General features: G+C 44.9%; 2 protein-coding genes and 1 non-coding gene across 4 annotated transcripts; 2 read left to right on the plus strand and 1 right to left on the minus strand.

Moving 5' to 3' along the window:
* The first annotated feature begins 20,345 nt into the window (after positions 1–20,345).
* TRNAG-UCC lies at positions 20,346–20,417 on the plus strand. Its single transcript has one exon. It is a non-coding gene; the product is annotated as a tRNA-Gly (tRNA).
* A 4,477-nt stretch (positions 20,418–24,894) lies between these two features.
* NIFK (nucleolar protein interacting with the FHA domain of MKI67) lies at positions 24,895–36,169 on the minus strand. Its single transcript, XM_029226143.1, has 7 exons — positions 36,041–36,169; positions 34,947–35,084; positions 31,306–31,414; positions 29,046–29,257; positions 26,018–26,080; positions 25,824–25,895; positions 24,895–25,442 (listed from the first exon to the last, which is right to left on the minus strand). The coding sequence occupies exons 1-7, from the start codon at positions 36,143–36,145 to the stop codon at positions 25,254–25,256; spliced, it is 888 nt and encodes a 295-aa protein (XP_029081976.1). The 5' UTR covers positions 36,146–36,169; the 3' UTR covers positions 24,895–25,253.
* A 7,047-nt stretch (positions 36,170–43,216) lies between these two features.
* On the plus strand, positions 43,217–51,163 carry TSN (translin). 2 transcript variants are annotated; one of them, XM_029226070.1, is made up of 6 exons: positions 43,217–43,444; positions 44,620–44,713; positions 45,666–45,762; positions 47,404–47,519; positions 48,473–48,552; positions 49,188–51,163. In XM_029226070.1, exons 1-6 carry the CDS (start codon positions 43,379–43,381, stop codon positions 49,419–49,421), a joined length of 687 nt encoding a protein of 228 aa, XP_029081903.1. In that variant the 5' UTR covers positions 43,217–43,378; the 3' UTR covers positions 49,422–51,163. The 2 variants fall into 2 exon arrangements, with proteins under 2 accessions (XP_029081903.1, XP_029081904.1); XM_029226071.1 differs by lacking the exon at positions 48,473–48,552 and having other exon boundaries at positions 43,252–43,444.
* The last annotated feature ends 20,019 nt before the right edge of the window (positions 51,164–71,182 follow it).

Here is a 71,182-nt window from a genome sequence, read left to right on the forward strand (position 1 = left end):
CCAAAGATGGGCACATTTTGCGAGGTGGATCATCACGTACACACACACATGCACACTTCACAGCCAAACAGCAAAGTGAGAAAAGAATACATTAGCTTGATCAGAATGTATAAATGTAAGTGCCCTACTATGTCTGCTTTAGTAAAAATAACAGACCCCATCTTACTTGTTCACTTATAATAAGGATAAAATAATTCCAACTATCTATTGTACGTTTCAGGTTGGCATTCATGGGAAACTTTGATTTGAATGACACGATTGTGTTCCTTCTACTTTTGTTTTTACCACGTTGATTATACCATGTAGTACTTGAAAGAGAGGCGGAGTCTGTCAGTCTGCCAGCTTGCAGTTTAAAAAGTTAAACGATGCCTTAAGAAATCAGCAAATTTTTAGGGAATTCCCTGGCAGTCCAGTGGTTATGACTCTGCACTTCCACTGCAGGGGGCCCGGGTTCGATCCCTGGTCAGGGAACTATGATCCCACAAGCCACGAGGCATGACCAAAAAAAAAAAATCAGCAAATTTTTAAATTATTTGGAAGGTTTGTACTGGTATTTCCTACCTAGTCTTATTTATTTAGAGCTTCCCATTCCTGGATGAAATTCTCTTGCTTTCAGTGGCCTGCAGTAATTCAGGTCCCTTCTCTTCTTTTCAGACAATTACTCATATTCAGGCCATGTTTTCTAGTTTTCCTTATTGCTTCATCTAATTTTTAAGTAAATGATAGCATACACAATATTAGTCTGTTCACTGTCACTAAACTAATATCGTCAAATGTATTTTGATTTTACGATTTCCCCAAATTTGCCTTTGCTCATGCATGATTTAGCTACCTACCTTCCCTAGCACCATCTTCTCTCATGAACTTGGCTGCACTGCCTTTCCCTACATCACTTACCACACTGCACTGTCATTTTGAGTCAGCCGGGATTAGGCATCCTCCCTGCTTTTCACTGTGTGATAGGTCAACGCCACCTGCCCATCTCCTTTCTTCTGAATTCAAACACCACGTGAATTCAACTGACCTTAGTTGCTTTCAACCTGGAATTCCTGACAGCAGCAGTTCGTGGCCAACTCTTGAAACTAACAGGTCTGACTAGAAGCTGACAGTCCTTACGCCCCATGAACTTAATATTTTACGTTTATAAAAAGTCAAAGGATGGGACTACCTTGGTGGCCCAGTGGTTAAGTCTCTGTGCTTCCAATGCAAGGAACGCAGGTTCAGTCCCTGGTCAAGGAACTAAGATCCCACATGCCGTGCATCGCAGCCAACTTAAACAAAAAGTATGTGTACCATGCCTCAGAAAATAAATTAGATTCCTCTTAGTGCCAAGCAGGGGGAAAGTAGGAAATGTCTACTGCAAAGAGACTACCAACCACTTCAGGGGATTTACCAGACAACTGCTGGTATAAGTTACAAAGACAATGCTAGTCCATACCTAGGTGAGCAGTCAAGACATTTGCACCATGGCAGGTGGGGTAACTTTTTGCCTCTTTGCACTTTCAACTTGGACATATGAAAAATATAGCATCCCTGAAAGTTGTCCAGAGATTTGAGAGCACCAGTATTTATCCAACCAGCTTGATGGAAATGACAGAAGAGAGAAATTTCAGAGCCAAGGAATTGTTTGAAAGCACTTCAGATTCTGTCTTAGACTCATGGAATGTTAGATCAAGAAGGTACCTTAGGGATCATTTAATCTACCACCCATATTTGACCACGAGAAAACAGAAGCCAAAGCAGTGAAGAGATCACCTTAGGTCTTGCACTGCTAGTTAAGGCAGAGACTCAAAACTGGGACTGAAGGATCCTGACTCCGTTTCAGTCACGGTAAAGCTGGCTGATGAGCGCATTTGACAACCCACACTTTGAACCCGCGTTCCAAAAGCTATCCTATACCCAGCTCATGAATGCCTGTTTCTCTGAGAATTAAGCAAACAGGTTGGAATATTTTGGAAGGAAAACACTGGCTGTAGAGTGGGGAGAAATTCCTGTATAGACTTGCTCACTGGAAGCGAGTCCTTGGCTTCCCCAAGTCAACGAACAGTCTTAGTCATGAGGTTAAAGTTAAAAACTGATTGTGTCACCTGACTGAGGGCAGACAACCTTTCTGGGAAGGAGTGGGCTGAAATGAGAACTGAATAAAGGAGTTGATGGAAAATTGAACTGGAGCTCTCTCACAACACTGGGAGTTACTATGTTTCGGTTTACTTGCTTTGAATGAAGTATTTCAGGCAAACAAAAGGAATAGAAACTATGATGAACTCTTTGTAGAGCCCCACCTGATCCCATTTCCTTCTACTGAATTGTTGCTTGTATTTCCATACCCATTCTTGTGTTTTTCCTATTTATAAAGTGTCCATAAGTGATAGTATTTTTTAATTTGTTCATATTTTAGGTTATATATGAATGCTATCATACTGTATATATCTTTCTGCAACTTGTTTTTTCTCTCAGTACTACGGTTTCGAGATTGTTTTCTACAGATAAAGAGGATAGGTCCAGGTCATTTATTTTAACTACTCTGTGGTATTCCATTGTATGAATGTTTTCGCATGTATCTAATGTCCCATTAAATAGACATCTAGTGAGGTTTTTTGGGTTTGTTTTTGTTTTGTTTGTTTGTTGGCCTCGACTTGTGGGATCTTAGCTCCCCGAACAGGGCTCGAACCCAGGACCCCAGCAGTGGAAGTGAGGGGTCCTAAGCACTGGACCACTGGGGAATTCCCATCTAGTGAGTTTTGAGGGGTTTGGTTTCTTTTGTTGTTTAACCTTGCTACTATAAACATTTTTATAAAACTCTCTTCTGATGCTTGAATGCAAGTTTCCTAGTGATGTTTATGAAGCCTTAGTGTAGGCACATCCTCAACTCGACAAAAAGATCTCAAAAATAACCAGTAGAGGACTTCCCCGGCAGTCCAGTGGCTGGTACTCCATGCTGCTTCCAATGCAGGGGGCATGGACTAATCCCCCATGCTGCTTGGAGGGGCAAAAATAAATAAATAAAATTAAATGAAGAAAAAAATGCTTAAAAAAATGACCAGCAGACTATGAGCGCGTTCAACACTAGCACTGTATATTTTCACTAATTGCTAATTTTTCACTAATTTTTTAAAAGATTTTCCTTTTTAAAAATAAACCTGTAGACTACAGTTTTGTTTTTAATTTTATTTATTTATTTTTGGCTGTGTTGGGTCTTCATTGCAGTGGCTTCTCTTGTTGCGGAGCTCGGGCTCTAGGCACGCGAACTTCAGTGGTTGTGGCACGAAGGCTCAGTAGTTGTGGCTCGCAGGCTCTAGAGCGCAGGCTCAGTAGTTGTGGCGCACGGGCTTAGTTGCCCCGCGGCATGTGGGATATTCCCAGACCAGGGCTCAAACCCGTGTCCCCTGCATTGGCAGGTGGATTCTTAACCCCTGTGCCACCAGGGAAGTCCCACTAATATTTTTTTACTAATGTGAAGAATGTAAAATGGCATTTCTTCGTGGTGTTAATTTGCATTTCCCTGGTTCCTCATGGGGCTGAGTGTCTTTCCATGTGTTCACTGGCGATCTGGATCTCCTTCTCTGCCTGGGCTACTTTTTCAGATGGGCTGCTTGTCTGTTTATTATTGATTTTTAGAAAATGTTCTATAGTCAGGATATCAGTCCTTCATTAGTTGTATACAGCCAATACCTTCTCCTAGTCTGGATCTTGATTTTCCACTTTTATATAAAGCGGTGTGTTTTCCTGATCAGATTAATCAGTCTTTTCTTTTTTGATTTATGCTTCTGGTTTCTTCTTTAAAGAAAAAAAAAAGTCCTTTCCCCACTTCAAGATCATAAAGATATTCTCCTATATTTCCCTCTAGCTTTTTAAGGTTTTGTTTTTTTTTACAAACTCTGTGCCTTTTATACACCTAGAATTTACTTTTGTGCATGGTGTGAGGTAGGAAACTAATTTTATTTTTTCCAAATCGACAATCAGTTGTTCTGAAACCTTTTCTTGAAAATGCCATCCTTTTCCCAAAGGGGGTAATGCCACTTTTGACATATATTCTAAATTCTCTACTGATTCTATCAGGTTATTCTTCCTTTCCTGTGCCTTAGTGCACGATCTTAATTATTATATCTTTACAGTAAGTTGTAAGAGCTGGAAAGTCAGCCTCTACCTGTCAGGTGAACAGAGTGGGAGCTACTGCATTTGAGCTATTGCTCTTGAACTCTACCCAAGAGGATACACACTGCAGGGAGGAAAACCCAGAAAGTGGCTATGGGGGATGCCGTCAGGGCCGGAGCTGAGTGGTGAGGTTGGAATCCTGAAACTGGAGATCAGTATCACGCAGCAGGGAAGTGTGCTCTGTGGAGACCTGCAGCTTCTTCAGAGAGCTCACACATGTGTCCCACGAGACATCCAGGCCTTGGACGCCTGCCTACACAAGGCCTCTGTCATCACTCAGCAACCCGGAGAGGATTCCAACGGATCCCAGTGAAGCAAAAAGACATTTGCTCTGAAAAGGAAGAAAAGGAAGAAAACAATTCCACTTCTAATAGCATCAAGAAGAATAAAATACTTAGGAATAGATCTAACAAAAGAAGTAGAAAATTTGTACAATGAACGTTGTTGAAAGAAATTAAGAAAGACCTAAATAAATGGAAGGACATCACGTGTTCACGGACCAAAATACTTTTAAGAGACTTTCCGATTTGATCCACAGATTTAATGCCTTGTGGGTGAGGGCCAAGGCCAGGGCTCGCCTGAAGAATGCCCCCCTGGCAGCCCGGCAGGACAGCTCCCAGAAGGCAGAGTCTGGGTTGGAGAAACCAGTGAGAACTGGAAAATATCGGGCAGCAACCAGGGACGGGCAGTGGGACGGTCACTGCTGGGGGAGGGTCAGAGGGCTGGTGCTGAGGGGATGGCCCTGCCCTCGAGCTGGGAGGAGACATGCTCTCACTGCACAGTCCTCTGTATTGTGTGGGTTCTAAAACTCTGTGCGTTGGGGACTTCCCTCGGGGTCCAGTGGTTAAGATTCCACGCTCCCAATGCAGGGGGCCCAGGTTCGATCCCTTGTTGGGGAATTAAGGTTCTGCATGCCGAGGGGTGTGGCCAATAAATAAATATTTCCAAAAACCCTTTAAAAAAACAGACCAAGGAAGGAATTCCCTGGCAGTCCAGTGGTTAGGACTTGGCACTCTCACTGCAGGGGACCGGGTTCAGTCCCTGGTCAGGGAACTAAGACTCCACAAGCCGTGCTATGTGGCCAAAAGAGAAAAAAAAAATAGACCAATGATTGGATTTTTTTCAATGTGGTATATCCATACTATGAAATATTATTCAGCCTTAAAATGGGAGGGAAACCCTGACACAGGCTACAACCTGGATGAACTTTGAGGACATTATGCTCAGTGGAATAAACCAGTCACAAAATGGCAAATACTGTGTGATTCCACCTGTATGAGGCACCTAGAATAGTCACATTCATAGAGACAGAAAGTATAAGGGTGGGTGCTGTGGCTGGTGGAGGGGTACAGGGAGTTAGTGTTTAATGGGGACAGAGTTTCAGCTAGAGAAGTCAGGAAGTTCTGGAGACGGACCATCACAGCACCACAGTGTGAACATACTCAATGCCACTGTACTGTACATTCAACAGTGGTTAAAACGGGGCTTCCCTAGTGGTGCAGTGGTTGAGAGTCCGCCTGCCGATGCAGGGGACGCGGGTTCGCGCCCCGGTCCGGGAAGATCCCACATGCCGCGGAGTGGCTGGTCCCATGAGTCATGGTCGCTGAGCCTGTGTGTCCGGAGCCTGTGCTCCGCAGTGGGAGAGGCCACAGCGGTGAGAGGCCCTAGTACCGCCAAAAAAAAAAAAAAAAAAATAGTGGTTAAAATGGTAAATTTCATGTTATGTATATTTCGCCACAAAAGGAAAACATGGGCTAATGAAAGCTGGACAAGACAATTGTTTTGTCATTCAGTCTGAGTGACTAAGAGAGCAGTGATGCTGTTGACTGAGACAGGAAGTTGGGGGGGCAGCCGTTTTGTGGGGAAGATGCGGTCAGCTCTGAGCGTCCCTTAGGATGTGCCCGCTGTGTGCGCGTGTGGGCAGGGCTTTGCGGCCGCTGTCACCCACCCTCACAAGGCGGGTGTTCGTGTTAGTTTCTTCACAGGGAGCTAACAGGCCTGGGGCCAGGAGGTGACCTCAGGCCCGCCCCTCCCCCGTGCTGTGCTGGGGCTAGGGTACCAGCCAGCCACCTCTGGGGAGGTGGCAGACAGACAGGGGAGTGGTGTGGAGCTTGGAGGATGCAAGTCGGAGGGTCCAAATTTCCTGAGCTGAGAGCCTGGGAAGGCCACGGGCATGGCTGGGCCCCCAGGAGGGGTGGGAAGAGGAGGAGAAGGACAGAGGCAGCTCTGGAGGAAGACCTGTGTTACAACACTCCCCCTGCATGGGAGCTACCGGCATGCCTTCCCCCATGTCCCCAGGTTGAGATCTGGGCCTTACTTAGCACCTACCCAAGCTGCCTCAGGGCCTCCACCAGCTGCAGGAGAGGAGCCGGCTCAAAGTGACCTTATTCTAAATCAGGCCGGCTCCACTGCTGGCAGTTGGATCCCTGTCAACACTCGGGCCTGCACTTGGCCGTGAAGAGCCAGCCTGGAGGAGAGGTACAGGCTGCACCGCTCTGCAGAGAGCTGGCCATCTCAGCAGAAGCAAAGACCCCAGCAGGCTGAGCCAGCTCGGGAAGACGGACTAGAGGGTGAGGCCTCCTGGTGGACTGGGTTTGTTGGGCTGGGGGCTGGGAGGGCGCTATGCAATTCCCAAGTCACGTAAAAAACTATATGCGTTTCAAGGAGGAGGCCACTTCCCAGCTCTAAATAATAGAAGCATCCAGAAGGGAGGAATCAGAGGCTTCTGCCAATTGATCTGGAGGCTGGGAAAAGGTCCCACAGTTATTAATAACCCCTGTGTTCTGGGAACTGATTTCATGCACCAGACAAAGGGATTAAAAAATTGCTCTTGAAGGCAAAGTGGTTTCAGCCAAAGCTCCACTTTCTGTTCTCCCAAGAAATGAGCATTTTTCTCCCCAGGAATGCTGAGAGCTGAGTGACCTCTTGATAAATCTGGTGAGCCGTGAGCTGTGCCATTCATTGGCATTGGTATACATCTATAACCTCTGTCTTCCTAGTGTCTCTCTGGGGGTGACCCCCATCTCAGCCTGCTCAGGGTGGGATTGGGGCGAAACAGGTGCTTGGGTGGCTTCTGGGAACCAGAGCTGAGCGTGTACCCACTCAGGGCTGGAACCCTAGAAGATAGAAACTATGTTAATTCATCCTTGCAGAGTTAGTGCCGTGAACTTCACCTTGTTCGACAGGGATGGTGCAGGGATGTTCACTCCAGGGCTGTCCTTGGGCATGTCTGGGCCCACTCAGCAAGGGGTTACAAACGAATAGATGAGAGACCTGAGGAAACACTGTTAGAAGTGATGGTCAGCTCCCTTCACTCACTCACTAACCTGTGAGCAACTTTTTTTTTTTTTTTGGCCACACCACACAGCTTGTGGGATCTTAGCTCCCCAACCAGGGGCCCCAGCAGTGGACCGCCAGGGAATTCCCCAAACCGTGAGGGAGGTCTGTGCTCCCAGACAAGACACAGTGCCCGTCAAGTTCAGCCACTTTGAGAGTGAATATTGAATGAATCGAGTGCTGTTGGAATGATTTCTAAAGACAGCTAAGCACTACTTATAACTCCCTTCCTGTGAGGATTTACTTCATCATCTCAGCCAAGGACAGAAGAACTACGCCTTTACCTTGCCCCTGCCCTTCTACCGCTGGGGTCCCCAGCCTCCAAAGCAGGGTCAGGAGCAGGTATCCGCAGGAGAGTCACTTCCTTCTGGCCCTGCCACTCCCCGTTCAACGCTGGTCAGGTCCATGTTTCCTCTGTGAAATCAGTGTGCCCCGTACATTCAAAGGTAAATTCTTCTTCTTTACGATTCCTTTCCCGCAGCCCCTCTGTCTGCTGATGAGAAAGTAGACAGTAGGTTTTCTAATTCTCTCAGAGCCTCCCACCTAGGCTCCTGCAAAAGCTACCCAGTGGGTCTTTTGTCCCTTCCAACTCATTTTCCTTCCTGCAGGAAGAGCGATTTTATTAAAACACAATCTGAAACGGGTAAAATTAAAAAGACTGATGTCAGAGAAAGACAAATATCATATGATATCACTTATATGTGGAATCTAAAATATGATACAAACGAACTTATCCACAAAACAGAAACAGACTCACAGACATAGAGAACAAACTTACGGTTACCCAAGGGGATAGCGAGGGTGGGGGAGATAAATTAGGAGTCTGGGATTAACATACACACACGACTATATATAAAGTAGATATCCAACAAGGACCTACTGTAGAGCACAGGGAACTATATTCAACATCTTGTAATAACTTATAATGGAAAAGAACCTGAAGAAGAATATACATTCAGTATAACTGAATCACTTTTCTGTGCACTTGAAACTAACAAAACATTATAAATCAACTCTACTCCAATAAAAATTTTTAAAAAATTTCATAACAGACCAAGAGTTGACCTGGACCTGGAAGAACTGGAATGCTCACACATTTTAGGTGGGACACAAAATGACCACTTTGGAAAGCAGTTGGGCCGTTTCTTACAAAGTTAAACATACACTTACCGTGTGACCTGGCGATCCCTCTCCTGGGTATTTACTGGAGACAAATGAAAACACATTCATACAAAAACCCACATTATTTGTTTTAATAGACTATTTATCCATAATAGGCAAACACTGGAAACAACCCACACGTCCATCCACTGGTGAACAACCGTGGTCATCCACACAATGGAATACGAAATAGCAACTAAAAGGAATGAACTACTGATCTGTACATCAAAATGGTGAATCTCAAAAGTATTATACAAATGAAAGAACTTAGATATGGAACACCACATACTGTATGATTTCATTTATATGAAATTGTAGAAAAGGCAAAACTGTTCTTTCAGAAAACTGATTCGTGGTTGCCCAGGGTTGGGAATGGGGAAGGGGATTGACTGCAAAGGGCACAAAATAACTTTTTCGGGTGATGGTGGTTTTACAACTGTATATATTTGTCAAAATTCATTGAATTTCTTACTTAAAATTGGTAAAATTTGTTGTCTATAAATTGTACCTGAACAAAGCTGATTTTTAAAATAAAGGCATAAAACTACTGTATATAAAACAGATAACAAGGTCCTACTGAATAGCATGGGGAACTATATTCAATATCCTGTGATAAATCATAATGGAAAAGAACATATACAAAAAGAATATATACATATATATATACATATATATATATGTATAACTGAATCACTTTGCTGTACACCTGAAACTAACACAACATTGTAAGTCAACTATACATCAATTTAAAAAATAATAATAAAAAATGAAGGCATATAATAATGAAAAACAAAAACCCCATAGTCTGCAAAACAATTGAAGAAGTGATAGAGGATTGCACAATGTGGAGACTTGACACAAGGTCTGTTAGGAGGCAAGCAAGTTCCATCCAGTGAAGGGTGGTGTTTGGCCTGGTGTGGGAAACGGAGCCTCGTGTAGTACTCTTCTAAGGCCGTGGTTCTCAGGGCGTCAGGATAGCTTGGAGAACTTGGCAAAAACACAAAGTCCCAGGCCCTCCCCTACTGTAATGAGCTTGGGCCCCTGTGCTGCTTATGAGGCTCTAGCCTTATCGGACTTCACTTGTTTCATCAAGGTCACCCTGCTTGCCCCCTCAGAGCTTGGGTCACGTTCTTTCCTGGAATGCTTGAGCAACTTTCTGATTCCCGAGATTGGGTTAAGTCCACCTGCTATGCCCATGGCTTACTGTACTTGCCTTTCATCAGATATACCACTTATTAAAAAATTTATTTTATTGAGGTATAGTTGATTTACAATGTTGTGTTAGTTTCTGCTGTACAGAAGTCATTTGGTTATACGTAAATATACATTATTTTTCATTATATTTTCATCCTGTTTATCACAGGATATATATATATTTTTTATAGTAATCTTTTATTTATTTATTTTTATATTTATTTTTGGCTGTGTTGGGTCTTCGTTGCGGCGAGCGGGGGCCACTCTTCGTTGAGGTGCGCAGGCTTCTCATTGCGGTGGCTTCTCTTTTGTGGAGCACGGGCTGTAGGTGCGTGGGCTTCAGTAGTTGTGGCACGTGGGCTCAGTAATTGTGGCTCACGGGCTCTAGAGCGCAGGCTCAGTAGTTGTGGTGCATGGGCTTAGTTGCTCCGCGGCATGTGAGATCTTCCCGGACCAGGGCTCGAACCCGTGTCCAATGCATTGGCAAGTGGATTCTTAACCACTGCGCCACCAAGGAAGTCCTATCACAGGATATTGAATATAGTTCCTTGTGCTCTACAGTAGGACCTTGTTGTTTACCCATTCTATATAATAGTTTGCATCTGCTAATCCCAAACTCCCAATCAAACCGTCCCCCGCCCCCCTCCCCCTTGGCAACCACAAGTCTACATATACCATTTTTATAATTGCCTGTTTGGTATCTGTCTTCTCCACTGGACTGTAAGCTCTGTGACGGCTGGAACCAGGTCACCGATGCCGGGAACCATGCCTGACACACTGGAAATACATCTGCTCTCTGATCAGGGTCCTGAAGGGATGTCCAGGGGGCCCAGTAGGTGGAGCTGAGTCAGCCCTCTCCTTTCAAAACCACATATAGACTAGTCCTCTCAGCAACAACACAGGTGGATAATGGGTTTTCCTAGTAAACTAAGTTTTGAAACAAATCCAGGTGTGGGGCTTGTCCTCCAAAGCATAGGCTTCTCTCCGTGTGTGTGTGTGTGTTTTTTAATTATAGTTGATTTACAATGTTGCGTTAATTAGAACAATGTTGTGCTAATCCCAAACTCCCATGTACGCTTAAAATTTTTTTAATAAAATTTTATTTTATGTAAATTGTATCTCAATAGAGCTGAGTTTTGAAAATGATGGAAAGACAGGAAGTGCTTTTTTTTAAAAAAAAAATTATTTATTTAGGCTGTGCCAGGTCTTAGTTGCAGCACATGGGATCTTCCTTGCGGCATGCGGACTTCTTAGTTGCGGTGTGCCTGCGGGATCTAGTTCCCTGACCAGGGATCGAACCCGGGCCCCCTGCATTGGGAGCGCAGAGTCTTATCCACTGGACCACCAGAGAAGTCCCAGGAAGTGCTTTTGGAATACCAAGAAAGGGAAAATCAATTTACAGTTTTGATCCCTACTTAAATTTTTTTAAAAAATTTTATTTATTTACTTATCTTTGGCTGTGTTGGGTCTTCATTTCTGTGCGTGGGCTTTCTCTAGCTGTGGCGAGCGGGGGCCACTCTTCACTGAGGTGCGCGGGCCTCTCACTGTCGCGGCCTCTCTTGTTGCGGAGCACAAGCTCCAGACGTGCAGGCTCAGTAGTTGTGGCTCAGGGGCCTAGTTGCTCCGCGGCATGTGGGATCTTCCCAGACCGGGGCTCGAACCCGTGTCCGCTGTATTGGCAGGCAGATTCTCAACCACTGCGCCACCAGGGAAGCCCTAAATTTAAAATTTTGCCATTCTTTCATTTATAGATCGGAGGTGGCAAAAAGTGCACCGAATGTAGGATTTCGGGTCCAACAGACTCGGGGAATGTGCTCCCACCTGCAAAAAAGCTCTGTGGCCTGAGCCATTTGCTTAGTCTGTCTGGGTCTGAGTTAGCTTGCCTGTGTGATTTTGTTTTTCTTTTTAGCCTTTTTTTTCCTTTTCTTTTTTTCCTGTGTGATATTTTTGCATCAAAAAAAAAAATTAAAAAAATAAATGAAACTCATATGCACGTGTATATGCTTTATGGATCCTACATGAGTATGTTCAAAGCTTCTCCCAGGACATGGTATGTATTCTAAGTAACATCAACCTCCCCAGCAATAAGTGCCATAAATAAAGTGACATGAAAGTCTGTTGTTTATTTATTTATTTATTTATTTATATTAATTGTTATTGGAGTAGAGTTGATTTACAATGTGGTGTTAGTTTCAGGTATGCAGCAAAGTGAATCAGGTATACATATACATGTGTCCACTCTTGTTTAGATTCTTTCCCCATGTAGGCCATTACAGAGTCCTGAGCGGAGTCCCCTGTGCTGTACAGCAGATCCTTATTAGTTGTCTATTTATAGCGGTGTGTATGTGTCCGTCCCCGTCTGCCCGTTTGTCCCCCAACCCCTTCAGTAACCACAGGTTTCTCTCTTGTTTCTGAGGAACATGCGGGAAGCTACACAATGTACTGAAAAGCAGAACGTATTTTCAATTTTTTCTGAACACACAGCTTTTGGAAGGAAAAACAAAGACCTTAGCCCCAGGCCCGCGTTGCGCTGAATGCGTGCGAGGTCCTTACAGCGGCAGAGAAAAAAGCTCCGGCTCCTTGACCCCCAGATCTCCTGGAGGGACAATGAACCGTCCCCCCGCCCTCTGCACAGGTGACCTTTACAGCCTCCACAAAAGGTCAGTGTCCCTGCTGGTTAGCGCGCAGGAAAGTCTTCACTGACACATACCTGCTCGGTGATTTGTTGGCCATTTTTTCCATGCAGCAGGCAGCTGTGGGTAATGTTTAACCAGAAAAAGAGGGGCGAAATTATTCAAGACATGTTTACAATGCAAACGGGGGGCGGGGGAGACTCCCCCATTGGCCACACTGGGGGGTGGCAAGAGTCTGTGTGGGCTTGCTCGCATTTTCCTAGCAAAAGCAGGTGTCAGGCACACCCCCCCGCCCCCCTGCAGGCTTCCTAGAGCTGTTGCCCTCAGTTTGCTGAGACTTTTGGAAGCCCCGTTTAAAGGCAGCAACACCTGCTCACAGGAGGACCGCAGGAGCAGCAGAGGGAGGTTTCTATCTCCCGAGCTCCCTGGGGTGGGAGGGATGTTCTGCAGCTCCTGCGCCCGGCCACGTCAGCCCAGCAGGACCAGGTGGCTCCGGAAACCCGCTTCTTTCCCAGGCTCCTCTCTGACAGCATAATTTCCAATGCTCTTTGTTCTGATAAGACTTGACTCTTAAGCCTGTAGTCTCAAATCTGCCAGTTTTTAAAACTCTGTCACCTGTATCTGTCAGCCCATCTTTGGTTATCTGTCACAGAAGCTTAATTCAAACTGGTTTAAGAGGGGGAGAAAAGGAGATAATGGCACAACTTACGGAAGAGTTCAGGGGGCCAAGCACAGATCAAGGATGCATGGTTAAGAGCAGGCCAAGGACTCACATGGGAGGAATTTATGTTACACAAGTTTGGATGCTACGAATCACAGGAGAAGTTTGACCAAGGCTCCCTAATCATCAACAACAATATTATGGTCTTCTCAAATTCATAATAATAGTTAGAGGCTTCCCTGGTGGCTCAGTGGTTAAGAATCCACCTGCCAATGCAGGGGACACGGGTTCAAGCCCTGGTCTGGGAAGATCCCACATGCCACGGAGCAACTAAGCCCGTGTGCCACAACTACTGAGCCTCCGTTCTAGAGACCGTGAGCCACAACTACTGAGCCCACGCACCACGACTACCGAAGCCTGTGCGCCTAGAGCCCGTGCTCTGCAACAAGAGAAGCCACTGCAATGAGAAGCCCGCGCGCCACAACGAAGAGTAGCCCCCGCTCACTGCAACTAGAGAAAGCCTGTGCGCAGCAATGAAGACGCAACGCAGTCAAAATTAAAAAAAAACAAAAAACAAAAAACGGAGATTCAACACTCTTCTTTTGATAGTTGATAGAACAACTGGACAAAATTAGTAACACTATCAACTAACTCGACCTGGTTGGCACTTAGGGAACAGTTCTCTTAACAACAGCAGAATGCGTATTTTTGTCAAATGTACGTGGACTATTTACCCATATAAATCATATTATGAGCCATGAAACGGGTCTAAATAAATTTAGACAGGATTCAAATCAAAGTATGTTATCTTTATACAATGAAATTAATTAACAAAAATCAATAATGAAAAAAATCTGGAAAATTCTCAAATATTTGGAAACTTAATAACATACTTCTAAATAATCCAGGTCAAAGAATAAGGCGGAGGGAAATTAGAAAATCTTTTGAACTGAATGAAAATGAAAAAACAACATATAAAATCCTACAATGCTATTAAAGCACTGCTTATATGAAAAAAAGAATTATGGTCTTCTATGAACCTGGGTCTTGTTGCCTCGTACCCTCTAGTGGGGTCCTCTGTCTTAACCTTGTACCTGAATGTCTCAAATATATAATTCTTTTTTTAAAATTAATTAATTAATTTAATTTTGGCTGCGTTGGGTCTTCGTTGCTGCACTTGGGCTTTCTCTAGTTGCGGCGAGCGGGGGCTACTCTTCATTGTGGCGCACGGGCTTCTCATTGCGGTGGCTTCTCTTGCTGCAGAGCACGGGCTGTAGGTGCGCGGGTTTCAGTAGTGGTGGCTCGCTGGCTCTAGAGCGCAGGCTCAGTAGTTGTGGTGCGTGGGCTTAGTTGCTCCGCAGCATGTGGGATCTTCCTGGACCAGGGCTCGAACCCATGTCCCCTGCACTGGCAGGCGGATTCTTAACCACTGCGCCACCAGGGAAGTCCCCGGCGTTCTGATTAAAGGCAACTTTCCTTCCTACCAACATTTATCTCTCTCTAGAGCATTGATTTTGAGCGGCGAGTAGCCGGACCTGAGTTCAGGGACATCTCCAGGCCGATGTCTGATAGGCATCTCTGACTTCTGCCTGACATGTAGCTCCTGGTCTAGCCCTTCCTTGAAGCATCTTCCTCCCACAGGCTTCCTCATCTCTGTGCAGCTCTGTTCTTCCAGATGCTCTGCTCAAAATCCTTGGTGTCGTACTTGACCCCTCCTTCTCACTCTCACACCTGTGTCATCAGTAAATCTCACTGCCACCTTCACAACATCTTCGAAAGGTAAGCGCTCCTTGCCTCCTCCGTTGTATCACCCTGGTCCAGCCCACTATGGACGCCCACCGGACGATGGCTAGGGTGTCAGCTTCCTCCTTGGTGGCTTTTCAGTCTATTCTCAGTATAGCAGGGATCCTTTAAAAATGTAAACCCACCGGGAATTCCCTGGCAGTGCAGGGGTTAGGACTTGGTGCTTTCACAGCCTAGGCCAGGGTTCAATCCCTGGTTGGGGAACTTAAGATCCTGCAAGCCGCGAGGTGCAGCCAAAAAAAAAAAAAAGGGAATCCACCAATGCTCATCATGTCACGCAGGGTCAAGGCCAAGAATTAACAATGTCCTCCAAGGACCGGCCCCGTCTGGCATCTCTCTCCTCTCCCTCTTCACTGAAGACCTCATCTCACACCACCCTCCTTGCCAACTCTGCTCCAGCTGCATTGGTCTCCTTGCTGTTGCTGGACTAGCCAGGGCTGCTCCCACCTCTGGGCCTTTGCACTTACGGTTCCCTCCACCTGGAAAGCTTTTTGGGCAAGATCTCTGCATGGCTCGCTCCCTTCCCACGTTAAGGGGTCTCTGCTCAAATGTCAACTTCAAAGTGAGGCCTTCCTGACCACCCCCTTAAAGGGCAGCCCCACTTCCACCCCTAGAAGTCCCTGTACCCTTGTCTTATTTTTCTCCACAGCAGTGACCACTTTCTGCACAGTATATATTTCTCTTACTTCTTTGATAATTGCTCGTCTCACAGTACTAGAATGTAAGCTGCACGAGGACAGGAGTTTTTGCTGTTTGTTTTTTTTTAATAGTAGCTGCTTTACAATGTTGTGTTAGTTTCTACTGTACAGCAAAGTGAATCAGCTATACGTATACATATATCCCCTCTTTTTTTGGATTTCCTTCCCATTTAGGTCACCACAGACCACTGAGTAGAGTTCCCTGTGCTATACGGTAGGTTCTCATTAGTTGTCTATTTTATACATAGCATCAATAGTGTATATATGTCAATCCCCATCTCCCAAGTCATCCCACCCCACTCCTTCCCCCTTGGTATCCATACGTTTTTTTCTCTACGTCTGTGTCTCTATTTCTGCTTTGAAAATAAGATCATCTATTAGATTCCACATATACGCATTAGTATCCAATATTTGTTCTTCTCTTTCTGGCTTACTTCACTCTGTATGACAGTCTTTGAGGTCCATCCATGTCTCTACAAATGACCCAATTTCATTCCTTTTAACGGCTGAGTAATATTCCACCGAATATATGTATCACATCTTCCTTATCCATTCCTCTGTCGATGGGCATTTAGGTTGTTTCCATGTCCTGGCTACTGTAAACAGTTTTTGCTGGTTTTTGTTCACTTTGAATCCCTAGTGCCTGACACATGGCCGGGACTCAGATATGTTTTGAGTGGGTCAGTTCATGTACCAGCATTGTCTCAATCACTGGGAATGCAACCAGAGTAAGACAGAGCTCCCACCCTTAGTAATGCGGGTACCTGGGGTGGGCTGGGGAGATAGACAATTAGAATAACAGTAAACAGACGATGAAGGGGAAGGAAACAGGGCCTCTTTCTTCAAGGGACTGGGGAGCTTCCTGGGGAGGCTGGTGGGCTGGAGCACAGTGAGCAGATTAACAGCACGGGACAGGCTGGCTTTTCCCTCGGTACCTTTTGCATGTATTAACTACACAGGCAATGACTTAAATTGAAAAAAAAGGGAAAAAGTCACCAGGAAATCATAAACAGTGAGCTGTCTGACTAACCTATGCCTTTATACGACTGGTTCTACTTTAACATCAGTCAGGTAACGGGCTACGTTACATATTTGCAAGGTAGGAAACACTTATTCAATTTGCATTTACTAAACGACTTGTTTGCATTTTTAATTTAATTAATTAATTTATTTTTGGCCACACTGCGTGGCATGTGGGATCTTAGTTCCCAGACCAGGGATCGCATCTGTACCCCCCTGAAGTGGAAGTAGGCAGTCTTAACCACTGGACCATCAGGTAAGTCCCTGCAATTTTTATTATACCGGGCAAATGCATCGGCAGTGATTTTTTTAAAAGCCAATTAGAAGAAAGCCACAATATTTATCATCTAGCTAAGTGTTAAAGCAGAAATAGAAGAAAAACATGACACTACCTTCCTTCAGAAGAAAAAAAAATCATCAATGACGATCCTGTATCCCTGCCAAAAACCATCTGAATAGTTTCTCTCTTGGATGGGTAATTAGGATTGTTTCCTTAGTTCCTCTTGCAAAAGTTGTGCTCCTCCCCCCATGCCAAGGCTACAGTTCTTCCTTTTGGAGCTCAAATCACAGGAGGACCTGTGAATGGAGCTGCCAGAGACCAGCAGCATCGCTCAGGGCACATTTGCTACGGAAACTATGTTTGGAAAGTATCAAATGTCTGAGCTTCTTTTCCTGGGCACCGTAGGGTTGACAGCACTTATTTATAATGGGAGATTCTAAACTTGGCCACTTATCAGCACAGAAATGTAACTTCCATATCATGGCTACAGATTCATCTCCTTCTTTCTGTTAGCACACAGAAGCAGAGCAGGCCGCCCAGTTACTTGATGAGCAATTTAATTCTAAACAGATTGGTTCCTGGGACAGGAGAAATTTGTAGGTAAGCATGTGAAATATTCCCTAATTGGATCAATGGGACAGTAGCTCTCCACCCAAGTGAAAACCTAACTTCCCAAACAACTATGTTTTGTTTGTTTTTGTTCCGAGAGCAAAATGGCCAGAAATATAACACCCAGCTATAACTTGAAAATAATTCCAAATGTTGAGATTTACTAATTGAAATAGAAAAATGCACCAAATCTTAAGTCCAGTGTTTACTTCGTGCTTATAATTCAGGCCTCAGGAATAAAAAAATAAAACTAAATGAGCACAGAGAGTGCAGGATAGGAGATACTCTGAACACCATGGGCTAAAGATGTTTACAGTGATGATGACAGTAAAGCCAAGTTCTTGTACGAAATCTTCTTTAAAATACAGCCACCAGGGCTTCCCTGGTGGCCCAGTGGTTGGGAATTCGCCTGCCAATGCAGAGGACACAGGTTAGAGTCCTGGTTCGGGAGGATCCCACATGTCGTGGAGTAGCTGGGCCCGTGCGCCACAACTACTGAGCCTGCGCTCTAGAGCCCGCGAGCCACAACTACTGAGCCGCGAGCCACAACTACTGAAGCCCATGCGCCTAGAGCCCACGTTCTGCAATAAGAGAAACCGCCGCAATGAGAAGCCCGCGCGCCACAACAAAGAGTAGCCCCCGCTCACCACAACTACAGACAGCCCGCGCACAGCAACGAAGACCCAACGCAGCCAAAAATAAATAAATTAAATAAATAAATTTTAAAAATCCTTAAAAAAAATACAGCCACAAATTCTAATACACACTGGGGAACACCAAATTATAAAACCATTTACCTATAATTATTGCCCAATGACCCTAAGCTGTGCTTGTTCATAACTACATGCAAATTTATAAGCTAAAAACTTTCATGGTTCATGTCATCAGTATGTTGTATTACTGGTGATCTGAAATCCTTTGGCAAATTCATTTTTAACAATAACCAATTACCCAAAGGATGTTATTAAGCATCCAGTTGCTTAAGAGGCATTTCATAGTGGCAGTTTCTGTCTCTAGTTGTCTAGAAATTAGTGCTGTGTGTGTGTGTGTGTGTGTGTGTGTGTAAAATGATGCTTCCCAGGGAGGGTTTTTTCTTTTAATATTTATTTTAGTTATTTGGTTGTGCCGCCTCCTTAGTTGTGGCATGCGGACTCTTAGTCGCGGCATGCACGTGGCATCTAGTTCCCGGACCAGGGATGGAACCCGGGTCCCCTGCATTGGGAGTATGGAGTTTTAACCACTGCGCCACCAGGGAAGTCCTGAGATTTTTTTTTTTAATTGAAGTATAGTTGATTTACAACGTTGTGTTAATTTCTGCTGTACAGCAAAGTCAGTTATACATATATTCTTTTTTTAATATTCTTTCCCATTATGTTTTATTACAGGATATTGGATATAGTTCCCTGTGCTATACAGTAGGACCTTGTTGTTTTTTTTTTAAATTTTTATTGGAGTATTGTTGATATAAATGTTGTGTTAGTTTCTGCTGTACAGCAAAGTGAATCAGTTATACGTATACGTATATCCTCTCTTTTTTAGATTCTTTCCCCATATAGGCCATTACAGAGTATTGTGTAGAGTTCCCTGTGCTATTCAGTAGGTCCGGGCCTTCTTGTTAACCCATTCTGTATATAACAGTTTGCACAGGGAGGTCTTTTTTTTTTTTTTAAAGTTACCATTAGGGTTAATCCCTTTAATAATTTTGCATTTTGCCAGGCTCCTTTTTTAAAAAAATTAATTTATTTTTGGCTGCATTGGGTCTTCGTTGCCGCGTGTGGGCTTTCTCTAGTTGCGGCGAGCGGGGGCTACTCTTGGTTGCTGCACGCGGGCTTCTCATTGTGGTGGCTTCTCTTGTTGCGGAGCACGGGCTCTAGGCGCGTGGGCTTCAGTAGCTGTGGCGCTCAGGCTCAGTAGTTGTGGCTCGTGGGCTGTAGAGCGCAGGTTCAGTGGCTGTGGCACACGGGCTTAGTTGCTCCGCGGCATGTGGGATCTTCCCGGACCAGGGCTCGAACCCGTGTCCCCTGAATTGGCAGGCGGATTCTTGTCTTAACCGCTGCGCGACCCGGGAAGCCCCCAGGCTCCTCAAGTGAATGGCATAGATTGTGGATTTGAAGTGCCTGGGATCTACTGCCACCTAGCGTTCTGTTGCTGTCAGTTATTTCGAAGCCAAGCTCCTAAGAATGCATGCATCTCATTGGCCTCCTCCTCCCCAGCCTGCCCCAGTGCCCCATTTCTGCCTCCACTTCAATAAGTCACCAGGTCTTGTCAGCGCAAGGCTTTTGCGTCTCCTCTTTTTCCGAATGTCACTAACAATCTAGCTTGCATGCCCGTCCTTTTGGAGGGCATGAGTAATGGCTTGAGTAAGCTGAACTGGCTCACCATCTTTAAGTTCTCTGGGCTTCAGTCTCCTCAGGATTCAGATGTATCTATTTCACAGGTTGTCCTGATTAAATTAGCTAATATGCTGAAAATGCTTACAGCAGTATTTGACACATGCGAGTATTTAATAAATGTTCCTTATTATCTCATATATCATGCCTGAGTCCTTAATGAGAATACAAGTATTGAAAATAGTCTGGGGGGGGCCTGGTGGTCCAATGGGTATGACTCCGTGCTCCCAATGCAGGGGGCGCAGGTTAGATCCCTGGTTGGGGAAATAGATCCTGCCTGCCGCAACTGAGAAGTCCACATGCCGCAAGGAAGATCCCGTGTGCCGAAACTAAGACCCAGCACAGCCAAAATAAATAATAAAATTTTTTTAAGTATTAAAAGAAAAAGAAAATAGTCTGGGGAATTCCCTTGTGGTCCAGTGGTTAGGACTCCACTCTTCCACTGCAGTGGCCCAGGTTCGATTCCTGGTGGGGGAACTAAGATCCTGAAAGCCGCATGGTAAGGCAAAAAAAAGAAAACAGTCTGTATTACTTTCCATTTTATGGTCAGAAGGCAGAAATTGGGTTCCATAAGACAATTTGGGCTGCTTGTTTTGTTTCCATTCTGGAAAAAAGTCCTTCGCAGATATTTTCACCCAGCCATAGCTTATCTGTTTTTTAAATTGGAGTATAGCTGTTTTACAATATTTTGTTAGTTTCAGGTGTACAGCAAAGTGATTCAGTTTTTTAGTTTATGTTTTACACTTAGGTCTTTGATACATTAAAAAAAATTATTAAAATCCCGCGGGCTTTTCATTGCAGTGGCTTCTCTTGTTGCAGAGCATGAGCTCTAGGCACGCGGGCTCAGTAGCTGTGGTGCACGGGCTTAGCTGCTCCGTGGCATGTGGGATCTTCCCGGACCAGGGTTCGAACCCACGTCCCCTACATTGGCAGGCGGATTCTTAACCGCTGCACCACCAGGGAAGTCCTTTGATACATTTTGAATTAGTTTTCACAGAAGGTGTCAAGTTACTGTTTCCTATGATCAAAGTCATCTGCAAATGTTCGTCTTTTAATGTTGATCTGTAATCATATTTCATGTATTTCATCTTCTGAAATGATTTTTCACACCGATAGGTACTGTCAAGTACTGAGATCAATCCCCAAACATTTGATTTTGAGTATATTCCTCACTTTGAAGACATTTGTACAATTCTCTCCGCTTCGTGTTGACATGCGCCCTTTAGCACGTCATTCATTACATTGCAGGTAGTCACCTTCAGCTGAAAGATAGCTGCAGGCCATCCATCCCACAGAATTTAATCCAGTTAGGATTTTGGAATAGATTTCCTTTGCACTTGTACTGAGGTCTGAAAAACACTGCTGGAACTGTAATTTGAGGTTGGAAACTATATCTGCTGCAAATTTGTGTGGGTATGGAGATCTCACTTCATTTTAACTTTTCACAGCACAGCAAGTATATAAAGCAGCAGGACATTTCTTGTGTTTAAGTGTTAGTTGTGATCAAAGTGACTTTAGCACCAATAAGTTTTGAATATACATGGTGCTTTGACTTTTAATTATTAGTTGAACTCACTGACTTAAATTCATTAAGAAACATCAAGTCTCCAGCAAAAGTTAATTTCCAAAGCCATTCAGCGTTCCATGACGGTACAGATTGGTTCTTTTCATTCTGGAATTTGCAATCTTGGTGGTGAAGTCAGAGAGTCTCAGTAAAACTTTACCACAGCTAAGCCATCGAACTGCTGTGTGTGAGGTCAAGTCAGGACTTTAGCCTCTATTTCTATCAAAAAACTCACGGAACCGAGTGATGATGGCTAAGGCCATAACAAATGAAGTACACCAGTGACACTATTGGTTCAGCAACAGGATAGGCTCACATATTTTTCTTTAATTTTAGAAATTTATATAGTTTTAAAAATTAACGTACAGTAAAATTAGCATCTTACGTTCACATACATATTTTCTAAGTACTTGCTGGTGAATAACACAATAATACAACAGGCTTTAAACACTTTGCTTTCACAAACTGTTTGTCTAACTAAGCCTTTTTCTGTTTCCCACATATTTTTATACCACCATTGGTTGTGGCACATGGTGGGAGATTCCACTCCAGGTTGTACTGATTTTTTTCTCAACTGTGAAAATATTTTTGCTTATAGTTGTTCCACACAGACTACCCAGAGAGGCTAATGCTTCCGTCATTTCTAGAGTGGTAAACTCTCCATGTGAGCCCTGGACTGAGGGGGTTCCCACAACGTGGGACGTCCAGGGTTACACCCAGAAAGGTTCTGGGCAAACCAGGCTGAGTTGGTCACGCTTGCCCGTCAAACTTGGCGAGGACTTTTTGAATAATATTCAGTTGAGCAGTATTGGGAACATCTTTTAACTCATCAAGAGCCAAGGAGAAACATTTGAAATCATTTGCCTTGTTTTTAAACGGACTCATGTTGCTTCCTCTATTCAAGAAACTGTTCTTGCTAAAAGGCCGAGTCTTTAAACGTTTATTTTATCTGGACCCATTTCTTCAGCTGCTGCAATCTGACACAATTACCTTGTCATTGGTAAAAGGCTTTCCTTGCTTGCCTATCAAATAAGCCACTAGGAAACTTTAATTACAGTCTCATTCTCATTTTTGGGGGGAATCGAGAAATCGTGTGCTGAGATACTCCATTTAAAAAATTCTATTTCTTCTAGCTGTTGCTTTCCTGAGTTGGGAATACTGTGATGGGTACTTGGCTGGGTAGTGTCAACATATACTGTATTTTTTAAGCACAGCTGGAGGGTCACTGCAAAACAGACACGATGCTTTGCCAATCTAATTTAATAAAACAACCCACACTCCACCGCAAGCTTAAGTATGATACTCGAAGTCCACCTTCTCGTTTTGACATGATGGGTATGCAATGGTTAAAAATACACAAAATTCATGGTACCACGATACATGTGGCAAAGTGTGTCACGCTAAAACCACGGCACTGCAATTTGTAATGCAGCCAGCAGGAGTACTAAGCACTGAGGGACCACTCACGGCCTCTATCACAACGAAACTCTTCTAGTACAAACGCAGCCATACACAGGCAGTAGGTCCATAAACGTGGCTGTGACCCAATAAATCTTGATCCATGAACACTGAAATTCACATTTCATAGAATTCCCACATGCTATGAAATTTACTTTTTTTTTTTTTGGCTGGGGTCTTGTGGGATCTCAGTTCTCCGACAAAGGATTGAACCTGGGGTCACAGCAGTGAAAGCCCGGAATCCTAACCACTAGGCCTCCAGGGAACTCCGTAACATTTACTTCTAGATTTTTTTCCACCATTTAAAAATGTAAAACTCTGCAGAAGGTTGGGCTTCGACCCAGTATAGTCAATCGCCTTGTGGTCCACAGGATGACCTACGACAGTTAGGTTTAAGCCACATGATTATTTCCACCTACAGAAAGTGCAAAATTATGTATATACATGTATCACACTTGTGGGCTAAGGAGATGCAGCCATCGGCTTCACAGCCACTGCATGGGGACAACTGTCCTATCTTGTCTACCTTGTATCAGTCTTTGAGCCACAGCCTTTGTTGTATCACACCGAGACTGGGGTTCATATTAGCATATGGTCAGCCAGGGTGACAATTTCCAGTCATAGCAATCAGTTGCCTTGGATATGGCCACAATGTATTCCAAATAATGCTAGCAAAAGGAGAAAACCTCTTTTCACACCATGTCAAGCATTTATTCACTTGCTGCCCCGTCTCAGGGCAAATATGACACAGCATGTGAAATGTCTGGCTACAACTGAATCTTGTCTCTGGAATAATGCCTTTTTCCTCTAGTTTTTTTGTAATGATTATATATAAAAGCAACAGATGCTTGTTTTCAAATTAGAATTTTGATGTTTAACTTCCTATTTAAAGAAGAATACCATTTTACATACTTGTGGTCATTCTGAATGTAGTTTTGAATTGTATCCTCTTCACCTTATTTACCCCACATACTGCAAAGTTTCATATTTTATTGGCCCATGGGGTTTCCGCTTGACTCATGATTTTCTCCCCACAAAACTTGAAAATCAAACCCATGCTACTTCTTCTGAAGATCCTAACCTAGTCCCCAGGAAAACATTCTTTAACTTCAACTCTGTTTCTTGTAGGAAATATCCATTGCCGCGATATCTGCTCAAGATGAAATCACTGTCTCCCAGCTCCAGGGCACAGCACGCGTCAAGTGATGATAGGTGGTACCATGCCGCACTGGGGTGGCCGCGTTGTAGGTCGGGAACCGGGAACTATTCAAAACCTGACAGGCTGCACTGATGAGCTTACCTGCTGCTTTCCCAGAAGGGGACACCAGATGGACTTCCAGATCGACAAGTTCAGACACTGTTCAAAGAGGGAGGCAGTTCTGATACGCAGCTCAGTGAACACAGGGCGAGCATACTCTTTGCGTCGGGGACTATCCCAGAGGTAGAACATGCCCTTTGTATATACTTAAACCCAACTCACCCAGCCCAGTATCTTATAAGAGTAAGTATTTAACAAGTATTAGATGAAAAAAATGTTTGGTGGCAATGAATGTTTTTAATGAACCTGAATTAGCTGATACAAAAGCATATTTCAAGAGCATCAGAAACTTAAAGATAGTTGAAAAGGTGAAAACCAACAATTTTACTTCAAGACAGCCAAGTCCCCCTTGCATACAAAAAAAATATAGAAAAAGTTTACCTGGCGGTCACTGCTTGAATCCTGAAGTCTAATTCCAGATTGATGATACTGACACAGGATGTAGTTATTAATTAATCCATGCTAGCCCACCCCAAACTAACTTAACATTGGTAAAAATGATCACATATACATAAATGAAACCTTATTAATAGTGACGCTGCCTTCTCACCCTTCATACAATTTAACGTCCAGTTTCAGCCACCTGATGGGTCAAGCAGAGAACCACTTACACGGTCACTTAGTAAAGATTTTATTTTCTTTATTTGATGGTAACGACAAAGGCTACAGCCTAGTACTTAAGCTACCCAGGCAGAGCAACTAAAGGCAGCTATGCAAGCTGAAGAGAGCCGTAGAGACAGGGCACAGGCAGCGTGAGCCGGGCTGCTGTGAGCTGGTGCTCACCCCTGCATTTCTGCGAGGGCGGGGAAGCCAATATCACTGACTGCTCTCCCTGTTGACTTGAATTGACAGTTTTTTCTCCAACCATCTTGTTACTGATTGCATTCCACCTTATCTAGTTAAATACAAAGAATCAGCCTCCATAATAAAATCACCTTTTTCAGAACAACAACCATACACAATACATTCAGAATTACTGGGTGCTTTTTTTTCGTCTTTTTTTCCTTGAACTTGTAGGCATCTGAGTGTCTTTTGTTTCTTCTTTTACACCAGGTATGGGCTGTTTGAAAACTATCTCATTATCTTTATCATCGTCATTCATTTTAGCCACTTCAGATTTTCGTTTCTCCAAAAATGTTGGTGTACAAACTGGCGTGGGGCCCTGGGTTCAACAAGTTAAAGATTATAATACATGAATGTGGGAAGATGCTAGGAATGACCCCCCCATCACCTCCCCTCTCTTATTAAAAGTTACGCGTATTATTTTAGGCCTGTTTGCATCTTTTGGTGATACAGCTGCACATAATCAAGAGCTTAGGTGCTTATCACACTTACTATGAAAATTCACAATTAATGGATATATGATATGTTCCATGACAGAGTATTAGATGGAAGACTCTACTATGCCTGCTAAATCATCAGTAAGGATTTACCAAAAAGTCCCAAGATTAAATGAAATTTTAGCAAAGTGACAGTAGCAGCAACTGCTTTTCCTCTTTTAAATTGTAGTTTCTGATTCCCAAAATTCTGAAGACCATCGTACCTGGCTATCCACAGTCTTCTCAGGAGTGTTAGGAGTGACCAAAGACGCTTTTTTCTTCTTCTTACGTAAAGCCTTAAATAAATTTAAGAGACTTCATCAATCTGCATATTTATCAGCTATAGTAGTCTTGAATGTATTTCCCCATTTATCTTTCTCTAATATCTGGTAGTTAATATGATAAATTAAAGTTTTACCTGGTGCTTTCTGGAATTTCGAGGACCAGTGTTTGAAGCATTTTCCTCATTTTTATGTAAGACCTTAACATAAGTAAACATAAAGAAGTTGTAAACTAGCAGTGTCACGTATGTACATTTTAAAACTTACCACTAGATCCTTATACATATTACGAATAAATTCTATATGACAGAGCATTTCAATTTATTTATTTGTTTGTTTGTTTATATGGGGGTACCAATTTACATGCCGATCAGGGCAGACTTTATTTTATTTTAAAAAATATTTTATTTATTTATTTATTTATTTATGGTTGCATTGGGTCTTAGCTGCGGCATGCAGGATCTTCATCGCGGCATGCGGGATCTTTCACTGAGGCGTGCAGGCTTCTCTCTAGTCGTGGTGTGCAGGTTCTCTCTCTCTAGTTGTGGCATGCCGGCTCCAGAGCGCGTGGGCTCTGTAGCTTGCGGAACACGGGCTCTCTAATTGAGGCGTGCAGGATTAGTTGCCCCGCGGCAACTAATCTTAGTTCCTCGACCAGGGATCAAACCGGAGTTCTCTGCGTTGAAAGCAGATTCTTTACCACTGGACCATCATGGAAGTCCCCGGAGCATTTCAATTTAAAAAGCAAAATCCACAAATACAGTGAATGATCTTAAGTAAAGGGCAAAACTATAGAAGGGGCCTAACTGAGGAGCAGGCAGAAGTTGCAGAGGCTGAAGTGAAGGCCTAGAACCTGGAGCTGGCCAGAGAGTCCTGCGTCAGGAAGTGGGGAGCCAGGATGAACGTGAAAAGGCAGGCCCTAGAGGAGGTCTGTCCTGCTTAAGTTCAGGACAGTGAACGCAGCAGCCTGCTTCCTACAAGGTAACATACGGGGCACAGGAAAAGCAGTTCTCCAGCTCCTGAATGGATCACAAGAGTACCAAGGCCCAAACTGTGACATAGTGTTGTTTTAACATGTATCAATACAGGCTGTGTTTGGGATTTGGGGAAAGAATTAACCACCAGGCACAGTGAGGTATCACCTCACACCGGTCAGAATGGCCATCATAAAAAAGACCACAAACAGGGACTTCCCTGGATGTCCAGTGGTTAAGAATCTGCACTCCCAATGCAGGGGTCATGGGTTCAATCCCTGGTCGGGGAACTCAGATCCCATATGCCGCACAGCATGAACAGAAAAAAAAAAAAGAAGACCACAAATAACAAATGCTGGAGAGGATGTGGAGAAAGGGGAATCCTTGTACACTGTCGGTGCGAATGTAAATTGGTGCAGCCACTATGGAGAACAGTATGGAGGTTCCTTAAAAAACTAAAAATAGAATTACTGTATGATCCAAAAACCCTACTCATGTGCATACAAAGAAAATGAAAACACTAATTCGAAAAGATACATGCACCCCAATGTTCACTGCAGCACTATTTATTACAGCCAAAATATGGAAGCAACTTAAGTGTCCATCGACAGATGAATGGATAAAGATGATGTGGTACATATATACAATGGAATATTACTCAGCCATAAAAAAGAACGAAAATTTGCCATTTGATGGAAAGGAGGGCACTGTGCTAAGTGAAACAAGACAGAGAAAGACAAATACTGTATGTTTTCACTTATATGTGGAATCTAAAAAATAAAACAAATAAACAGATATAACAAAACAGAAACAGACAGATATAGAGAACAAACTAGTGGTTACCGGTGGGGAGAGAGAAGGTGGGGGGGGCAAGATAGGGGTAGGGGATTAAGAGATACAAACTACTATGTATAAAATGGGACTTCCCTGGTGGCACAGTGGTTAAGAATCCACCAGCCAATGCAGGGGAAACAGATTTGAGCCCTGGTCCCGGAAGATCCCACATGCCGCGGAGCAACTGAGCCCATGAGCCACAACTACTGAGACCGTGAGCCACAACTATTGAAGCCTGCACGCCTGGAGCCCGTGCTCCGCAACAAGAGAAGCCACCGCAATGAGAAGCCCACTCACCGCAACTAGACAAAGCCTGCGTGCAGCCACAAAGACCCAACGCAGCCAAAAATAAAAACAAATACATAAATTAATAAAATTAAAAAGCCACAAGGATATATTACAACACAGGAAAATACAGCCAATGTTTTATACTTAAAATGGAGTATAATCGATAAAAATATTAAATCGCTGTTTTACACCTGAAACTAATATAATATTGTAAATCAACTATACTTCAATGAGAAAGAAAAGAAAAAAAGGAAAAAAAAAGCAACAACAATAGAAAGGAAAAAAAAACAGCCAGGAACTGGGCCCAAGGATAGCAACTTGGTCTTCCAGTTTCTGGATAAGGTTAAAAGACCTAATAAACTTGGTAACAGATACCATCTCTTACCAACTAATTAACTTTTTGGAAATAAGCCGACAGGGTCTATGGAAGAGCCAAAACAATCTCAAGATATAGTCAAGAAAAAAAATAAGATCTTTACCTATGCTATCCATACCCTAATGACCTGCATTCTTGTTTTTTAATTATAGATGTAGAACTCTCTTTACTATGAAAGAGGGAGGAGAGATTCAGCAAGGTCTCCTTGTTCAGCAAGCAATGAAGAACTGGATGAAAATCTGTTAACCCATGCATGTAAGGAGCCTTCCTGTATTTCAACTCCCACTCATTTAATCCACAGAATTCATGCTGACTGGTTAATTCTGACATACACTTTGGGAGTATTTCCAACTTAGAAGACCATGAAACAAAATTTTAACTAGAATGGCATAAAAAGGATGGTCAATTTACAGTCTTGATAGTTACTGATAACATATAATAAACCAAACATTTAATTCTGGCAATGACACCTTTACTAGTAATCTACAAGCGTTATGGTGTTGGGTCAAATAGGGTTTAACTTCAATAATCTAAAATTACTAAATCAGGTAAATGTTGCAAATCAGCTAATCCCTTTCAGGAGTTTCCTTTTCTGTATAATGGAGATAATACGATTGCTATGACAAAATTTAGTCAAAACCTAGCATGGGATCAAAGTACTGGGTTAGATACTTTATACAAAGCAATACCTACCAGTGAAGGGAAGTCATAATCAATTCCCTTCTTAGCCAATCTCTTCCTGAGTGATTTTTCCTTCTTTTTAAATCGCTCTTCCATCCGTAGCTTTTGAAGAAGTGTCCGATTCTGATTATACCGTTTCACTGCTGGATATGATGGCCTTTTAAATGGCATATGCCACTCCCTAAAAAGTTTTTCATGTACTTTTTCAGGTGGTATAAAATGACCTATAATAATAATAAAAAAGGTTTTCAACCACGTGGGAGGGAAAGGATTTTCACATTAACTGTAGAATTTCCCGTGTCATTCCTCACTGCACAATCAAAATGACACGTCCCCCATTTAGTGGAGAAGCCTGAAAGATAAAGCAGGTGCCCAAGGGAAAGTCATACAGCCCACAACTATTTATCAAACACTCACTGTGTATGTGCCAAGAGCAATTCCAGGACTAGAGGTTCGTGAGTGAACAAAGACAAGTAGCACAGAGGAGAGCGTGGATGGTATCAAGTCTCAGGGCTCCTGAAGCTAAAAGGATCCCTACTTTTAGACTGTGTGACCCACGGTAGCAGAAGCGCTGATCCTCTGGGCACCCGCCCAGGACTAAGGCAGCTCACTGCTTATCTGCATCTCTCTGCTCACGGACACACACTGGGCCCACATGCAAGGCAAGCCAAAGCCCCTGGAATCCACCCTCCACCAGTGATGAATGGGGAGTTGGTACACAAACATCCCAGTTCCCTTTCTTGTCAGGTGGGATAATTCTGTCTCCCAGTGTTACCAGCAGGACGGAGCCCAGCTGCCTAAGTGGTAACCTGCTTGCTAACATACCCTTTTCACTAACTTATTATCGACTTCCTCCCCCTGCCCCATGTCGCCACTCCTTAACAGGTATTTTCCTGGGATCACCTCCAAGATAAACTGCTTCCATTAAAAGAAAAAAAGGGGGGGTGGTTTGGTAATTCCCTGGCAGTCCAGCGGTTAAGACTCCACGCTTCCACTGCACGGGGCACAGGTTCGATCCCTGGTCAGGGAACCAAGATCCACATGCTGAGCAGTGCAGCCAAAAAATTAAAAAAGAAACAAACAACTGGTGATGACGTGGCTAATCTCACTCGTATCCGAGTTCAGAGCCCTTTGTGCCATCTTTCAAAAGTCAGATACAGCACAGCACTGATCTGATACACGTGGTTACCCACTCAGCCCATTTCGTCCCAGCAAGAGCCACGTTTTTGTTTTTTTGTGGTATGCGGGCCTCTCACTGTTGTGGCCTCTCCCGTTGCGGAGCACAGGCTCTGGACGCATAGGCTCAGCGGCCATGGCTCACGGGCCCAGCCGCTCCGCAGCATGTGGGATCTTCCCGGACCAGGGCATGAACCCGTGTCCCCTGCATCAGCAGGTGGACTCTCAACCACTGCGCCACCAGGGAAGCCCAAGAGCCGCGTTTTTAATGTGTGAACGAACGCAGGACCTCAGGAGTTACTGGGACTCTCTTAGCAACAGGAGCCGAAGTAGAGGGGTGCTACTTGGACACTGGGATGGGCGCCCTCCAGCCCGAGCACAGGGCGGCCGGAAGCTCAGCCCCGCCTCCGGAGGGCGCTGCTCTGGGAGGCTAGTCGCTGGCGGCCCTACACCTGCAGGGTGAACTTCTAATCAGCGGCCATCCTGCCACTCCCGATGGCTTCTCTCATGGAGGTGCTGCAGCCACTGCCATGCGGGCCGACTGAAACGTGACTCCTCACGCTAAAGGTCGTCCGGTCTAGAACCCATCAGTGGGTCCTGCTGTCCTCGGGGTACACTCTGGTCTCCCGCTTTACAAGGCCTCCAGTAACCTGACCTCCCTTCCTCTCATTCTCCTCCTGCACCTCTTGTGATTCTCCTTGCAGGTGAATATGGTCAGTCAGTTTGGCTCTGCAGCTGCTGTCCCCTCAGCAAATCCCCACTCCCACCCCTTCACCTGGCTCACTGTTTCGTAGTTCTCAGGTTTCAACTTCAGTGACTCCTTCTCAGGGAGCCCTTCCACATCCCACTAGGAAGCTCTTCCTATTTACTCAAGGAACCTAACCAACCCCATCTCAGCCTAAAGCAGCTCTCACTCTGGAAGATTTAGAAGTTCCCATTAGGCCCTGTCTGGAAAATGCACTTAAACCCTTGCACCACTGCTTAAGAGAATCACCCCAGGGGTGGGGTGGGGGGATCCAAGCAGCTAAGCAACCCGTCCTTCCCTCCTGTCAGCGGGAGGCGTCCCCGCAGCCCCACAGGTAAGACGGGTACTCACACTTCAAGAGTCTTTCGCCAAAAAGGTAGTTGTTCATCGTTTCAGCAGCTATTTTGGCAACATCTTCAGATTCAAACTCCACAAAGCCATAGCCTTTGCTATTTCCAGTCTGCAATGGAAAACCCACCACAGAAAGCAGAACAATTAAATTCTGATGTGCCATCAAACTCCTAAAATGTCATTAGTTTAAATAATGTACATTAGCCCCCTCACTGAATAACATTAAGACACCTTTAATTCCAACTTCAAATCACATAGTCCGGGGACTGTTATGGGGAAAGAAAAGTTCAGAACAGTCTGAACTTGCCACTGATTTTGAAGCATTCCTGGGACTTTGATTACGTATGATGAATACATTACTGTAGTTGGAATTCATCCAATAGCAACAGCCCACCATAAAGGAAATGTGGGAGGCCCCCCAGCCCTTTACTTGTTATTGATCTCATGGGTGGTGGTCACGTCATCCATGTATTTATTAATACTACCCAGGAGATGGTATAATACTTCACAAAGAATGCATGTGATATAATTCCCATTTTATATGGAAAAACTGAAAAGAAATGAACTCCTCAGTGTCTCTAAAGTTAATCAATAAAATACTGATTCACTGTCATGTTTACTAGTGACTGGGCTTCTCCATGGCTGGGGGCAAAGGACATCCTCTGACGTGGACATCCGGAGTTCTTGGCCTCCGCACTGTAACATACAGTGGATTTTTCTCACTGAGCTCGGTAACAAGAGTTCTAGAGTCCGAATGCCCAGGTTTGGACCCTGGCTCTGACACTTAATCGGGTAAGGAATGTTCAAGCCTCAGTTTTTCCTTCTATAACCACTCTCACAGGGTTGCTAGGAAAATATGAAATAATCCGTAAGCGCTCCACAAGATGTCTGTCAAGTACTCAAAACATGTTACTGCAGGGTGGCAGGGTATGCCTGCCCAACATCCGCTCCTTTGGCATAGGATTATTTTGAGATGAAGGAATTGAGAAAGAGATACAAGAAAAACTCTCTGTCCTCCCCTTATTTACCTAAAAACAGGACATGAATTTACAAAGGTGTCTTCCTCCCTCTACCAGAAAGACAGAAGTTAGAGGACTCTACACGATAAACTTTACGAAGTAGACCTTATCCATCATTAGTCTCCCGTATATTTGCCTTCCCACAATTTGCAGCCCTAAAAACTCAAAGCACTTTTCCTTCGTCTTGTCGCTCCCAAAAATGTTTTGCTCCTTTGCCAAGATGCTGTATAGGCCCAAGTTCTAACCAACCCTTTGAGTTATTCCTCTCCGAGCAGTCCCATGTGTAAGCATACATTTTAGGTGTTTGTTTTGGTCTTGTTAATCCCTTTTTGCAGTCCAATTTACAGGGTGCCAGCCAGGGACCTTAGGAGGGCAGTAGAAAAAGAACTTTTCCCCACTACAGATCCAGCTCTTAGCGACAACGACTAGAAATACTTCACAATCTTGCATTAAACAACATATTCTCAGATATGGCTCAGAACTGGTCATGTGATCCTGGAAATGAGAAACCATTTAAAGGGTGTGTGGCTCAACAGAGTTGGAGGCCAGGAGGCTCACTCCTAGCACCACCTGCGCCAGCGACTAACAACTCAGACACGGCCACAACCCAGAGTCTCAGTTCAGTTATCTGCAACAGGACGATTCTGGTAAAACTTTAAAAATCTGACAGTCCTTTTACAATCCCAACTCAGGAGAGGAAGGATGGTGGAGTGTAAAACACTGTGAAATCTAGTTCAATGTACCACACTGTGAACTAATAAATCTTTTGAAACCTGATGTGAAAATACATGCCAGGTGTCCAAAAATCCAAAAACTTAAAAGCCAACACCTCGACCTAGTAATCCCAGAATGCTGGCAATACCAAGCAAACAGTCAAGACCAGGGTGTGTGGGGAGGCGGTAGCTTTACTACTATGCAACAAAGCTGGAAATGATGCATTCCAGTGCATCTCAGCAAGGAGCACGCATTCCAAGACAACTGGCCTAAACTCTCCAAAAGAGCCTATGTCAAGAAAAACCAAACAAGCAAAACAGGAGTAAAGAGACCGTTCGAGACAGGATGAAGAGCTAAACAAGCACGTGCAATGCACGGACCCTAACTGGATCCCAGGGTGGGCAGGGACCACGGGTGTATGTGACGATGGACAGTAAATAGATTTTTACACTGGGATTACATGGCAAAATGTCCTCGTTCTTAAATTGATGATTATGCGTTTAGTATTAAAGCATTACAACTGCCACTTGCTTCAAAAGGTTCAACAAAACAAAGAGGTGTGTACCTTTTTATAGATACGGGAAGAGATGAAGCTAATGCGTCAGGATATTAATAACGTGTGAATCCAGGGGAGGGACGTTCATTACACCATTCTTTCTACTTCCCTGTAGACCCGAACATTTTCAGAATACAAAGTTGGGGAACAGCTATACTCAATATGGAGAAACTCATTCTGCACTCATCCTGAGGATAGGCTGTAAAGCTCTATTTTTCAAACTCAGAGTCTGACCTTTTAGAGGGCAACAAAATGAATTTAGTAGGTCAGAAAAGTATTGTTACAAAACTGAATAGAAAGGTTAAGTATCATCTCCTGGGACTTGTTTTTCATTTATGTTTATGTACACGTACATGTGTGTTGCCTTGTAGATTTCTTATTGTGGACTGAAGGTCTGAAAAATACCGTTCTCGAGAAAGTTGCCTACACCTGCACCAAGAATGTTCCTAGCAGCTTCACCTACAAGACTGGAAAAAACCTAGGTTTCAACAGGAGAGTGGATAAATAAACTGTAGTATATTCAAGCAAAGGAACAGAGCAGTGACAACAAATAGTTAACTCTGATTTGCTTTAACTCAAGTGGGAAAATGTGGAAAAACCGTACTGAGAAAAAAAGAGATTCCAATAACAAGAACTCTACGGTTACAACCAATAAAGTGTATGTGTGGGAAGAAAATAAAGTGGGCCACTCCTCTATTAATGAAACAAACCACATAAACCTTTCCTTATTAGGACGTAGGTACGATACAACAATAACGTTTATATAGTACTTTGTGTGTCAGGTGTTCTAAGAATCTTACACTTATTACCATATTTATCTTCGATTAGATACTCCTAGGAGGTGGTATCTTACAAATATGAAAATCAGAAGACAGAAGCATGGAGAGGTTATAGAATTTGTCCCTAGTCACACAACCAATAACATGTAGAGACAGGCCTCATACCTAGGTAGTCTGGCTCCAGTGTCCTTACCCAACTACCCACCATACAAACCTTTGCTGTCACAGTGATGCTACATATCAGAGGCTGATACAAGATGTATGAACCTGCTCCTCAAACTGAAGTTCACATACCCCTGGCTTAGCAGTCACAAGACAAACAGGACTCATTTATTGGGATTGTCAATTTACTTTGAGGACTTGAAGCAATTACCTTTTTTTTCTTAAAAAGCAAAGCAAACATTTACAGGAATACTGATTTTGCTCTCATGGCTGCTTCAGGTTCTAGACCTTATCCAACCCCTTTCTGGAATGAAGAGTAATAAGTGATAACATGCAAACATGCTCCATAAACTGTCAAGGATGATACACTTTTGGAAAATAAAACAATCTAATTCAATACAAAAATCCTACCTTGGTACTCCTGGACAGTCTGAATCTTGTAACAGTGCCAAACTGGGAGAAATATGCTCGGATCTGGGTTTCATAAAGCGACGGAGGTAAGTGGCCCACATAGATCACTCCAGGAGTAAGTTTTTGTTTCTCCTGTTGCTGAAGACACAAAGACCGGGCAAATATTTTCTTTGTAATAAGAAGTCACAATGCAACAAAACTTGTGAAACTCCTTGCTCTCAGTCTAAGACAAGAGGTCAAGAACCTACTCTGTATTTCCGCTTACCATAACACACTAAAGAATTAGCTGTTTAGACATAGAGAACAGACTAATGGTTGCCAAGGGTGGGGGAGGGATGGATTGGGAGGGTGGGGTTAGCAGATGCAAACTATTATATAGAGAATGGATAAACAACAAGGTCCTCCTGTAGAGCATAGGGAACTGCATTCAATATCCTGTGATAAACCATAATGGAAAAAATACGGAAAAGAATATATATATGTATATACACACATACACATATACATACAACTGAATCACTTCCCTGTACAGCGGAAATTAACACAACACTGTAAATCAACTATACCTCAACAAAAATAAAGGTTAAAAAAAAAAATTGGCTGTGTAATGTCTATCTCCCCAAGAGGACAACCATCAAGCAGTAGGCGGTCTTCTCAGCCTCCCACTCCCAGCCCGGAGTGCCAACTCCTAGGCAGCAAATGGAGCTTGGCAAATACTGTTTTTTAAGAATTCCAAAACCACTAACCGGGCAAACGAACCTCCCCAGTTCGGGAGCAAAGCGGAAGCAGGACGGCTCCGGGGTGAGGCTGATCCGCGAGCGGGACGCGGGCCGACCCAGCAGCTGGCTCTCCTCTCCTCTCCTCGTGCACCCCTCTCCCATACCCACCCCTTACCCCTCGGAGGACCCTAAGGCCCACGGCCCAACCGCGTCTTTTCTCGGTCCTCCCGGGGAAATCTCGGCCTCCTACCTCGTGAGGTCCGGGCCCGCCCAGGGTGACCCCAGACGAAGCACAGAGGCCGAGGCGCGCCGGGCAGGACCCCCAGACCCCGTCCCTCGCCTCCCCTCGCGGCCCGGGCCGCGCTGGCCGCTCACCTTGCTTGCGCGCCGGCGAACCTGTGCCACCTCCTTCTTAAACTTGGTATCCTCCTGCGGGTTCAGGGACAGGAGCGGCTTGGCCGGGCCAGTGAAGGCCGCCATGTCGCCAGCTCGCAGACGAAAAAGACGCACGCCTCACTCCCGGAAGGGCCGAGCCCTCTGCTTCTCCAAAGCGGAAGTGACGGCAGGGGCCTGGGGCGGGGCTTGGGGGTGCGGGGGCGGGGCTTGGGGGTGCGGGGGCGGGGCCTCGGGCCCCGCGCAGCTCAGCGCGGCCAGAGGGCGGGAGGGACTGCTTGTTTGGCCGGTGCCGCAGGGCATGTCCAGGGTTGCCGCCCTTTGGAGGTGTTCCCTCGGCCTGGTGCTCAGTACTTCGGCAGCCTGCCTGCCCATGGTTCCACCCGTCCGCTGAGGTCAGCTCTGTGGCCAGGTGCTCGCCTTGGAAAGGCCTTTGTACGCTGATCTCATCCTTTAGTAAGGACCACATCTTCTCTTGTCTCTTGTAGGAGATGCTTTTTCCTCTTTGCATTGTTGCAGGGCAGGCATCTTGGCTGTTCTCAAAGTTAGATATTTGATGTATGAGTCATATACTGGCCCCTGTGTCCCCCAGAGGGGGACTGACCAAGAGGATACAGACCAAGTTCTATGGTTCCCTGAAGGACCCTCCCTTAGGTGTGTGTGTGAACAACCCTCTCTTTCCCAGGCTTGAATCCCTGACTTATCTCTTAGTTCCTATGGGGAGCGGAGGGGAGGAGCAAAGACGGGAAGAAGGCAAACTGGCAATTCTTTTCTGGGAGTTTCTCCTCTCGAATCTTCTCAGTCCCCTCCAGGAATTCCTGGCCCCCAAAGAATCAGGTGGTGACCCAAGGCTTCGCAAAATTGAAAGAGCATATGGACTGCCGATTCTGATTCCTAGGTCGGGGGCAGGGCCCTAGGTTTTGTGTCTCTCACAAGCTCCCAGGTGAGGCTGATGATCCGAGGATTACACTTTGAGTATCAGGAGTAGAGATATGGGGAACTGATCTCTGAACCGGGTTGAAATGCATCCCCCCAAAAGATATGTTCAAGTGTTTACCCCAGTACCTGTGATGCGAGCAGGGTCTTTGCAGATGTAATTAAGTTCAGATGAGGTCGTGCTGGAGAAAGTTGGGCCCTAATCCAATGACTAATGTCCTTACAGGAAGAAGGACGTTTGGGGACACACACACACACACACACACACACACACAGGGAGAATGCCGCGTGAGGACAGAGGCAGAGGTTGGAGTGATGCTGTTGGAAGCTAAGGAACGCCAAGGATTGCTGGCAACCACAGGAATCTGGGAAGAGGTAAAGGAGGATTCTTCCCTAGAGCCTTCAAGAGCATGGCCCTACCAGCATCTGGAACTTGGATTTCTAGCCTCCAGAACTGTGAGAGAAGACATTTCTGTTTTAAGCCATTCAGTTTGTGATCATTTGTAATGGCAGCCCTAGGAAACGAATACAGTTACCATATTTGGTGCAGCCTGAAATGGTTTTCTGAGGAAAATACTTTGATTGGTCCTGGACCTGTCTTGCCTTTTAGGGCCAGGTGCTGCAGGAGCTCCTGGATGTTCACAGAAGGCTACCAGGCCACCCTCTCCATGGCCTTCACCAGACCACAGAAGTCAGCCCTTAACTGGGGACAGGGTCTCTCAGCCCCTGGATCGCACCGCAGCCCAGACAGGACCTGTTTCATTTCCCCGCTTCTGAGTCTGGGTCATTCACAGTACCTTCCCGTGACATACGCTTTGGCCCTGCTGGGGACCATCTTTTTCTGCTGTTCCTCGGCTGCCCAGGGCCCAAGGGTCACTCTGGGACCTGGGCAGGTGGTCACGGGAGCTGATGTGGCATCCTGGTCAGAGAGTCCAGAAACCCCCCAGCCATGTGCCAGGGGAGATTGTCCTCCTCTCAGGTGGGGCCTCAGTCTTCTCAGCCGTGAAGAAGACATTGGGTGAGATGATTGTTAAGTCTCCTGGGGTAGGGGTGGGGGAGTCTGCACTCTTTAGTGGCAGCAGCAACACTACTAACGATCAGACTGGCAGCTGGCCTTCTGCGTGCCCCAGGTGACAGGCTAGTGTCACCTGTGTTTGTCCTTCCACCCTCCCTCCCTCCCTCCGTTCCTTTCTTCCTTCTTTCTGATTTTGTATGTAGGCAGGGAGGCTGCTTGGGTGGGACGGCTCTCACTGAGCTGGACCGTCCCGTACACACTGCCTTTGCATCCTGTCCCCAGCACACGTTGCCAGGGCCACCCCAGCCCTCCCCGCCTGGGCACTTAACAACCCACATGCTTCCAGGCACTTCCGCAGACCCCTGATTGGACGGTTGAGTGTGCTCACTGCAGGTCTCTCCCTTCCTTTTCCCCAACTGCCCTTGCATATCTGCTGGGACAGAATAGTGGCATGCCTTTCCCATGGTGTCACCATCACCACCTATGGGCTGGGGGTCCAGCATGGCGAGGGCTGCTGGCTGTGATTTGAGGTGGGGCTGGCGGCAGAGCGGGACCAGCTGCAGGGCGAGGAGGGATGTGCTGAGTGTCCGGGCAGCTGGGCCTTGGGAGGAGAGGGCTCTGTGGGGCGGTCCTGAGAGGGGAGCCAGTGGGCACCGGCAGGGGCTGAGGTGCCTGCCCAGCCCTGCCCACCTTCCTCCTCCCCTGCTCTCCCCCCTTTCCATCGCTCTGCCTGGTCCCTGCAGGGCCGTCCAACATGCCACTCCTGGGACGTGGGCCCAGCTACCAGAGTCAGCCTGCTTGGCCCTGCCCTGCTGCCCCTTGCTCAGGCACAGGGCTTCTGGGCATGGAACTGAAAGGGACAATTTTAGGGGAAGAAGTGGGGAGCACTTCTCATCTGTGTCACCCGGTTCAACCGTGGAGCCTCAATGCATGTCACCTGACAAACTAAAAATTCAGTCTGCAGACCATTTAGGGCCACATGACCTGAGGCTGGGAGGGACATTTTTTCCTCTGTCCTGTAGGTGACTGTCACCTGGGCCACATCCTGCCCTGTTCTGGGTTTAACATCATGCACAGCCCCAAATCCAGACCTCGAGTGTGGCAGTGACCCTGGCAAAGCTGGGTGGACCACCGGGGGGATAGGGATGGGGAGAGTGGAGAGTGGGGCCTGCCTAGAGGGCCCAGGTTCCCTCTGAAAACCCATGGACTGACTCAGCAATGCCCTCCTTCATCCCAGGATCCTTTCCTGCCTTCAGTGGGGCTGTGGGTCATGGTGTCCTGGGTCCTGCAGTCTGAATCCTGGTGCCCTCTTCCCAGCCTGTGTTAATCATGTTTGCATTTTCTGATGTTTTGACACCTTAAAAAGCTTGCTGGTGGTTTGGGGTTAGCAGGTGCAAACTATTGTATCTAGAATGGATAAACAACAAGGTCCTACTGTAGAGCACAGGGAACTGTATTCAATATCCTGCAATAAACCATAATGGAAAAGAATATATATATAGATAGACAGATAGATAGATAGATCACTTTGCTATACACCAAAAGCTAACACAACATTGTAAATCAACTACGCTTCAATAAAGAAAAAAAAAAGCTTGCTGGCTGCAGAGAGACTGTCCCTCCCAGTGCTAGCCAATTGTTAGAGACAGCAAAGGGCTCAGCCTGGAGCATCTCCTTACCTGACTCTCACACACCAAGCCAATATCCCCTCCCCTAAATCATGCCAAGGCGAGGTACCAGGCAACTTGAGACCACTCCTGTAGCCTGAAGTCCACCAGAAGCATTCACATTGGCCAGTCCTGAGCTCATCGCCCTGCCCTGCCCCGCCCCGCCCTGCCCGTGGCCACAGGGACACAGGGACACAGGCTCTGGCTTGGCTTTCCCTCACTCCTGCTCCTCCTTCCTGACCAAACCTGGTGCTTCCCCGTGTGGCACTGCCTGGCACGGTGCGCCCTGTCTTCTCAGGAGACGCAAGGAATAAATTCTTCTGTCAATGGCACTGGCCTCTCTAGCTGTCATTATGTCAGCTCTATAAAATCTCCTGCTTACACAGCCCAAGGCCCATCTCTTTTTTCTCTCTCTGCACTGACTCCCTAACCCCTTCTCCTGTTCTCAGACTGCAGGCCACAGCTCCCAACCAGACTTCTGTTTCTCCCCTCTTGCCCTTCAATGAACCTTGCAGATGTGCACCACCCATGACCTTGTCTGCAGTACTATTAAATAAGGTATAATTTCACCCTTAAATTAGCCCAGAATGTCTACAGTGTTAATATTCACACTGGGGAGAGAGCAGCCAAGCTGGCTCCTTCAGGCCCTGGTGGGCAGGGGAATGAAAATGAAATCAAGCTCTTTGCAGAGGGATTTGGCAAAATATGTCAAGAACTTTAAAAACAGGACTTATCAAAAGAATGATCTTATTATCATTTTAAAATTTCTAACTTTAATTTTTTAAATTGAAGTATAGTTGACTTACAACATTGTATTAATTTCAGGTGTACAATTGGTAATTTGACATTTTAATAGCTTATACTCTGTATAGAGTTATTATAAAATTTTGGCTTTTTCACTGTGCTGTACATTACATCCCTGGTAACTTATCTATTTATTTAGTTTTAACTTCCTATTTCATATCTTGTAGTTTGTACCTCTTAATCCCCTTATCCATTTTGCCCCTCCCCCCACCTCTCTCCTCCCTGGCAACCACCAGTTGGTTCTCTGTATCTGTTTGTCTGTTTCTGCTTTGCTATGTTTGATCATTTGTTTTATTTTTTAGATTCCACATATAAGTGATATTATATAGTATTTGTCTTTCTTTGCCTGACTTATTTCACTGAGCATAATACCCTCCAGGTCAACCAATGTTGTCACATTTGGTAAAATTTATTCTTTTTTTATGGCTGAGTAGTATGCCATTGCATCTATATACCACGTCTTCTTTATCCATTCATCTGTTGATGGACACTTAGGTTGCTTCCATATTTTGGCTATTGTAACTAGTGCTGCTATGAACATTGGGGTGCATGTATCTTTTCAAATTTGTGTTTTTGTTTTCTTTGGATAAATACCCAGGACTGGAATTGCTGGATTGTATGCTAGTTCTATTTCTAATTTTTGATAAATCTCCATAGTGTTCTCCATAGTGCCTCCACCAATTTACATTCCCACCGCCAGCATAGGAGGTTCACTTTTTTCCACATCCTCACCAACACCTGTTATCTCGTCTTTTTTTTAAAAAATAAATTTATTTATTTATTTATTTATGGCTGCGTTGGGTCTTTGTCACTGTATGGGCTTTCTCTAGTTCTCTAGTTGCGGCGAGCAGGGGCTACTCCTTGCTGTGGTGTGCCGCCTTCTCATTGTGGTGGCTTCTCTTGTTGCAGAGCAAGGGCTCTAGGCACGTGGGCTCAGTAGTTGTGGCTGGTGGGCTCTAGAGTGCAGGCTCAGTAGTTGTGGCGCATGGGCTTAGTTGCTCTGCGGCATGTGGGATCTTCCTGGACCAGGGCTCGAACCTGTGTCCCCTGCATTGGCAAATGGATTCTTAACCACTGCGCCACCAGGGAAGTCCCTTTTTTCTTTTTCATATAGCCATTCTGACAGGTGTGAGGTGATATCTTATTGTGGTTTTGATTTGCATTTCCCTGGTGATATCTTTTCATGTGCCTGTTGCCCATCTGTATATCAAAAGGAAATGACTTTACATACTGATAAGGGCTTACGAAGACTTTCATCACAATGCTATTTATAATAGAAAGAACCGAAATAGCCCATAAGGGACTGACTGTGTTAATAAACAGGACATGTCCATTCCACCAAAAACAAACAAAAAAATACACATTAACAATGTCTGCATTTCAAAAATTATTTTTAAAAATGGTAAAAAAATGAGAAAATGTTAATTTTTAAGTGATAAGGATTACTAGAATTGAATGAGAAAGATGAAAACTTTATAGTAAGATGTGCAAAAAGCATAGCGAATTCCCAAAAGAAATTTCAATGTATATATGATGATAATAGCATGGTGATGAAGACAGCTCATTTAGATTACAGCTTCATCTTGTAATAGCTGCATATGACCTTAGGCAAGTCAATTAATCTGTTAACATAGTAACATCATTTATAAGATAAAAATAGTATCAAATTCGCAGAAGTATATTGGAGATAAAATATGACCTTTCATGTAAAGTTTTCAAATAACGTCTGGCGCAAAGCAAACAATAAACTATCATTTAGTTGATATAAGTAATCATTTAAATTCATATGGAGTGTATCCTACACACACATACACATTTGTATCTGTAGGGTAGATGTATGGAATAACTGCAAGGTTAAACAAGAAATCATTACAGCCCGTGCCTCAAGGAAGGGGAATGAGGGAAGGTAGTAGTTGAGAAGAAGAGAAACTTCCCACCCGGCACGCTTAAAAATTCATATAATCTAAAAAAAGGCAACACAATCCTACAGAGAAGTTAAAATTTAAAAAAAATTACACAGAGAAAAATTTCACTTTCAATCCATCCCCTTAATTACAGTCCCGCATACACTATTTTTCCCGAGTATTTTTCTGCAGAGACGAATGTACTGTTTCCCTTTTTACGAAGACTGCAATCTACATTCTTTTTATGCGTACCCTTCAGTATCGAAGCATCTTCCCGCCAACTGCTGTTGGATAAAACACCATGTACAGTAGTCGGCCCTCCGTATCTGCGGTTCCGCACCGCAAATTCGACCAACCCCAGGTAGAAATATTCAAAAAAAAAATTCCAAAGCTCCGAAAAGCAAAGCTTGAATTTGCGTGCACCAGCAACTATGTACATATTATTCGTAGTGTATTTACAACTATTTACTTAATGCATTTTATTAGGTATAACTAATACCTAATTACAAGTAAGCAAAGTATTACAGGAGGATGTGCGTAGGTTATACTCAAATGCTACGCCATTTCATATAAGGGACTTGAGGATCCTCAGATTTTGGCATCGTGCAGGGCTCCTGGCACCAAACCCCCAACAAGACACCGGTGTGGACTTCACGAGCTAATAGCGGGATGCCCCACACCTCTAAACCCAAGCCCCAGTCCTCAGGCCCACGTGGTCCGAGGACCCCTTCCCGGGCTGTTTTCGGTGATGCCTGTCAGAACAGCCCTGCCCACCTTGCTATGCCTCCCGGGCAGCGCCTCAGGCAGAGCGGCGGACAGCCCGGCCTTCTGCGCGCCGTGGGCCTGGGAGGACCCCAGCGACAGCCCCAGCGCAGGGCCCGGTGGACGCGGCCGCTGTGGTGGCGGGCGTTGTGACTGACGGCGCCGGTTGTCTCCCGAACGAACTCGGCTGGCCACCCTCGCCGCCCTGGCTGACACTCGTGCGGCCGGCGCCATGTCTGTGAGCGAGATCTTCGTGGAGCTGCAGGGCTTTTTGGCTGCCGAGCAGGACATCCGAGAGGCGAGCCCCCTCTCTCCCCATCCCCTTTCCCTCTCCTTGCCTAGCTGGGCCGCGACGCCCGGCCCTCCTCCGTCGCTCAGATTCGAGCGGTGGGGAATACTCCGGGGGTGGGTTGCTCCCGTCTTGTTTTGGCTCAGGGCACTTCCCTCCCCCGGCCCCCGATTCCGCTGCCAGGTCCTGGTTCCCTGTGTTCGGGGCTCGGTTCCTTGGCATCACCTACCTCATTTGGGTGTCAGTTTTCCTCCTTTTTAGCGTATGATTATGTCGAAGCCTCAGTTAGCGCTTGGGACTCAGACGACACGTGTTTGTTGTGTTTGTTTATTGGTGTCTTAAAAGCACGTGTGCCCTTCTCTTTAAAACTCTCCTATGGCTTCTCATTCCACGTAGGATAAAAATCCAGACTACTGTGGCTCACAGGTCTCTCTCTCCAGTCTCATTTTACGCCTTCTTCCGTTGTGTGTTATGCTCAGTTTACCTCCCTTTTATTCCTCTAGTTCCCCAAATAGCTTCCTGCCTCAGGACTTTTGCACGTACTGCTTGCTTTTCCCGGAATGCACTACTTTTCCACTCTTTTCCTGGTTGTCTCGTGTTCACCTCCTTGATGTCAAAATGTGAATAATTTTTTACCTTGTTATGTTTACTTCTAGTAGTGCGTTACCATTAAAAAAAATTGTGTGATGGTTATTTTTTAAACGCCTCCCCCGTTATACTCTAAAGGAAGGAAGGGACTGCCTGCTTGGTTCCTCAGTAGTTACACAGTGCCTAAAAATGTGCTCAGTGAATATTTGTAAAATGAATGAATGAAAAATACCCGATCCTTGTATTGCGTTTCATTCTTCTCTTGTTGGTTTACGTGTGGGTGCCTCATCTCCTTTAGTGTTGGAGTGGGATATTTTGGGTGAGTGGGTGGCAATTAGCCTTTGAAGTCTATATCAGGAATCTAAGGCTTTTTAGTGACTTCCTGAAGGTCTTACAGAGGAAGTAAGTGGAAAAGTCAAAATTCAAATCTGGATATTTTGTGCACCATTCATGTCCTTGTAAATGTTGCTAGTGTTTTGAATCTACGTGAAGGTGTCATAGATCAAATATGCTATTTAGTATTTTTGGTTTGAGGCTATGATAATATAATGATTATGTTGGATTTATTTGATATTTTCATCTTGAATTCTTTCTAGGAAATCCGAAAAGTTGTACAGAGTTTAGAACAAACAGCTCGAGAGATTTTAACGCTACTGCAAGGGGTCCATCAGGGTGCTGGGTTTCAGGACAGTAAGTTCTTCGTTTTGATTTTGAAGGTTTTTATCCAATTTATTGATCTCTCATTTAAAGAGTTAATTTACATCCAGAAGACATATCAAATCTGTATTATTTACTCTGAAAAATGTCTCTCATGCTTTATGGTGAGTAAAAATTGGTGAAGTGGGTGAGTTGATCATTTTACAGATTTCCAGAATTCTGTGTATTTTGATATTCTAGTTTCACGTAGGTGGAAATAGGAATGTTTTCTCCTGTGAAAGAGTTATACTGATGATAATTGTGGTAGTTTCGTAGCTGTCCTGTGTATCTAGCAACTTTTATATGGCTCTTTTTCTTAAACCCAGTCTTTCAGTCATTGAAAATAATTTAATATGCATTTGTAGATAATGAAATGGCCAGTGTAAAATGTTGTCAATGTGTTTACAGTCAGCTCTTCTTTGGGTATCAAGTACGAGAAGTTTAGACATGGAACCTCCATTGAAAGATGCAGTCAGCACAACTGAGAGAGCTGAAATATAGTTTCAGATAGATAATGATATAATGATGTAATTAACAGGTGTCAGGGGCAAGTCATTTTTCTAGGTGATACAGAGTTGGTCAGCCTGATTGAGAATAATTATAAAGCTGCCTTTTGACCAAATATGGGAGCTAGAAGCAGTCCAATTTTAGGCATCCTTTGGGGACTGACTAGGAAAGGCAGCTTAAAGATGAGGTTATTTATGACAGTTTACCAGTATGTTACCCAACATATTCCCTTTTAGCAATTTTTTGTTTGTTTATTTTTTAGTAGGGAAGCTAGGTATGAAATTTTGAGAGCCAGATTGAAAGCAGAGCTGCATACCCTACATTTGGTCATGAGATTTTAAAAAAATTTCCAGGTAGACTACATAGATTTTAAGCAAGAAGTGTATTTGAAATCTGCTCAGTCTGTCATTATTATGTTTGATTATCTTTTTGTGATCAGTTCCAAAGAGGTGTTTGAAAGCTCGAGAACATTTTGGTACAGTAAAAACACATCTGACGTCTTTGAAGACCAAGTTTCCTGCTGAACAGTATTACAGGTTTGTAAGACAACTAACATCTTTTATAACGTTAAGTAAAAAAAGGCAAGAGAAAAATTATATGTACTAAAATGATTGCTTTGGTAAAAATCCCTCTACTTAGGAGAAGCAACAGAAAGGAAATGGAACTGTTAATAGTGGTGGTATTTTAATGGTGACAAAATTGTTGATTTTATTTTTTTCTCCCTTTTACTTTCAAAATTTTCTTAAGGAACATGTATAATTTTTGCAATGAAAAGGTAATTAAAAAGAAAATATGTATTGTGTGAAGGTCAAAATAGAGAATGTCTTTCTAGTATACTTGTGAAGTTGGATGAACCCTATCTTTGCTGTTAAGGTTATGAGATTAAGTGGCAGTGTATGTGTGTGTATATAAATATACTGAATATCGAATTTCACTGCCAAGTGACATATGTGGGTAATATGCCATATCTCCTTGAATGTACAACACTATTAATTTTAAGATACAATGTTATTTTTCATAACACTAGGGAAAAAATTTGTTAATCATAATTGTGAAATGTAGATTGTACAATACATCATGATTTCGTAGATGTTAAACTGGGAAAAACTGAGTGTTGATGAAATATAGTAAATAGGAACCTAAACTTTTCTACTTATGCTTGCTTTCTCACTAGAGAAGATGTTCTTTTAAGACACGTTATAGGCAAGGAATAGTTAGGACATGTATGTGGGGAGTGGATAGTATAACCTCACAAGATTCTTTAAAGGTAGGGGCCCGCAAACTACTGTGGCCTTTTATATTTTATATAAATATATTTATATTTTAAAGAGTTGTTAAGAAAAAAAAAATAAGAGTATGTGACAGAGACTGAAAGTGACCCACAAAGCCTCAATCACAGAAAAGGTTTGTTGACCCCTGCTGTAAGGTAATAACTGATGCTTAGAGAAGTAGGACAATAGAACTGGCAGGGTCTTTAGAGACCATGGTGTTTGGAGTTCACACACAGGCTGCCCTCTGGCTGATTTGGACCTCAGAATGTTTTGTTTGGCCTGGGTTTTTTTGAAAGATGGTTTTGAATTTGTTGCCACATTTGAAAATCAGGAGGCATAGCATAAATATCTAGGGGTTGTAAAATTTCTATTTCTTTTTCAGGCTCCTAGCTTGGTTTAACTGCAGTATCCCAAGGTTTTAAGTTCACCTGTTTAGTGACTGCAAATGGTAGTTATTTCCTATGTGTGTGGATCAGGAGTTTCTTGATACCCTGCACTCAGTTCAGAGAATAACACAGTCAGGTGCTGAGGCTGATGTACAGTTGTGGCTCTCATCAATCTTCATTCGCCCACATTTATTTTTCTCAGAGCAGTGTTATTGTATTTACTGATTAAACTTCTAAAGCACAGTTGCTCTTGTCCATAGCCTTTGGTTGTAAAGTTTTGCATTCATCAAAATTGGACCATGCTTCTCATTCATTGAAATTATAGTAAGTAATTGTTATAAATTTGGACTGGCAAATCCAGTCCAGTGTACTTACGCTGAATCCATCTCATATACTTAAATGTCACGTTGCTCTTACACGTTTTATAAGTTTTATTTGAAAATGGCCCCACTCCTCACGTGTCTGGCCATGGCTGCCCCCGTTCTGTCTTTCTGACGCTGGTGCCTCACGCTCGCTGCAGGTTTCACGAGCACTGGAGGTTTGTGCTGCAGCGCCTGGTCTTCTTGGCAGCCTTCGTCGTGTACTTGGAGTCGGAGACCCTGGTGACTCGAGAGGCGGTCACGGAGATCCTTGGCAGTGAGTGTCCGCAGGCGTGTCTACCTGCAGGGCCAGCTGAGGTTTTGGTGGGGCGGCTTTCTATTTATGGAAACAAATGAGAGCTAAATGGAAAACGGGTTACTTGGAAACAGAAAAACTAAAAATATGTAGTGGCTTGCTCTTTGTACTTGGGCGTTCCTTTGAGTTTTTAAAAACGTCAAGCCTACAGAAAAGTTGAAAGAACAGTGCAGTGAACCCCTGTGTACCCCTCACTTAGATCCTCTACTTGTTCACATTTTGGCCCATCTGCTTAGTCTCTTACTGTGTGTGCCTTGGGGGCACATGTGAACCGTTTGAAAGCCGGGTGTAGGGACCATGACTTGTCATTTCAGTGCTTCAGCATGCACTTCTAAAAACAAAGGTATTCTCAGACATAACATATATTCTTGGTGGTATTATTATTATTATTTTTGGTTGAAAATTTATTTATTATTTTTGGCTGCGTTGGGTCTTCATTGCTGCACGTGGGCTTTCTCTAGTTGCGGCGAGCAGGGGCTACTCTTCATTGTGGTGCGCGGGCTTCTCATTGCGGTGGTTTCTCTTGTTGCGGAGCACAGGCTCTAGGCGCGGGTGCTCAGTAGTTGCAGCGCACGGGCTTAGTTGCTCCACGGCATGGGGGGATCTTCCTGGACCAGGGCTCGAACCCATGTCCCCTGCATTGGCAGGCAGATTCTTAGCCACTGTGACAGCAGGGAAACCCTTTGGTGGTATTATATTTTGAAAGAAGAATGGAAGGAAAAATTGAATTCTGCTTGAGAGCATGAAAAGTCCACAGTGCCAAGGATATGTCCACATTCAAAAGATAGTTTTGAAGGACTTGTTCCTTTTTCACTTTGAGAGAAATTACACGTGTGTGTATGTGTCTGTAGTTTAAAAAATTTTTAGGTGTAAGTTGTATTTCCATCGCGACCTGTCTTTGTTATATTTTCTAGTTGAGCCAGATCGGGAGAAGGGATTTCACCTGGATGTAGAAGATTATCTCTCAGGAGTTCTCATTCTTGCTAGTGAACTGGTAAGAAGCTTAGTGATTTGTCATTTGCTCTTTTGATTTTTCCACTTCATTGTCAGTTTTTTAAAATGGGTACAAAAATTCAGAAGCCTCGTTCTTTTCTAAGCCACCTGTCGGTCACAGGGTAGTCATTGACTGTGTACTGTGTGTGTTAGGTTTTGCTGGGATAGCGGTTCAGACGATGAGGTGGCTGTGCACACTTAACTATTGTGTGCATTTTTAGAAAATGAGAATACCTCCTTTCAAAGTAGTGGTGAGGCATATATTCCTGGTGACTGCATTAATTCATATAATTGTCTGGGGGAACAATTTAACTATATAACTGTATAAATTATTCTTGCCTTTATCTCCTTCATCTCCTGAGAAATTATCCTATAAAAGTAATTCAAAAGAAGAGAAAAAGCTGTTATAAAGGTGTTCACTATAACCTATTCATATTTATGAAAAGTTGGAGGCCACAGAAACTCCAACAAAAGGCCAATGATTTCTTAAGTTATTAAGTAAGTTAGTAAGATCAAGCAGTTGTCAGAACTGGAATTATGAGGGGCAGTATGGAGACGTGTTGCGGCCCGTGGGCCTGGTGGCCGCGGCCAGGAGGAGGAGCCCTGCTGTGACATCCCCGCTTCTCTGTCCCGCAGTCGAGACTGTCGGTCAACAGCGTGACCGCCGGAGACTACTCCCGGCCCCTGCACATCTCCACCTTCATCAACGAGCTGGATTCCGGCTTCCGCCTCCTCAACCTCAAAAACGACTCCCTGCGGAAGCGCTACGACGGCCTGAAGTACGACGTGAAGAAAGTGGAGGAGGTGGTCTACGACCTCTCCATCCGTGGCTTCAACAAGGAGACGGCGGCGGCCTGTGTGGAGAAGTAGGGGCTCTCCGCGCGCCCCGCTGACCCCAGCCCGGCGCCTCTCACAGTCGTTAGGATGCCCATTGCTAAACACCGCGCTTCATTTTCTTAACCGGTTGTGTGGTGTATCAGAGTTGAAACACTTTTTTTGGGTGTGAAAGAATAGCCTTTACAAGGACAGAGTTTTCTTTGTCGTTTCAGTGAATTTGCTCTGTAACTCAGTGTATTTCAGTTCTGTCAAAAAGTGTAAATGCCAACCTCTTGGTAAAGTTCTTTTCTTGCTTACCCTGATGCTGTCAATGTACTGATGGAGAGCTTTACTGTCTTGTTTGTGATTCTTCCAGGAGTGACCCTTGATGTTTTCTATATCCAAATTAGCCATCCATACCCAGGTATGCCCTGGATACCGTATAAAAATAGTTAACTCAAAAGGATGGTTGCCAAGCGAAGGACAAGTTATTTTATATTTTCCTTCCTCATTTTAAACCTTCTGAGTAAATCAGATGTTGAATTTTTTTGCAAGGGAAGTATAGCCCCAGGGTTCTCTCTCACTGCCATCAAAATATCAAAGATTAAACTGCAAAGTCAAGTTCAGCAGATTATTTGGGGACATTTTTGTATTAAGGATTGAGTAACATCATCTGGCTCTGCTTACCAGGTGGGGAGTAGGGGTAGTGTTTTAAAACACCTCTGTGTTCTGATGTTGCCTTAACATTCTGCTGTTGCAGCAGGTAAACATTGCGTCCACACACATCTTGAACTAACATTTCATATGATGTATTTCTGAGCTATGAAACTTTTTACCTAATAGCCAGGTAGACTGCTAGGTCTGGGAGTGTAAAGCCACTCAGCGGAGTTAATTCTCAACACCCTGACTGGTGATGTTCTGACTGAAGAATGCTATGCTTGGTCTGGAAGTAAGAGAAAACCTTGAATTAAAAAACAAACAAAAAAAATTAGCTGATTTGGTCGTGTTTTTTCGAGTAAGCAATTCTCTCAGGTTGTTGATTATTCCAACAGTCACGTTTTACAGTTTTGGGCAAGTCACATGTATCTCATTGGCACCGCCCCCCTCCCAATTTTCAGGTAGTACTTGCCATGTAATTTTGCTGTTGAGATATTATTAAAATGGTGACTTAATCCACAGCATCTTGGAGCTCACTGAAGGGAAGGTGCCAGTGTGTCCAGAATGATAGGAAGTATTTAGAAGTGTCACCCTCTCATGCCTAATATGGGTTTGGGGTTCCTGTTTGTACAGTAGGATATTTGGCATGGCCATCAGAGCTGTTACCAGGCTGAGTTAAGGACTGATCAGATTTTCCATCATGAGGAAAGAAGTAGAAATGAGACATAAATTGCTATGCATAGTTGCATTTTAGAACAATTTTCTTGACAGCTCTTTCTGCAGAAGAATTTGGAAAGAAAAATGTTATAGAGTCTTAAAGTGCCTAGGATGGTCACCTCAAATGTGCAGTAATAGCACTGCCTGGACTGAGCATAAAAGGCTTTGAATTCCATGATCAAACATATGCAGTAAGTTTGATCATAGCTTTCTTTGCCTCTTTAAGTACCAATTCTACTTGAGAACAGTAAAGTTCTTGGCAGAAGTTGTGGATTTCACTTTTCACAAATAACGTTTTAAGTGGAGGAGCACATTCTGGTTTTATACTCCGTTCGGGGATGTACAAGTGTCACGTGTATGATTATTCTGTTGTGTGTGTTGCCGGCTTGTTGTAAAGCAATAAAAACAGTTTCTTTCTTTTCTTTTTTTTGTTTTTTGGTCTTTTTGTCACTTAGTGTGCTGCCATGAGAACTCTTCTACATGGGCAGTAAGTTCTGAATGGTTTTTGAGGCTGAAGAAGACTGGGGTGATGAGCCCACACTGCTGTGTGGTAGAGCAGCCACTGAGCTGTGTACTGTAAAGTGTAGGTAATGTTGCTGCGCTCTCCCCTGGTTGGGAGATAACTGGTATTTTAACTGAAGATGTTGGGAAGCCTTGGCTCTGGTTCTGGGACACCAAGATTGCTTTTTCCAACTTTAGAAAATCAAGCAGGTTAGAATAGAGATGAGTTAGTGGATGCTTTCTTTATAGATATATTTATGAGGAGAAGATGAGAGCCCCATAAATACTAGAAAGGATTTGCTCTGTCTTAAACTTGAACAATGAGTGATGCTTAAGAGAATTTAATAAAGAACAAAAGCTCCTTTGGCTGTGTTCTGAGACCTTGACTTGAGCAAGTGGCTAAAGGGATGATTTGGATATGCAGGCTGCTCCTGCCATCGTTTCATGATTGTGCGCTCAGAAGTTGTAGCTTTCTTCTTTCGTGGTCTAGACCGAACTGTTTGTCCCAGGTAGCACATCACTGTCATGCCTCACACCAGAATAAGATTCTCCCTGAGCCTGAAACAGTTTCTTTTCTTAGTCACTGTAATAAGCATTAAACAAATAAAAACAAACCATCCCCCTTCCCCCCATACAATAACATTGAAGGGAGGCGAAACTGACTGGGATGGTTGGTTGAATGAGGAAGGCATGAAGGAGACGGAGGCATCCAGCTTAACTGTCAGGTTTCTGGTCTGGAAGCCTCCAGGAGGCTCAGGTGCCGCTAGCCAACGTGAGGCTCGTAGGGGGAAACGCGTGGCTCGAGGCGGCTGGGCAGACAGTGTGCTTGCTTTTGGACGTGTGGGACTGATGGTGCTTGCGGAGCAGCTGGCTGAGGTGCCCAGCAGGACTTCGGGTGTGAGGGAAATGGGGAGTCCTCGAGAGAGCTTCGGGTGGCGTTAGCGTATGTGTGGTAGATGAATCGGGAGAGCGGGTGGGATCTCCCTGGAGGGCGTGTGGATTGAGAAGCTCAGGGCTGAGGACAGAGCCCTGGTTACCAGCAGGGGAGAGGGAGGGAGTGGAGCCACGAGGAGTGGTCAGAGAGGCTGACAGAACAGGGGGAGTGCCTCGGCACAGAAGCCAGGGGAATGAAGGGTCTTCGGAAGGTTTGTTTATTTATTTATTTTTATAATTTATTTTATTTATTTTTGGCTGCATCGGGTCTTAGTTGCAGCACGCAGGCGCTTTGTTGAGGCGTGCGGGATCTTTTGTTGTGGAGCGTGAGCTTCTCTCTAGTTGTGGCGTGAGGGTTTTTCTCTTCTCTCTAGTTGTGGCGCGCAGGGTCCAGGGCGCGTGGGCTCTGTAGTTTGCGGCACGCAGGCTCTCTAGTTGAGGCGGGCAAGCTCAACAGTTGTGGTGCACGGGCTTAGTTGCCCTGCGGCATGTGGGATGTTAGTTCCCTGACCAGGGCTCGAGCCCATGTCCCCTGCATTGGAAGGCGGATTCTTTACCATTGGACCACCAGGGAAGTCCCAGGAAGGTTTTTTTAGGTGAGAGATTTAAAATGTACAATTTCAGGGCTTCCTTGGTGGCACAGAGGTTAAGAATCCGCCTGCCAATGCAGGGGACATGGGTTCGAGCCCTGGTCCGGGAAGATCCCACATGCCGCAGAGCAACTAAGCCCGTGCGCCACAACTACTGAGCCTGCGCTCTAGAGCCCGCGAGCCACAACAAGAGAAGCCACTGCAATGAGAAGCCCACACACTGCACCAAAGAGTTGCCCCCACTCGCCACAACTAGAGAAAGCCCACGCGCAGCAATGAAGACCCAACGCAGCCAAAAATAAATAAATTAAAAAAGAAAACACTATAAAATGTACAGTTTCACAGCCTGAGAGCCTTGTGACTTTGTCAGGCGAGGCTGGGTGACGCAAAACGACATAGAGCAGGTTTATTTCCCACTCATCCTCCCCGACCATTTCAGGTCCCCCGCCCCATGTTGGCGTCACGTAGCTGACAGTGCAGCCGCAGCTGGGCCGCTTATTAGTTCCTCCGGGAGAGTCTTGTACAGACACACGCTCTGGTTTGGAAGTGACATGTCACTTCCTCTCAACGTTCGTTGGTTAGAACTGGATGTGTGGCCCTGCTCACACCGAGGGAGCCAGGAAGTGAAATCCCACCTTGTAGGATGAGAGAGGATGGAGAGTCAGACAAACTAAATGATGAAAATCGTGGGCACTGTCGAGTTCCTCCTGTTCGATGATTAATAGTATTTCTGGTCACAGATGAATTTCAGTGGGCTTGGAAGGGAGAAGAGACATCCCAGGGCCCCTCGCCTGGTAGATGAGAAGAAGAGGGGTGGGTCATCTGTAGTCGTACCCTCTGTTGTTGAAGGTTGTTTCCTGTTTAAAGAGATTCCTCTGGTGTGTGTGCATTTGTGGTCGGGTTTGTGTGTTTGAAGTCGACGTGCAATGAGCTGTTACATGTTCCAAGCACCGCGCTAAACGTTTTCTCCAGATCATCTCATGTCATCCTCAGAACAATCTTACGAGGTAGCTACCATAGTTTTTCCCATTTTGGGCCTGAAGAATGGGCTCGCAGCGGGCAGTGCCCTGAGTTCGCAGCTAGGAAGCGGAGGAGCTGCTGGGATTCAGACACGGTTATTCTGCCTGTCTATCCACAGACACCATTTCTCTCCTGATGGCATCACCCACTCCATAGCCTGACAAGGCAAAAATCACATCCACAAGTGGTTGTGAACACTGTGTGTATAGGTTTGGGTTAGGTGCAACTTGTATTGAAAATCAGCACAGTACGTGGGAGACTTGGTCTTGCCCTCAAGATTAGGGTCAAGTTGCAGGGGCGAGGGTGGTGAGAAAATATATAAACAAGCAAGGTTAGTTACTCTGCTAATATTTGAGCGCCTACTATAATTAAAAAAAAACTTTAACAGATTTATTGAAATACATTTTACATATAAAGTGGACTCATATCAAGTGTACAGTTCAGTGATTTGATTTACCAGGTGGTGCAAAAATCACCGTAAACCCATTTGAGAACGTTTTTATCTCCCCAGAAGATCCCTGTTCCCACTCCCAGCCCCAGGCAACCACTAGTCTACTTTCCTTCTCTATAAATTTGCCTTTTCTGGATACTTCACACAAATGGGATGATACAGTATATGGTCCCTTGTGTCTTTTCAATTAGCATAATATTTTTAGGGCTCCTTCACGTTAGTAGCTTGTTCCTTTTTATTCCTGCATAATATTCCGTTGTATGGATATTCCACGTTTTATCCATTCATCAGATGATGAAGATTTAAGTTTCTACTTTTTGGCTCTTAGGAACATTCTTGTGCAAGTCTGTGTGTGAGTGGAGTGGGTATTTCCATTTCTTTTGGATAGATACCTAGAAGTCTATGGTAAAAATGGTAATTTTATGTGTAGCTTTTTAAGGAACTGCCAGTATGTTCTCCCATCAGCAATCTATGAGGATTCCCTACTCCGAGCTAAAATTCAAGATGTTAGGGAGTTCCCTGGCGATCCAGTCGTTAAGACTGCACTTCCAATGCAGGGGATCCCTGGTCAGGGAACTAAGATCCCACATGCTGCGCTGCGTGGCCTGAGGGGGGAAAATATTCAAGATGATAATAGATAAGATGTCATAATAATAGTACTTAATTGCTAAATAACTTGTGAATGATTGCTGTGGGAATTTAGGAGGTATAATTGAACTGATTCATGAAAGAGATAGGATTTAGGTAAGCCTGGAACTAGAGAAGGTCATTGTTGGGTGGGCAGAATAATTGAAACCAAAGCAGAAATGTATCAGCCATTTAATGGGGGTGGGGATGTCACCGTTTGAATGGAGGGGACGGTCTGGCAAGGTTGGATTGTTAGACTTGGAAAAACCTGAACTGGGACTTTGAATGGGGCATTGGAGGACGTTAGGGTTTTTTGAAGAGAGGGAGCAGCTTTGGGGTCAGCCAGCCATAGTTTTGAATCCTGGCTGTGTCATGTTACCAGTGGGGGGAGACCGAAGGCAGGGAGACCTGTGAGAGGCTCTTGCTGTCTTTGAGGTTATAAGGGTCAGTCAGCTTGGGTAGCTGATGACGAGCATGATGGGATAAGATGCACATGAAGTACCCTGCAGAGAAAGAATTGAGTACAGTTGCTCACTGATTGGAGTTGGGGGCAGAGGGCTGAATGTTTCTGTCTCCCCCCAGATTCGTATATTGAAGCCTAATCCCTAATTGAATGGCATTTGGAGGTGGGGCTGTGGGAGGTGATTAGGTCCTGAGGGTGGAGTTCTCATGAATGGGGAAGGAATAAAACCGTGAAAATAAGTAGAATCCTCAGACAGGAAAGTTGGGCTTGTTAGTTACGTCCTTTGTCATTTTTTCCCTTATTTACCCTGTCCCTTACATCAGTTACTATGATGGTCTGGTGTCATTTAATATGAATTAACATTTACCCATAGCCATCTGCTCTGGCTAGAGGCCTGCAATCCTCCATTTCAGCTGGGTGTTTTGGTGACAGAACGCTGGTCTCGCAGTCTAGAGGTGCCAGCTGGACCTGCCAGCCAGCTCTGGCCAGAGGTCAGGAAAGACTCGCCTTCAGCCTCCTCCGCGGCGTCCCTGTGGTCAGACCTTCCAGTGATGAACGTTTTGCTCACCCTGACCTTGAAGTGAAGCCAGACTTTTTTCATTCCCATATTTTGGGAGATACAAAGGGTACAGTGTTTGTTTTCGCTTTCTGGGGGAAGACTGCAAGATTGTTTAAGTCATTCAGGGGTTGTTTTGGGAGCAGTCTGTGGCCTGGGCCCTTCTACTTTAATCAGAAGCTATTTAATTAGACCTAGAGTTGACACAATTAAGACAAAGACCCATAGTCAGTATTAAAAAAGAGAAAGATCAGTCAACTTTAAGGCTTCATAGTTTTGCATCAAAAGTTAACCTTCGGCTTCCCTGGTGGCGCAGTGGTTGAGAGTCTGCCTGCCGATGCAGGGGACGCGGGTTCGTGCCCCGGTCTGGGAAGATTCCACATGCCGTGGAGTGGCTGGGCCCGTGAGCCATGGCCGCTGAGCCTGCAAAAAAAAAAAGTTAACCTTCAAATCCCCAAAAGAAAGACGGGGATCAGAGGGATGGACCCAGGCTCTCTTCAACGGTGCCCAGCAGAGGTTGGCCGTCAGTCTTCCGGGACCGGTCCTGGAGGTGGGCATCAGATGGGGGGTAGCAGGGTTGCCTGCCGGGAGGTTTGTGAGGCTGGTGAGCCTTTCCACGCCTAACCTGCAGGGCCCCACCCCATCAAGGACAAGGCCACGCCTTCATCTTGCTTAACAGAACTGGCCACATGGGCACCGGGGTCACTGGCTGTGGCCTGCCTTGCGTCACCAAACAGTCTGGCATAATGAGTACTTCCCAAATACCCTCACTGAAGAAGGACAAAGAAAAGGGAATAGGACTGGCATGAGCATTCTTTGAGCTGATTCTAGAAGAACTTTGACTTTAATCCTCATTTATTTTATACCCACTGGCAGGAGAGAATAGATCATATCACCTGGTGTGCAATCAAAGGTGTGACAGGGGTTATGTAAACACTTTGAGGAATATGTCAATGTGCAGACCATTGCTTTTCGATATGTTTTGTATATTCTGCCCTTTTTTGATTTGTGTTCCTTCTGTGATTATAAAAGAAATATGGAATCAATTGTTGAAAATTGGGAAATTACAAAAAATTCTTAAAGATGCACATATATTTTTTGCATTGTTGGTTTTGTCCTAAATGTATCACTGGCTTTTTTGGTTTTTTGGTTTTGGGTTTTGGCCACACTGCGCGGCTTGTGGGATCGTTTCCCGACCAGGGATTGAACCCAGGGCCATGGCAGTGAAAGCACCAAGTCCTAACCACTGGACTGCCAGAGAACTCCCTCACTGACTTTTTAAAAACTTTATTTTGAGATAACTGTGAATTCTACTATTAACTTTTGATCAGAAGTATTATCCTTTAGCTAACCACTCATGCGAATGTCCGTTCTCTTTACTGAGCTCCTTCCACAGAGGTGCGATGGAAACAGTACAGTTCACTGCTTCTTGGTAAATGGATAAGTTGGTCTCCAGTTCTCAGCAAACTCTGTGGAGACACTCCATGGAGTGTCTACAGTTAAGCTGCTTCTGACCAGCCCCCAGCCCTTCCCGTGCTTCCCACTGCCTCAGCCTTGAGGCCCCTTTTCCCTGGCCTCTCCACTCTCCACCTGTTCCTAGCAGGGTCTACCTCCTAGGTGCCTTGTAGGCCTTTTTTTGACTTCCAGCTCACTCTGCCACTTTCCTAGATCGGAATGCCATCACCTGTTGCCAGGCCTGTCCCCAAAGCCTGTTGGTTCCCTGCTTCCAAACTGTCATTCCTCTAATCTGTCCGATATTCTGCTGCCTTGGTATCATCCTGAAGTCTGACTCTGGTCACTTGCACGCTCTAAAGCCCTCAGTGACTGCCTGTGTCCTGATGGATTAAGTGGACGCTGCGGAGGCTGCATCGGAGCCTTTTTGTTTTTTTTCTTTTAAATTTATTTATTTATTTTTCGGCTGCCTTGGGTCTTTGTTGCTGTGCGCAGGCTTTCTCCAGGTGTGGCGAGCAGGGGCTGTTCTTCATTGCGGTGCATGGGCTTCTCATTGCGGTGGCTTCTCTTGTTGTGGAGCACAGTCTCCAGGCGCGCCGGCTTCAGTAGTTGTGGCTCGTGGGCTCTAGAGCGCAGGCTCTGTAGTTGCGGTGCACGGACTTAGTTGCTGCGCGGCGTGTGGGATCTTCCCGGACCAGGGCTCGAACCTGTGTCCCCTGCATTGGCAGGCGGATTCTTAACCAGTGTGCCACCAGGGAAGCCCCTGCATCGGAGGCTTTGATGATAGTGCGGCCCTTTCTTCTCACCCATTCCCTGCTGCATATTCCCTGAACACTGCTCTCTGTGCTTCTCGGAGCTTGGCCATAGCAGGTTGGGGTTCACAAAATGCTTACTGACCACACCGGTGAGAAGCACACTTCTACACTCTAAGGGGAAATGTTCAGAGGCCTCCAGGGCTACTCAAATCTGTGAATAAACAAAGAGCAGTGATTTGCTGGGGGCCCAGGGGATACTGGGCAAGGTCTGGAAACATTTTTGGTTGTCACAACTGGGAGAAGGACGTGCCACCGGCATCTAGTGGGTAGAAGCCAGGGATGCTGCTGAACATCCTACAATGCATAGGGCAGCCCCTGAGACCAAGAATCATCCAGTCCTAAAGGTCTGTAGTGCCAAGGTTGAGGAGCTATGTGCAAAAGCAGAGCATTCTACTCTCAAAATGTGGGAAAGAATAAATGAAAATACTAACTGACTTCAGATGTGTAATGAAAATTCCTGTGTATCAGTGATGGAAGCATCCAGGAAGGCCTTATTGAGATGCGGGGCTGAGCAGAGGATGAGCTCAGTCACCAGCGGAGTGGTCCACACAGAAGGATCCACATGCAGGCCCACCTGCAGGCCCTGCCCCCCGCACCAGGGCTCCCTGGGACAGCTTGGATGACGCTGAGATTGCGCTGTACCCACCCCTCTGCTTGTCTGCATCACCCCTCCATCTGACTGCTTTGCAGTGTCTTGCTCATCATTGAATGCCAGCGTCTTGCACTAGTGCCTGGCATGGAAAAGAGGCTCAACAGATATTTTTTGATTGAATGAATACATGAAGTACATCATTCAAATTTTATCTCAGCAAAGGGAAAAGAGTGTTATCCTTTGTGGACTTTTCTAGTCTTCGGAGAATAGATAAAATAGGATGCTAACCCCTCAAATGTCAAAAGCCTTTCCGTAAGCACGGAGAATAGAATCTAATACTGGTCTGGCTTATTGGGACCCTGATTTCTTGCTTCTCCCCCTCCTCTCAGCCTCTCATTATACTGTGGTTACAGTGGGCTGTAGCCTCTGTAGGAAGTTGGCTGGGAAGGGGCTGCAGAGGAGACCCTAGGGAGGAGCTGAGGGGTCCTGTGCCCTCAGAAAAGATGGGTAGGGGCTTCCCTGGTGGCGCAGTGGTTAAGAATCCGCCTGCCAAGGCAGGGGACGTGGGTTCAAGCCCTGGTCTGGGGAGATCCCACATGCTGCAGAGCTACTAAGCCGGGGCACCACAACTACTGAGTCAGCGTGTTGCAACTACTGAAGCCAGTGTGCCTAAGAGCCTGTGCTCCGCAACAAGAGAAGCCACCGCAGTGAGAAGCCCACGCACGGCAACGAAGAGTAGCCCCTGCTCACCGCAACTAGAGAAAGCCCACGCGTAGCAACGAAGACCCAACGCAGCCACACAAAAAAAAAGAAAAAAAAAGGATGGGTGGCAGATTCAGATCGGGGGTTGTGGCCATTTCAGTGTCTAGATGGAGTCAACCATGGCCCTGCACTAGGGCATTGGGAAGAAGTCATTCATATGCACTGGGGAGAGACTTGGAGAGAAGAATGGGGGTGAGGCTTGACTGATATATCATCAGACTGCTTATTTATTTATAATTTTTTTTTTTTTTTTTTTTGCGGTACGCGGTCCTCTCACTGTTGTGGCCTCTCCTGTTGTGGAGCACAGGCTCCGGACACGCAGCCTCAGCGGCCATGGCTCACGGGCCCAGCCGCTCCGCGGCACGTGGAATCTTCCCAGACCGGGGCATGAACCCGTGTCCCCTGCATCAGCAGGCGGACTCTCAACCACTGCGCCACCAGGGAAGCCCCCTCAATGATTTTCTTAATGGCATCTGGGAACTTGTCTGCTGCCTCTTGGTTGCAGAAGCTGCTTCTGTTGTTTTCTTGACATTTAAAAAGGCAAACATCTTTCTAAAATTATCAAACCATCCTTTGCTAGCATTAAATCTCCAGCTTTGGATCCTTCACTTTCTTTTCGCTTTAAGTTGTCCTATAATGACTTCACTTTTTCTCCAATCATATTAGAGTCTATAGGTTTGCCCTTCTTATAGCAATCTTGCGCTCATATAAAGCTATATCTTCTTTTTTTGTTTTTAAAGTGTTTTTTAAAAAATGTGGACCATTTTTTTAAAGTCTTAAATATTGAGTTTGTTACAATATTGCTTCTGTTTTATGTCTTTTTTTTTGTTTGTTTGGCCATAAGTCATGTGGGATCTTAGCTCGCACCCCCTGCACTGGGAGGGATTGAACTCGCACCCCCTGCACTGGAAGGCAAAGTCTTAACCACTGGACCGCCAGAGAAGTCCTAAGCTGCATTTTCAATATGAGATTTAAAAGTATTTTGCCAAAAGTGCAAGGTTTTCATGCTTGCCTGTGTAGCTGCAACGATGGCTTCATGAATTTCCTTTTCATTTTTTTTTTTTTTTTTAATATTTGCAGTGTGTGGCAAATTCAAGTTTTGATTTTTGGAACTTTCTGGAATTTAAAAAAAAATTATTTATTTTTGCTGTGTTGGGTCTTCACTTCTGTGCGAGGGCTTTCTCTAGCTGTGGCAAGTGGGGGCCACTTTTCATCGCGGTGCGCGGGCCTCTCACTATCGCGGCCTCTCGTTGTGGAGCACAGGCTCCAGACGCGCAGGCTCAGCAGTTGTGGCTCACGGGCCTAGTTGCTCCGCGGCATGTGGGATCCTCCCAGACCAGGGCTCGAACCCGTGTCCCCTGCATTAGCAGGCAGATTCTCAACCACTGCGCCACCAGGGTAGCCCTCCTTTTCATTTTTATAATGGTCCTTACGTTGGACTCATTTATCTTGAAATGCCGGCAACTGCAACTGCAGACCTCAGTCTATGGTCCACACCAAGCAATTCAACTTTCTCTTGTAACATCATGAGTTTTCTGTGCTTCTTGGGGGCACTTCCAGCATCACCGGTGGCACTTCGTATGGGTCTCATGGTTTTACTCAAGGTTTATGGTATTGCACTAAGCATGATGAAAAATACACAAGAACTGTGAGACATCACTTTTTACTGTGATATGCAATTTACTGGAGAGACGAACTGTTCACTTGGAGATGACTAGTGTCACACAGAGTTTCAAGTGGATGCTCACAACACTTGAACTCACCCTCCAGAGCCACAGGAGATGGCTCCAAAAATGTTATGCCAGTACAGTATGTACTTCAGTTAATTTTATGCAGTTATGATTTTTTTTAAAGGAAACATTGTTAAGCTTACAGTCCAGTACCTTGAAAAGTACAGTAGTGCAGTACAACAGCTGGCATCCAGGGGCTGGCATCGCGTGAACAGGCAAGAAGAGTTACTGACTGGAGGAGGGAGAGGAGGTGGGAGATGGTAACGCTGAAGGATCCTCAGCAATGGGAGACGGAGGGCAAGCTGCAACGTCACTCACGCCTGATGCTGATGGCACAGGTTCTGGTTCCTTGCTGGATTCAATTCTATCTACCCTCTTGAAAAAACGATCCAGTGATGTCTAGGTGGTAGCTCTTTGTTTCTCGGCATAGATGACAGGGTAGCACTGGATTGCATTCTGAACGGCTGCTGCAAACTTCGTGTACCGTTCTACATTCAGGTCCTGTACCTCAAAAACTAACAGTGCCTCCTCAAATAAAGAAAATCCCTTTGCTATTTCCTGTGTCATGAACGTCTTCGTTTCTTCAGTTACTTCGTCTTCCTCTTATCTCTCTTCATCCTTTCTCTGGGCCTCCAATTCCTTCAGGTCTACCATCTTTTCACCTCCCTCCATTCTCTCAATTATTTTCACTTTTGATTTCATCGTTATTGCTTGATGCTTCTTAGCAGTACCAGCTACATCACTGCTGCTTTTATGCAGTTATGATTTAATACTGCATTTTACATACATTTGTTTACATTTCTCTTGACTGCAAATGGTGCCATGTATGGTCTATAAGTGTTTGTGTAAGTTTTGATAAATTTTAACTTTTAATAATAGGTTTGTGTATATTTTATGATCATAAATGATACAATAGACTAGTATCTACATAAATTTTATGCATTCATGACATACTTCACTTTTTCTTTTGATATTTCTAGGCTGCATGGTTTGTCTGTGGGTGTTTTCAAACTTGTTGCAAATCTCCGAAATATTTTCCAATATGTTTATTGAAAAAAATCTGTGTATAAGTTCAAACCCATGTTGTTCAAGGGTGAACTGTATGTTAAAATTGATTGTGATGACGGATGCACAATTCTACGAATAAAAACCATTGAATTTTACACTTTACGTGAGCAAATTCTATGGCAGGTGAACTATAACTCAATAAAGCTGTTTAAAAAAAGAAAGAATGAAAATGTCAGCAGAGCATCTGGGCTTGACCCAGGAGGACTGATTGATCTCCACTTTGACCCCCTCCACTGACAGCCCTTCTTAAGGAGTTTTTTTTTTTTTAAATTAATTAATTTTTGGCTGTGTTGGGTCTTCGTTTCTGCGTGCGGGCTTTCTCTAGTTGCAGCAAGCAGGGGCTAATCTTCGTTGCGGTGTGTGGGCTTCTTTCTCATTGCGGTGGCTTCTCTTGTTGCAGAGCACGGGCTCTAGGCGTGTGGGCTTTGGTAGTTGTGGCACATGGGCTTAGTTGCTCCACGGCATGTGGGATCTTCCTGGACCAGGGATGGAACCATGTCCCCTGCTTTGGCAGGCAGATTCTTAACCACTGTGCCATCAGGGAAGTCCCTTAGGGAGGTCTTGAGGGCACCTGGGAAGTGAGAGTCCAGGGGTTCCTGTGTCTGTGTGTGGCCAGCAATCTGGAACCATCAACAGGTATGACCAGAGGAAGCTCTCCTAGGGAAGCCTGCTCACTCTAACCAGAGGTCTGAGAAAAGGGCAGCCTAGCAACTAGCACTCACCCCATTCCAGCCAAACACCAAGGGAAAAACTCCCCCAAGTTCCTCCTGAATTCTCCCATTGCCTGTGGTGCTGGCAGAGCTAAGTGGCCAGCTGGACTTCTGGCCACACCTAGAGGCAGTGAGTTTCCACCCCAACCTGGGGCAATGAGGTGGTGTGAGTCTGTGCTCTACTTTTCTACATTTAAACAAACTCAGTTTTCCTGTAAAATTATCTCCTAACCCTCCAGAAAGCTGTTTATTTTACTCCTAAGGAGGCACAATTTCAATGCTCCTTTTCAAATCGATATAATTTCTTGAAAGCCATAAATTATAGCTTTTAATGGTGTTTTTCTTTCCTTGTGATTAAATCCCTCTGATGTTGGGTATTTGAATTTTCTTCCTCCCTCTCTTTGTCCTTCCTACCCTCCCTGGCTTCCTCCTTTTCTTCCCTCTTGCTTTCCTTCCTTTCTTCCTGGAAGAGGGGCACCAGGACAGGAGACTTTGTCGTCTGAAACGACTTTTTCAAAATGCCTTTATTAAAATCACCAAAAGGTGGGATTTAGGAGATCCGCCGAAGAAAAGGATAATAATAACATTATATATAATGACACCAATAATAACGGTTAATGTCAGTTTTTATTAAGCACTTGCTACATGGGAGCCACTATTCTAAGTTCTTTGTGTGTATTTAAGCCTCACAACATTCCTATGAGGAGGAATGATCTGTGTTTTAGGGCTGGGGAAACAGAGAGGTTAAGTAATTTGTTCAAAATCACACAGCTGGTAAATGACAGAGCAAAACCCAAATCCGTGTTTCTTCTACTATCTATTCAAATCAGCTAGACTTGTTGTGTAAATTAGAAATAATGAGTGTTTTCAAAGTAAAGAGCCTCCTTTGGGGGAAAGGGAAAAAAAAGATGAAATTTTTGGTGAGAGAGGGAGTAGGGGAAAGAGGAAAGCATTTCAGAAGAATTGAATCAATGAATGATCTAATATCAGAAACTGGGGGGACCTCAGCCCCTTCACTTTACTGTTGAGGAAACTGAGGCCCTGCCAGGGGAGGGGTCCACCCTTGGTTACAAAAGATGTTGGTTCAGAGCATGGATGGGAGTCCAGGCCTGGTGGCTCCAAACCCAGTTCTCCCCTTTTTCTGTTTCACCGGGCTGTCTTCCAAATAGTAGACTTTTTCTTTTTTTTTTTTAGCAGCCACTCATTTTTTTTAGACTGTCAAAACCATCAGAAATGCTAAATGATGGAATGAAATTAATGAGGGCCTATTTGCCCTTTCAAAACATGGGAGAAACTCCTCAACTTGCTATTAAAGCTTGAGGGCATGACTTGTGATTCTGTTTATGTTTACAGCTCAACTTCCCTTGTGCCCGGGGAAACATCTAGACCCTGATAAAAGCTGAGAAGCCCAGTTCCTTCCATAATTCAGAGATCATGTCTGGCATTTTGTGTTATCTTATTGGTTGAGGTCGAAACCAACTGACTTGTAAATCCAAGGCACTTCCTAATCAAGGACTCCAGACAGATGCTGCTGGGTCTGTTGCAGAATCAGGCAAAACTTTTTCCCCATCTGGGATTTTTCACTCCACTTTGGGATTTTATGGTTCCTGTGACATCTGGGCTTTTCTTTGGCATGGGCTCGAATCTTAGCTACACCATGTCATCTGTGTGTTTGTGTGCGTGTGTGTGTGTGTGTGTGTGTGAGACTTTTATTAATAACAGCAACTAACACTTATATAGCATCATGCCAGATGGTGTTCTGTAGCCCTCCCTTTATATTATCTCATTTATGCTTATAATAGCCTTCCTAGGCTGAATAATGCCTCCCCCAAAAGACAGTCACATACTAATTTCTGGAACCTGTGAATATGTTCCCTTACCTGGTAAAAGACTTTGCAGATGTGATTAAGGATCTTGAGGTGGGAGGATGATCCTGGATGATCAAAGTAGGCTTGATGTAATCAGGAAGATCCTTTACAACAGGGGTCCCCAACCCCCGGGCTGCAGACCGGTACCGTTAGGAACCAGGCCACAGAGCAGGAGGTGAGTGGTGGTTGCGCAAGCAAGTGAGCGAAGCTTCACCTGCCACTTCCCATCGCTCGCATTACCGCCTGAACCATCCTCTGCACCCACCTCCTTCCGTGGAAAAATTGTCTTCCGTGAAACTGGGCCCTGGTGCCAAAAAGGTTGGGGATCCCTGCTTTACAAGAGGGAGGCAGGAGGTCAGGGAAAAGAGAAGATGCTGTAGCGCTGGCTTTGAAGATGGAGGGAGGGGCAGGAAGCAGCTTTTAGTAGGTCAAAGGGGTGAGGCATGGATTCCCCGCTGGAGTCTCCAGCAGGAAACAGCCCTCTAGAGGCCTTGAGCTCAGCTCCATAGGAGTCATTTTGGACTTCTGACCTTCAGAACTAAAAAAGAAAAAATGTGTGTTGATTTAAGCCAGTAAATTTGTGGCAATTTGTGGCAACTGCAATAGGAAACGAATACAGGTAGGTACTATTAATGTCTCTTTTTTACATATGAAGAGACTGAGGCACAGTGAGATTAAGTACCTCGTCCAAGGTCACACAACCAGAAGTGGCAGAGCTGGGAATCAAACACCTGCTTCTCTGGCTCCAGAGACTGTGCACTTGACTACTATGCTATTTGACCGAAGGCAAGGCACTTCAATAATCCTCAGTTTTCTCATCTTTATTTTTTTAATTATTTTTTTATTTTGCGGTACGCGGGCCTCTCACTGTTGTGGCCTCTCCCGTTGCGGAGCACAGGCTCCGGATGCGCAGGCTCAGCGGCCATGGTTCACGGGCCCAACCGCTCCGCGGCATGTGGGATCTTCCCGGACCGGGGCACGAAGCCGTGTCCCCTGCATCGGCAGGCGGACTCTCAACCACTGAGCCACCAGGGAAGCCCCTCATCTTTAAAATGGAGCTAATAATCCCTATAGAGCAGGTTGTTAGTGGGATTAAATGAGATAATGCTTAACATTCTAGGTGGGGAGGTGTTGGTTAGTGGTGATGATAGTGGTGGTGGTGATGATGGTGATGATGGTGATGGTGGTGATGGTGGTGATGGTGATGGTGATGATGGTGATGGTGATGATGGTGATGGTGATGGTGATGATGGTGGTGGTGATGATGGTGATGGTGGTGATGGTGATGATGATGGTGATGATGGTGATGGTGATGATGGTGATGGTGATGGTGATGATGGTGATGGTGATGATGATGGTGATGGTGATGATGGTGATGGTGATGATGGTGATGATGGTGATGATGGTGATGGTGGTGATGATGGTGATGATGGTGATGATGGTGATGATGGTGATGGTGATGATGATGGTGATGGTGATGATGGTGATGATGGTGGTGGTGGTGGTGACGATATTGATGATAGTAATGATGACAATAAAAGATGCCCATTGTGAGGTGCAGGAGGTCAGTGCACCTTTGAGAGGGAGAGTATGGAGTGAGTGGATAGACTGGGAGAGTCTCCTACAGGATGTTTCTGCTGTTGCTTGTTCTTCTTCCGCCTTTGTTCTTAGTAGTCGAATGTCTTTTGTTCAAACTACTGCCTGAACAGCCCTCCTCACCATGGCAACCTCTCGTTCCAGATGCCCTCCAGCCCCCCGACATGATCACAAGTAGCTCAACATTTTAACAAGCTCCTTTGTACCAATATCAAGCACCAGAGTGGAATCCAAACAGGAGACTGCTGTCAGCCTAGGGAGGCCTTAACTTGCTGTCCCCTGGTTAAGCTGTCAAACTGGAGTCAACAGGGAAATTCTCTGTGGGAAATGGGAAAGCGGATTTTGAGAAGAGACCAAAGTAGATACATATGCATATATGGAATTTTTTCCTGACTATAAAAGGTCTCTATGCTTATTGTACAAAATACAGGAATAGATAAAGAAGAAAAATCTCCTATAATCTTACCACTAGACACAGGGAGATCGGCTCGGTGCTTTGTGACCGCCTGGAGGGGTGGGATAGGGAGGGTGGGAGGGAGGGAGACGCAAGAGGGAAGAGATATGGGAACATATGTGTATGTATAACTGATTCACTTCATTATAAAGCAGAAACTAACACACCATTGTAAAGCAATTACACTCCAATAAAGATGTAAAAAAAAAAAATCTTACCACTAGAGAGAATCACTATGATATTTTCAGTGTCTTTTCCACTCATCTTTTTTTCCTGTGTTGGTAAATACTGTGGATAGTTTTGTATCTTTTCTCTTTTAAATTTTAATTGGGGTATAGTTGATTTACAATGTTGTGTTACTGTATCTTTTCTTTTTTCAGTTAATAACCTATTGTGATGACCTCACATCACTAAATCTTGTTCAAAAGATGCTATTTTTTATTAGTTTTGTAAGATATCCTATTTGTGTTCTATTCTCTTTACATCATATGTATCTGAATGAAGATGAAGGATGAATCTCATCAGCATTTTAAAGATTTCATATAACTTCCTTGCTGATTATTTGGGTCCATTTTTGGATGAAGCAAGCCCAGTAGGGATGGTGGTCTTGTTTCAGGAGATGGGGATTAGGGAGGAAGTTGAGAAAGCCTTTCCTTTTTCAGAGGATGTGTGTGAATCTGTGCTTTGTGGAGAGAAGACGGGGCGGTCTTGAGAACCCAGAGGTCCTCCCACGTGCCATAGCAGGGCTTCTTTGATTCTGCCTTGACATTCCAGAAGCTCCTCAGTTTTCAGCTAAATAAGGTTGGTTCCGGGATGTGTGGTTTTTTGTTTTTGTTTTTGACCAAGTATCTCTCGAATGCAGTAAATGAAAAACAAGGTTTGCAATCTTTCTAATTGGTTTCCTCATTTTTCCATGTTTGAAATTTGCATAATAACTCTCCAACAAGCCTTTTTTCCAAAAGCATGAAAATGTTCCTCTGAGGATTAAGCTCTGGGACAGACATTCAATCAAGGTCAAGATCTGGGCTTCTATGGCACCCTGGACTTGTCTTATCTTAGCCTGTGGGGACCATTCTCCAAAGATGACCCCCCGATGAGCCACGCCTGCCAGTGTTCATGACTTTATAGTCCTCTCCCCTTGACTCTGGGCTGGCCCGGTGACTCGCTTTTGACCAACGCAGTAGAAGAGAAACAGCCTGACTCCTGAGGTTACGTCATAGGAAGCCCCATGGCCTCTGGGAGAAGCCATTTACCATCGTGATGGCCATGCTGTGAGGGAGTCAAACTAGCCCCATGGGGGGCTTCCACGGCCTTGGGCCAGCACTCAACATCCAGACCAGTCGAGCCTTCAGATGACTCCAACTCCATTACCGCAAGTCCAGACTGCAACTCCGTGAAAGAGCCCAAATAAAAATCTCCCAGCGGTTCCAGTTAACCCATGAAACATAAGGGAAGAGTGATAAATTATCGGGATTTTTTTCCGGCCATGTTATGCAGGATCTTGGTTCCCCCAACCAGGGATTGAGCCCGGGCCCCGGCAGTGAAAGCTCTGAGTCCTAACCACTGGACCGCCAGGGAATTCCCATAAATTATTGTTTTAAGCCACTAAATTTGTGGTAGTTTGTTGCATAGCAATAGATAATCCAAATGTATTAATTGCAAGGTATTATAAGTGTTTCTTCGCCTCAAGAAACTGGGAACTCTTTGAAGGCAGAACCTATATCTTAGCAGTTTCGGTGTTGCTAGCTAAATCCAGCAGCATAATTGAAACAAGCCTGGAGTGTTCAAACAGTGCTTTACGGAAAGCCCTGGAATAACAAAAGAAGCAAATACAGAGAATGACATAAAATTTACAATCTACCTACAAAATGTATCGTTCATTTTCTGCTTATGGCCTACCATGGAATTCTTCCCTGCCAGCTCCTGGTCAGCCTCCATGTGACAGGGGCCATTATTTTTTCTTTATATACTTTTGAAAAAGTAAATATACTTATTTAAAATAAATTGTTTTAAAATTAAAAGGTCTTCCTCTCATACCTGTCTATAACCACTCCATAAAGGCTCCAATATAATTGGTTTCTTGTATACTCTTCTAGAAATATTAGATTGCATACTCTATCTATTCATCCATCTATCCGTCCATCCATCCATCCATCCATCCATCCACACATACTCTTGTGTATGCTAGCATACTATGTGCTCTGTTTTCATATAACAGTATATCTTGGAGCTCTTTCCATATTATTCTTTTTTTATGGTTACCTAGCTTTCTATTATTTTGGAATCCACAATTTATTTTATATTCTCTTGGTGAGAAGAATGTAGATTATTGCCAGTATTTTGCTATTCTAAACACCATTAGGAAAACTTTATACAAAAACCATTCCATGCTTGTGTACTTCTTTGGAGGATATTATTCTAGAAGTGGTATTGCTGGGTCTGGCCATCTGAGTTCGTGATCCCCGTGGGAGGGGGGCGTTTACAGGAGAAACCCCATCTGGTCACTGAATGGGGAGGGGCAACATTGGCACCTAGAGGTGCCTGCAGCCACAGCAGGATTAAACCCCCAAGGAATACACGGCCTTGGGGAGATGTGATTTTTTTCCAACAGCCCAAGGCAGGAAGTGCTGTATGGTGAGGGGCCTTGGAGGGGGCTGGCCTGGAGAGGTGGACCACTGAGCTTTCGTACGGGCAAAACACAGAGAGTTATTTTCACATGTAAAACGGATTGTATGCAGGTATTGACTAAAATGAGGATGAGCTACTTGCTGATCCTTTAAGAACTGTTCCAGAGTTTCCTAGAAGAATGGCTCAGGCCCTGGCTCTGCCTCCCGGCCCAGCAATGGTTCCTATAAGCGTCTGAAAGTTTTAAAACATCGCTTCACTCGGAAATGATCTCAAGCTCAGACTTTGCCAAGTTAGACTGGCTTTTTCCCTGAACTAGAAGTCGAGGAGGCTTTTCAGCATTGCAGGCAAGCGGGCCCTTTAGCTCCGTCAGGTGTAGTTCTCAGAAATGACCAGAAGATGGCACTAGACACAAATGATTCCACCTGCACGAAGGCCCCGGCAGTTCCCGAGATCCTCAAAGCCTAGATCCTGCCTGAGCTTCCTGGCCTTTCCCTAAGCTTCTGAAGTACCTAATCCTTAGTAGAACATGATGTTTATGAGGAAGCCAAAGCTGGGAAAAGAAAGAGAATGAAAGCAAGCCAGTAAGCAAACACTGAGCAAAGCAACAAAATGAGTGTCAGAGGGCTGGCTGGGTCCCATGGGTACCAAATTGGCACTGGGGAAGCTGGGTTTCCCTGCCTCCAGCCCAGACCAAGAGGCTCTTATCCAGACTTTGCAAAGTCTCAGCCCTGGAGGCGTCTTTGCTGGGCCTTCCCCATACCCTCTGTGGTCCTGCCCAGGACCACGGCTTCATCTTCTGCCCCTGTGTCCCCGTTGGCCCTTCTGCTTGCTGCCCTTGATCTTGGGTGGCCTTAACCTGCAGCGGCTTGAAGAGGATTTCCGTTTCTGGCCAGAGACTGAAGTTGGGCCGAGGCAGTGAGAGCGCTGAATCCTAGCCACTAGACCATGATGGCCAGTGGCCAGTGACGAGGCCCTGGCCCGTATGGCTTTGCAGAAAATGAATTTCCACAAAGAAACAAAGTAGTGAAACAAGTCAAGTGTTTATTAGCAGGAAAAAGAGTACGTATGGATAGACATATGGGTGGGCTCAGAGAGAGAGTTGTGCCCTTGTGGTAGTTTGACTCACTTATATGGAGCATTTCTTCTGGGTTTCCTTTGCCCCATCATCTTGCTTTGCCTGGTTCTGAGTCTGTAGTTGGTTTATCTCGGGGTCCTCCCATGTGTGCATGCGCATCTATTAGCCAAGATGGATTCTAGTGAAGAGGCCTATGGGTAGGTTGACATCACTCCCTTTTTGACCTCCAAGGAGCTTTTCTGTGCACGTAGAGTCGGGAAGGTCTCCTTGGCCTCAAGAACGAGAAATATGAGAAGTATGTCTCCTTGGCCTCAAGAATGAGAAATATGTGGTCTCTTATCTGGGCAGGGCTCAGCTTCTCCTCCTCTGCATCTTGGAGTATCTGTCCACAGGGGACAGACTCCAGCTGCGCAGCCTGGGGCCCATCAGCCTCCTGCCTCACCCTCACACTCAGGCCCAGGGCTCCCCTCCCATCTCTGGAGGGCCAGCCAGCTCTGTTCCCGCCTGACTCTGGGGCTGGTGGGCATTGCACGAGCTTCCTGTGGACTTT

This window comes from Monodon monoceros, unplaced genomic scaffold (genome assembly GCF_005190385.1).
Source record: "Monodon monoceros isolate NGI ecotype Baffin Bay Population unplaced genomic scaffold, NGI_Narwhal_1 Super_Scaffold_16, whole genome shotgun sequence".
Lineage (NCBI taxonomy): Eukaryota > Metazoa > Chordata > Mammalia > Artiodactyla > Monodontidae > Monodon > Monodon monoceros.

Coding starts and splice junctions, on each gene's coding strand:
- NIFK (XM_029226143.1), bottom strand. CDS start 36,145: ATGGCGGCCTTCACTGGCCCGGCCAAGCCGCTCCTGTCCCTGAACCCG. Junction 35,085..36,040: donor TTCGCCGGCGCGCAAGCAAG/GTGAGCGGCCAG, acceptor TTGTGTCTTCAG/CAACAGGAGAAACAAAAACT. Junction 25,443..25,823: donor AGAAGACTGTGGATAGCCAG/GTACGATGGTCT, acceptor TGTTGAACCCAG/GGCCCCACGCCAGTTTGTAC.
- TSN (XM_029226070.1), top strand. CDS start 43,379: ATGTCTGTGAGCGAGATCTTCGTGGAGCTGCAGGGCTTTTTGGCTGCC. Junction 44,714..45,665: donor GGGTGCTGGGTTTCAGGACA/GTAAGTTCTTCG, acceptor TTTTGTGATCAG/TTCCAAAGAGGTGTTTGAAA. Junction 47,520..48,472: donor GGTCACGGAGATCCTTGGCA/GTGAGTGTCCGC, acceptor TATATTTTCTAG/TTGAGCCAGATCGGGAGAAG.